This window comes from Bos grunniens, chromosome 27, assembly GCF_055505025.1.
Source record: "Bos grunniens cultivar Pamir isolate PY7600 chromosome 27, Bosgru_T2T1.0, whole genome shotgun sequence".
NCBI lineage: Eukaryota > Metazoa > Chordata > Mammalia > Artiodactyla > Bovidae > Bos > Bos grunniens.
Genome location: NC_141191.1, coordinates 27,969,420 through 28,040,868, shown reverse-complemented (window position 1 = coordinate 28,040,868; position 71,449 = coordinate 27,969,420). Strand labels below are relative to the sequence as shown.

The 71,449-nt window shown below is 43.6% G+C and overlaps 2 protein-coding genes and 1 long non-coding RNA gene across 7 annotated transcripts; 2 read left to right on the top strand and 1 right to left on the bottom strand.

Annotated features, from left to right (window-relative positions):
* Positions 1 to 24,338: 24,338 nt before the first annotated feature.
* Positions 24,339 to 45,922, bottom strand: DCTN6 (dynactin subunit 6). 4 transcript variants are annotated; one of them, XM_086380886.1, is made up of 8 exons: positions 45,881 to 45,922; positions 41,116 to 41,180; positions 31,190 to 31,295; positions 29,748 to 29,836; positions 28,392 to 28,439; positions 26,681 to 26,886; positions 25,484 to 25,522; positions 24,339 to 24,824 (listed from the first exon to the last, which is right to left on the bottom strand). In XM_086380886.1, exons 1-7 carry the CDS (start codon positions 45,901 to 45,903, stop codon positions 25,511 to 25,513), a joined length of 549 nt encoding a protein of 182 aa, XP_086237012.1. In that variant the 5' UTR covers positions 45,904 to 45,922; the 3' UTR covers positions 24,339 to 24,824; positions 25,484 to 25,510. The 4 variants fall into 4 exon arrangements, with proteins under 4 accessions (XP_086237012.1, XP_086237013.1, XP_086237010.1 ...); XM_086380887.1 differs by having other exon boundaries at positions 26,681 to 26,823; XM_086380884.1 differs by lacking the exon at positions 25,484 to 25,522.
* A 63-nt stretch (positions 45,923 to 45,985) lies between these two features.
* Positions 45,986 to 48,046, top strand: LOC147343691 (uncharacterized). 2 transcript variants are annotated; one of them, XR_015156410.1, is made up of 3 exons: positions 45,986 to 46,494; positions 46,620 to 46,785; positions 47,712 to 48,046. It is a non-coding gene; the product is annotated as an uncharacterized LOC147343691 (long non-coding RNA). The 2 variants fall into 2 exon arrangements; XR_015156409.1 differs by lacking the exon at positions 46,620 to 46,785 and having other exon boundaries at positions 46,022 to 46,263.
* Positions 48,047 to 50,886: 2,840 nt separating this feature from the next.
* On the top strand, positions 50,887 to 61,168 carry MBOAT4 (membrane bound ghrelin O-acyltransferase MBOAT4). The gene is made up of 3 exons (XM_086380883.1): positions 50,887 to 51,099; positions 55,011 to 55,235; positions 59,025 to 61,168. Exons 1-3 carry the CDS (start codon positions 50,978 to 50,980, stop codon positions 59,986 to 59,988), a joined length of 1,311 nt encoding a protein of 436 aa, XP_086237009.1. The 5' UTR covers positions 50,887 to 50,977; the 3' UTR covers positions 59,989 to 61,168.
* The last annotated feature ends 10,281 nt before the right edge of the window (positions 61,169 to 71,449 follow it).

Genomic DNA, 71,449 nt, shown 5'->3' with positions numbered 1-71,449 from the left:
ATGGCCAAATAAGTCTTGTAGGATTCAGGGGGTGCAGGCCTCTGGGTGAAGGCTCGGGCACCTCTGCGTCTCCGAATCCGGCAACGCAATGCTTTGTGTAAATACTGACTTTTTAGGGAAGACAGAAAGGAGCCTCTTTCTTTTTCCACTGCAGGGATTAAGGAAAGTTTATTGATTTTTAAACAGGCTGTTTCTAATCTGGGCTTATTTTAGATCTAATAAGACTGTTATCATTATTTTTTAATTGGGTACAGAGAAGGGAATTCGACGTCAATCCGTGGGTAAAGTATTTTTAATTGCTTTGGAAGATGTTACGTTAAAACTGAGATTGTAGGTCACACGCAAGTCCCAGGGCACTGGTACCACAAAGATACTCTACTGGAAGTGGTTATGTCTCCCCAACTTTTTGGTCCAGCATTAAAGTGACTGGGCAGATGGGTTGGCATGCATATAATGGTGCAAATGACCATCACTTCCGGAGAAAGCGGCCTTCCAAGTATGCTTGGCAAACTCCTATTCCTTCTTCTGAAACCCAAATCAAGTGTTGTGTGACACCTCAAATTCTCTTAGGCTTCAAAATATATCTCAGGTGGTAAAAATCACCTCCTTTTCTACCTCACAAATTATTCCAAGAGACAAGTGAGCCGGTTTTCATGAAAGTGGTTCGGAATCCAAAAAGCACCAGCATTTGCTGGTGATGTTATTGTAAAGATATCTGCAGGGAATTCCCTGGTGGTCCTGCGTTCTCACTGGCAAGGGCATGGGTTCAGTCCCTGGTCAAACACCATAGTGTTCACTGTAGCACTATGTACAATAGCCGGGGCATGGAAGCAACCTAAATGTCCATCCACAGAGGAATGGATAAAGAATACATGGTACCTGCACACAATGGAATATTACTCGGCCATAAAAAAGAACAACAGAATGCCATTTACAGCAACACAGGTGGAACTAGAGATTGTCATACTGAATGAAGTAAGTTAGACACAGAAAGACAAATATGATATTACTTATATGTGTAATCTGAAAAAAAAGTGGGTACAAATGAAATTATTTACAAAACAGAAGTAGAATCATGGATGTAGAAAATAAACTTATGGTTACCAGGGGGTAAGGGAGGTGGGAAGAGATAAATTGACAGATTGGGATTGACAGATACACACTACTATATTTTTATATAATAAGATAACTAGCAAGAACTTGCTGTATAGCACAAGGGACTCTACTCTGTTATGGCCTGTTATTCTTTAGAAAAGAATCTAAAAGTGTGGATATATGTGTATATATAACTGACTTACTTTGTTGTACACCCGAAACTAATACAACATTGTAAATCAACTATACTCCAATTAAAATTTTAAAAAAAAATCCCAGGTTGGGGAACTAAGATCCTACAAGCCACATGGTGCAGCCTAAATAAATTTTAAAAATCCTTAAATAAAAATATCTGCAAGTTAACGATATGTGCCCATAGGTAGGTAGCTGCACCTTGATGCAAAGATGCATCTGGGAGGGAGAAAGTTGACCAATGTCAACGATGGATAACACTACATATTTGAACCCGGCTGGACGTGTGGCTTGCATCCCGTCTTCCTGATTCCTTCCACCGACTGCTCAGAGCTGGGACCACTGACTTCTCTGATGCTCACCCTTTAGTGCAGTTTCCTGAGTCAGTGCTCAGGCAGGCAGGAATTAGAGTTTAAGCGCCTCCCCCCCGCCCCCAATTCCCATGGGTTTAGGGACCCTTGGCCTCCAAATGACCCCCCAGTTTCCATCTTGGTTCCACTGTGCTTGATGGCCAGTCCCATGGAGAGGGGTCTGGCCAGTCCTGGAGCCTCAGAGAAGCCCAGGCTTCACCAGCACCGGAAAGGGCTTCTGTGCGGCTGCTGACGGCTTTTCCTGAGAGGTGGAATTCATCTAAGGTACAGGCTAGGCTCAGGTTCGCCTGAGCCCTGGATTTCCTGGGCTGCTTCCCCCTCTCCGGGTGGGAACTTGCTGCCACCAGAGACCTAAAGGGGCTTTCTGAGCTGACCCTCTGTGGTCGGCCACTCCCTCACTCCCCTGTTCCACGTGCTGGGCCCAGGTGGACCCCCTCCTCCCCACCTTCTTTTGCCAAAGAAGTGCCCTATGTAGGCACTGGTCCTAGGTTTTAACAACTTTCTTTACTAATTTGTTGTTTGGCTCTAGAAATATTCAGGTGTGATCTCTCCCATTACACTCTCCAAATCGCCAAACTTCCACCAATAATTGAATAGTGTCCTGCTGTAATTCAGAATCTCTGCTCTCATTTCAGATATACTGAGGACCCACATAACAATAACAATCAGATAGTGACGGTTTCATTGCTATATTAAAAATGGATAACCAACAAGGACCTATTGGATAACACAGGGAACTCTGCTCAACCATGTGTGCACCCTGGATGGGAGAGGGGTTTGGGGAAGAAGGGACACATGTCTCTGTATGGCTGAGTTCCTCTGCTGTTCACTGCAAAATCAAAAGTTTGAAGTTTGAAAGACAAATACTGACTGTTGAAGAGCACCCCCGCCCCGTGACAGCGCCCCCTCCCTGCGAGGCGTGTCATCTTCTCTTTACCCGTGAGGACACTGAGCCCAAGAGGCTAGCCCGGGGCGGACAGCTGGCGGGTGACAGAGTTGGGATTCCACCCAGAGCCGTTTGGACCCAAAGCCTGTGGTGGTGGCTGTGTGTGACCCAGATGAGCAGTTGATTCAGGTGTATAAACTGCCGTGGGACAGACAGAAACACAGCTGAGTTCCTGCGACGGACACAGGTGGTGACACGTATTTTGAAGCATGTATTACATTTCCATGTTATGTGTTATTTTCCTTCTCTGGAAAACCCATGTCCATGGGTCCAAAGGGCCCATGTCCATCCTCTCCTGTCTCCTCTGGCGACACTTTGCCTTTTGTATCGAAAGCATCCTGAGAGGAGCTGTGGGAAATTGAAAGAACGGTCAGATGTAGTTTCTGTCTTCAAAAGGTCTTAATAAAGGAGATAAATGGGAAATTAAGTGAGTGCTGAATGAAACTTTAAGCTAGTCCCTTTTCTGTTTCCTTTTGGCTGCCTAGAAACGGCACTGACTCCATTTATTCTGCAGAATATCTCAAATTGGAGAAGGGCTTTGAATTCAACAGCTTTGAATTCAACAGCCAATGGCTGCGTTTTAGGAGTACAATTTTTGTGTGTGCTTTAAGGGGCAAGGATAAGACTTGAAGGGTGCAGGGAGGGGTGTGATACTGTCCATTGCCATGAAAGGTAGTTGCAGTCTGCCCGGGGACTCGGAGAGGGTAATCGGTTTTACATTTGGTCACCCTGGAAGCCATTCCACTTCCCAGTTCCTCCAGCCTGCCTTAGAATTATTGTTGGGTTCAGTTAGCAAAGCTTTATTGATGGCCCACTATGAAGCAGACAGAGTGTGGGGGAAAACAGGGTGTTAAAGTTGAGGGGGGCACAGTCTCTGACCTGGAGGGGTTTATCAGTGAGATAGGACAGATTTATAGGTAAAAGATGGTTGGCTCAGTGCGGAGGTCAGGATGAGGTGCTAGAAGAGTCCAGGGAAGGGATCTAGCCCAGTGTCAATGTGTGGTGTAGTATGCTGTGTGTGTGTGTGTGTGTGTGTGTGTGTGTGAACATATGTGTTTATCTCTGTGTTTGTCTATATGTATATCTATATGTTTTGTAAAAATTAAGTAGAAACCTCAATTTCTTTTCTTTTTTTTCCAACTTTTTTTTGGCTGTGCTACATAGCATGTGGGATTTTATTTCCCTGACCAGGGCAAACGAGTGCCCTCTGCAGTGAAAAGTGGAGTCTTTTTTTTTTTAATATAAATTCATTTATTTTAATTGGAGGTTAATTACTTTACAATATTGTATTGGTTTTGCCATATGTCAACATGAATCCGCCACAGGTATACACATGTTCCCCATCCCGAACCCCCCTCCCACCTCCCTCCCTGTACCATCCCTCTGGGTTGTCCCAGGGCACCAGCCCCAAGCAACCAGTATCATGCATCGAACTTGGACTCTTAACCACTGGACTGTCAAGGAAATCCCCCTCGATTTATTTTAAATGGAGTTGGGAGAACAGAAGGGGGAGCTCTCAGGCCCTGTGATGACCACAGAGCCCACCAGGAAGCAGAAAGACTCCGTTCCTGGCAAGCTCTCAGCCAATGGAAAGCCACAGACTCTGTGTTTACTCCAGCTCTCCTCTTCCTCTGCCCCCACGCCCCCCTTCCCACCCCTGCCACCAGAAAAGGGATCTCTTTCCCCTGACTCACCATGGCTCAGACCCCTAGTTGCAATTGTGAGGGTGCAAGAAATTCTCATCTACTCTGCCAGGTTCTTCTGGCTGGTCTAAGAATAAAATGCACATGAGACAGATTAACAAGAGACAATCAAACCAAATTTCAATAATATGTATTCATGGAGGAGACCCAGGAAAACTCAGCAAGTCATGAAAATGGGGCCAAGCCCTCACCTTGAACAGCCAAAGGCAAAAGAGGCTGTTGGGGGTGTGGTTTAGGACTTCAAAGGGGAGGAGGGCAATTCCCAAGGAGATGGAAATGCAAATGTTTGGTAAACAAACGTCTGTCTGCTGGGCCTGCAGAGACGCTGGGACCCAGATTGGACCCTGATTTCTAGGGGTTTTCCCTACCACTCTGGTCCGTACTTTCTGCTGAAGTCTTTGGGGCAGCTCTATTCCGGGAACAGACATCTCTATGCAAATTCTTTTAGGCAGTTAGTGGGAAGGTCAAAGTTTCTGAGTTTTTTGGGCCTTGATTGTTTCCAGCTTGAAATAATCCCCAAGACTGAGAGGCATGTTGTCTGTGATAGTCGCTCACTCGTGTCCGATTCTTTGAGACTCCATGGACTGTAGCCCACCAGGCTCCTCTGTCCATGGAATTCTCCAGACAAGGATACTGGAGTGGGTAGTCATCCCCTTCTCTAGGGGATCTTCCCAACTCAGGGATTGAACCCGGGTCTCCTGTATTGCAGGCGGATTCTTTGCCATCTGAGCCACCAGGGAAGCCCTAGGGTGGCAAGTTTTGCTCCCCTCCACAATTCTCTGCTGATCCATCTTTCTTGGAGAAATGACAGGCAGTCTGTTTGTTTTAGGTCAATAAGGTATACACCTTCCTGAAGACAAGACACCTGACCTAAATCTTGAAAGGAGATTCCAATCAAAGAGAAGGGCAGAGCCAGTACAGAGGTGATGGATGACAAGTTGAGACCCATCAACTGGAATGGGAGGTGAGAGGGGACAGGGGTTAGGACTGGGGGGCCCATAGTTGTTGGCTGAAGTAGACGAGTGAATCCTGTAATGCACTGGGCCCCGGGAAGCAGAGGAAAGACAAGGTTAGATTAGCCTCTTGGAGCATTGCTCTGGTGGCCACCTGGGGACCAGAGCAATGAGGGTGGAGGTGGGACACTGAGCTTAGTCATCAAAGGAAACAGTCCAGCAGAGAGGCCACCAGAGCCTGAATTCCAGGAGGGGACAAAGCAGTGGACAGAAGGTCCCACACTACCCTGCTGTCCTACAACCCAAGTGACACTTCTGTCTCCTCCTCACCACCCTCTGTCCTCCCTGCCCCCCTGCCAGCTTTTCCCCAGCCTTCTGATGAGTCAGCCTTTGCAAGGCTCCCCTTAAACAGCAAGGAAGCCAGAAGTAGGAGAGGGGAAGAGACAGATCAGAGATGGAGCAGAGCCCCCCAGGCTTTCCTACCCCGAGTTCATATCCGATCACCACGTAATGTCATTTGCTCTTTGCAGTTGATTAAGACCATTACTTCTCTATTGGCTTAATTGAATTGCTCATCTAGACACGTATGAGGGGTTGTTGTAGTGTTAGTGATTCTAGTTTTTTTTCTCCCTCCTTCCCTTGCCCTCCTCTGCCAGGCTCCGGGTTGTCCGGGTAAAGACTGACCGTTCCCCGGGGGTGGTGTCTAATGGCTCCCAAACAGGCTTCCACTGTGAGAGTTTCCACATTGAGAGCTTCTTCTTTGCTTTTAGAAATCACTTCAATAAGTACCCACCAGATTAGATTCTTATGCAGACAGTATCTGTTGTGGGGATGGAAGAGAATACAAACATAACAAGACTGTTAGGAAACGGATCTGTGGCTTTCCAGCTTTCTTACTCTCGTGGAATCAAAAGCACAGGCACTTTTGAGCACCTGGCCTGTTGAAAGCACCGCCCTTGGGGGTGGGGTTGGTGGTGGATGAGGGGACAACCTAACCGGGAGGTTAGGTCCACAGGCCCATGGAGCACAGGGAGCTGCGGTGGACTCTGCCCAAGGGACTGGGGCTTCTTGTGTCTAAACTGAGTTTTTAAACGCTAAGTGGGTGTTTGGCAGGCAGAGCCAAGCGCATTTAGAGCTGAGGAGACAGCGTGACCAGTGGGATGGGGGGATTGGGGAGTGACCAGAATGCAGCTGGTATAGTCGCCTGCAGAGGCCCTGGCACACCACACACTGGAGTTCAGTTCAGTTCAGTCACTCAGTTGTGACCGACTCTTTGCAACCCCATGAATCGCAGTATGCCAGGCCTCCCTCTCCAACTCCCAGAGTTCACTCAAACTCACGTCCATTGAGTCAGTGATCCATCCAGCCATCTCATCCTCTGTCGTCCCCTTTTCCTCCTGCCCCCAATCCCTCCCAGCATCAGAGTCTTTTCTAATGAGTCAACTCTTCGCATGAGGTGGCCAAAGTACTGGAGTTTCAGCTTTAGCATCATTCCTTCCAAAGAAATCCCAGGGCTGATCTCCTTCAGAATGGACTGGTTGGATCTCCTGGCAGTCCAAGGGACTCTCAGGAGTCTTCTCCAACACCACAGTTCAAAAGTATCAATTTTTCGGTGCTCAGCTTTCTTCACACTCCAACTCTCACATCCATACATGACCACTGGAAAAACCATAGCCTTGACTAGACAGACCTTTGTTGGCAAAGTAATGTCTCTGCTTTTGAATATGCTATCTAGGCTGGTAATAACTTTCCTTCTAAGGAGTAAGTGTCTTTTAATTTCATGGCTGCAGTCACCATCTGCAGTGATTTTGGAGCCCAAAAAAATAAAGTCTGACACTATTTCCACAGTTTCCCCATCTATTTGGGCTTTACTAAAGTACAAGCAACTGGAAGTAGTTGAATGTGTGTAGAAGTGGTGGATTGTGTGTTTTCGGAAAAATAACTAGAGAGACATGAAGAGAGGGGAGTGATGAAAAGCAGTTTGGAAGCTTTTAGAGGATGCAGGTGATGAAGCCTGCTTCAGGAGATGGGATGGAGAGAAAGGGACAGTGTCTTGAAATATTTAGGATGTAGAATTGAGCTCTGTTGGCTGCTTACGGTGTAGGAAGGAGTAAGGCATGACAGAAAGTTTGCTGGTTTGGGGGAGTAGGTCCCTACCATGCACTTGGATACCTGAGGAGAGGCTAAGATAAACTAGCCATGTTAGGTGAATCGAAGGATGTTTCTCTGGTGGCTTCAACAGTAAAGAATCTGCCTGCAATGTGAGACACCAGGGTTCAATCCCTGGGTTAGGAAGGTCCCCTGGAGAAAGAAATGGCAACCCACTCCAGTATTCTTGCCTGGAGAATCCCATGGATGGAGGAGCCTGGTGGGCTACAGTCCATGAGGTTGCAAAGAGTCGGACACGGCTGAGCGACTAACACTTTACAGTGTCGGGTGAATCTCAGGATGGAATTGCCTACAGATTTGGCAGAAGGGAAAAGGAAGAGCTCAAGGAGGACATGTGGAGAGAGGCTTATTCTTCGCGCCCAGGTGGACTCTGCTGGGTCTCCTAACGCCTGCAGTGCTGTCACTCATGCCAACCGCTGTATGAACTGGCCCTGAGTCAAGTGGGACTCACTCCAGACCCCCACCCGTGAGGCACTTCTGGGAGGCTGGTAGGATGAGAGCGCACGGTGAAGGCAGTACTAGAGGGCCATTCAGTGGAACCTGCTAGAAGGCAGCTGGAGCTTGGATACCAGGAGAGACCCAGGTTGGAAATCCAGGCTGCAAACAATTACCAAATGAGGCAGCTGAGACCAGGGGTGTGTGTGAAATCACTCAAGTAGAGCTCCCAGACAGAAACCCAAGGAACAGCAGCGTTTAGGGAGAAGCTGGGGAGGTGGTAGCCATGGAAACTGCGGTGTGAAGAGGACAAGGGGAGAGCAGAGGCTGGGAATCGGCCGCAGGGTGGACCAGGCTGGTTAAAGGGCGTTTCACCAGTGAAGCCAACGAGGGGAGACCGGCAGAGTGGGAGCAAGCAGAACGGGGCAGGACGGGGCGGAGAGGAGGGTGAGGGGTGGTGGTTAGCCCAAGTGACCAGGACTCTTGTGCCCCTGCCTGTGTACTAACTTCTTTTCCAGGCCCAGCTTAGTTTGCTCTGGGCCCATCCTTCCCGGCTCTTGACCCTTGGGGGCTCCAGCCTCTGGGATCAGAGGTAAAGCAAGGAGGGTGTATAGCCTCCCTTTACTTGTCTCTGGATAAGAGCTTCTGGACCACTGGGCCAATTCCACTCTTTCTTGTTTTGCACTGAAAGAAAAAAAAAATCAGTGTAGATACCACGCAGTGATATTTCCAAGCATGGCTTTGATCTTGAGGTGGAAACATTCCAGGAGAAAAACAAGAAAAAAGCTTCTTAACAATCTGCTGCTTGTTGGCTGAGAGACTGGGTGTTGGGCTGATTGGTGGAGGTCTCAACGCTCAGCAGTCAGGGAAAAAGGCTCTCCCATGGCCATCAGAGGACCTGAGTGGCGTGTTCTGAACCTGACCGCCCGCTACTGCCTTCTCGGCTAAGCACCTCTAACAACTACCATATGTTAGCTGGAGATTTTACTTAACAACAATCCTGATAATGCCATAGAAGGCATGTGTACCTAGGTTCACATCACAAGCATGTTTTGTTTCTTTTTTAAAAAGATTTCCTTTTTGGATGTGAACCATTTTTAAAAGTCTTTATGGAATTTTACAACACTGTTTCTGTTTTATGTTTTGGTTTTTTTTTTGGCTCCGAGGCATGTGGGATCTTACCTCCCCAGCCAGGGATCAAAACTGCACCTCCTGCATTGGAAGGAGAAGTCTTAACCACTGGACCACCAGGGAAGACCCTGAAATCATGTTCTCTATGTGCAAACAAATTTAAAATACATTTGTATGAAGTTTGAAATTCACTTCTGAAGATTTTAATGTGGGGTTGTACTGGGGGATGGTTAGAGAATTTAATAATGATGGAAAGACTCCACAAGTCAAATTTTTCTCTTAAATTTTCTGCTTTGCATAATCACAATGTAAATAATGTATATGTTCGTATTAATGCTCATTTCTTTGGTTAAATAAAAATTCCAGTGGACAGGAGGCAGCTTTTATAGGTTCTTAACTATGAATGAAGTGAGATAGGGTAGTTTTTAGCCTGATAAAAATCCAGGAAAATTACATTCATTTTGGTGCATTGGAAGCAAATACAGTTTTTTGAGAAAAAGTAGAAAGGTATTGGGGTTTCACTAGTGGCTCAGTGGTAAAGAATCCTCCTGCCAATGCAGGAGACATGGGTTTGATCTCTGGATGGGAAAGATTTGCAGGGGAAGGAAATGACAACTTATTCCAGTAGTCTTGCCTGGGAAATCCCATGGACAGAGGAGCCTGGCAGTCCCTGGGGTCACAAAAGAGCCAGACACAACTTAGTGACTAAAACAACAAAGACGCATTGAACCCACACATTTTCTTTTCAGGAAATGAGTATTTTTTAATTGGTCAATGATGCAAACTGTCCATGTCCACATTCCCTTCTTTATCTTTTCAATTCCGAATATATTCCCTCTGCTGTTCCTCCTCTCACCTCCAATTTTGTTAATCTCATTAAGATAGACTTACTAAATGATAATAGCCGATGATGGTTTCTGATAGGTGAGGAGGTGCGAATGAATACAGAGATGAAGGGACATCCAACCAGTGTGACTGAAGGAGGAGGACTCATATATGGGAAAATCTAGAGGATCTCATTTTGACAGTATTATTTTGACAGCTCATTCTCCTCTTTCGAGGTTTTTTTTTTCCTTCTGGACTGAACTTGAATCATTGGGGTCATTCTTGTTTGGATGCAGTTCAGTTCTCATTTACTTACTGAGCACGTATGCGTCATGCACTGTGCTAGATGCCTGGGGAGAGGGCAGGCTTTTACAAACCACCTTCTGGTATCATCTCAGGTGAATCTCAGGATGGACTCTAAGGATCTGGCAGAAGGCAAACGGAAGAGCTAAAGGAGGGCAATATGAAGGGAGACTTGGCCTTCGTGCCCAGGTGGAATCTGCTAGTTTTCCCCTGGTGCTGGCGACAGCCTGCTGTACAAAGTGGGACACTCTCTCCAGGCTTCAACGCAAGACATTTCTGGGAGACCTGCAGGGACTGCGCTGGGGCCATCGGCTATACAAGCTGGTCCTTGAGGGCAGCGTCTTAGATCCAGATGAAGGATAACAGAAAAGTCCCATTTGGTTCAATTCTCTGTCTCTCTGACCTGCACTGGAAATACCGTTTGAGAGTCTCCCAGTTGAAACCTTCCATTATCGGTGATGGGGAAAATGGAAATTACTCTCCCCCCGACTTTTTAAGGGCTTCCCAGGTGGTGCTAGTGGAAAAACACGCCTGCCAATGCAGGAGACATAAAAGATGAGGTTCAATCCTTGGGTCAGGAAGATCCCCTGGAATAGGAAAAGGCAACCTGCTCCAGTATTCTTGCCTGGAAAGTCCCATGGACAGAGGAGCCTGGTGGACTACAGTCCATGGGGTTGCAAAGAGTTGGACACAACTGAGCACACGCATTTATTTGGTTGCTCCGGTCTCAGTTGCGGCACACAGAATCTTCGTTGCAGCTTGGGGATCTTTAGTTGTGGCATGTGGGAACTAGTTCCCTGACTGCATTGAACACGGGCCCCCTGCCTTGGGAGCTCGGAGTCTTAGCCACTGGATCACCAGGAAAGTCCTTTTTTCTTGTGTGTCACGGCTACCAAGAATCACGGAAATGTTTTTCAAACCAAAATACTGGGGACCTTATTGTCTCCAAACTTTCTAGTCAGAGATGGAAGAGCTAAATGTATGGGAAAAGCACATTGCTAATTTAATCATTCCTTTTTATTTGCTGAAACGCAAGGTTCAGATGATCCTGATTCAGAAAAGGGAGTTTGGTGTGGGGCTGTACCAGAAGACTCCAACCCAATGACATTTTGTTCCAGAATTATTTTAAAGCCTTAAAAATGAATGTAGCTGCAATTTCATGTGGCGAAACAAAATGGGTATTTGAGGGAATTCCCTGGCGATCCAGAGGTTGGGATCTGCGCTTTCACTGCCAACGGCGCAGGTTCAATCCCTGGCCGGGGAAATGAGATTCTGCAAGCTGCACAACACAGCCAAAAGGAAAAACAGGAAAATCTAAATTAAAAAATAAATAAAATGGGAATTTGAGAACAGAAATGTAATATTGGTTATGAATCATGGTAACACTGGCCACCATTTATTAGACCTTACCATGTTTCAGGTTTCCTGATAGGTGCCTTATAAACTTGCCCTCGAAGCCCAGGCTGATCGTCAGAGATTAGCTGGTTCTTGAGGTCAGGTTTTCTGCTTCTCCTCATTTTCCCGCTTGTCCTGTTCACATCTGCTTTGTTAATCTTAACGTGAACACATCTTTATCTTAACCCACTTCAAGTTTCTTTTGGAAAAAGGCAACATCCTGATGAATGAAATACATTTTTAGAATGACTTTTTTAGAGTGATTGATTGATTTCAGTTTGATTCAAATGCTAAAGAATTTATGGCTTTACCGAAAGACAACTGCCATTCTTGTTCAATTATTCTGCTCATTTCTACTTTGTAAACAGTGTTCTTTTATGCAAACAAAGTTGGAAAGCCTGGATCTGGGCCCTGCAGGGGCAAAGGCCTTTCCTCTGTTACTAAGTGTACACTAGGGTCCTCAGCTTAGTTCGACTTACAATCTTTCGACTTTAGGATGGTGTGAAAGTGATACTCAGCAAGTAGAAATCGTACTTCGAATTCTGAATTTTCATCTTTTCCTGGACTAGCGGCCTGCTCCCTGGTGATGCTGGGTGGCGGGAGCGAGCCTCTGCTCCTGGTGAGCCCTGTGATTGCGTGGGTGAACAATTAGTACACTGACAATCATTCTAGACCCACAGGGCCGCCCTGTTTTCCTTTTTCGGTACAGCGTTCAGTCAATGACATGAGAAGCTTTGTGATACAGGATTTTGCCCAACTGTAAGCAAATATAAGTGTTCTGAGTGTGTTTAATGTCTGATTCTTTGAAACACCATGGACTGTAGCCTGCCAGGCTCCTCTGTCCATGGGAATTCTCCAGGCAAGAATACTGGAGTGGGTTGCCATGCCCTCCTCCAGGGGATCTTCCCAACCCAGGGATGGAGCCCAGGACTCCCTCATTGCAAGCAGATTCTTGACCAACCAAGTCACCAGGGAAGCTCGACTAAGCACACAAGTTAAAAGTATTCTGAGCATGTTTAATGTAGGCCAGGCTAACATATGATGTTCTGTAGGTTACATGCATTTTTCAACTTATGATGGGAGTATCAGCAAGTAACCCCACTGCAAGTTGAGGAAGATCTGTATTGTCTGGTGGGGCTTCAGAGGGAGGCTCTGGCATTTCCACACCTGCCTGTGCATCATAATCAACAGGTGGGGTGGATTGTGGTCTAGAATGAAGCTCACTCTCCTTTATAATACGAATAATGTGTCTTCACATATACATAATCTTTACACTTGTACTTCATGGACAATCTATATGTGTGTGCCTGTAAGTACAGTTATGTAGCTGATCATTTCTCTGTTTCACTTCTTCCTGAGTTGCCCTCCATAATTATGCAAAATACTTGTGCACAGTAACCTAACTAAAATAGAAACTATTCAAAGAGAATTCAGATTTCCAGAGAGGGTGGCTGCCCAGTGAGTGACAAGGACTCTTAACGAGGACTCCAGGAGGATCGGCCACACCTTCACTCGAGGGCAGGAGCCTTCTCTGGCTGGGAGCTCCCTCCTGTGACTCTGGCAGTGGTGAAGCGGGGACGGATGCTCCCTCTGGGGCTGGGGTCCCGTAGTCTGCCCCACGCATGCTGCCTTTGGGAGAGGCAGGGAAGGGACATCAGGTCAGGTCATGGCTCAAAAATCCATGCTGTTGACTTACAGACCCTTTCAGGAACTTCTAGGTACCTTAAAGCGAACTGCACATCAAAGCAAGTGGCCCTTAGACTCTGAGGGGAGGCAGCTCAGGATCCCTAAATGGAGCTCTGTTATCAAAAGGGCCCTTACGCGGTGAGGTGCTGAGGTAAAACCAGTGCGTTCTGACTTGCTGTTGGCATGTTTGTGTTTTAACACTTTGGTGAGTTCTTGTTCTGACCTGGAGAAGCTAGGAGTAAGATGGGGGGATGGACCTTAAAGTGATGGAAGGATTTTCATTCATTTTCTGATAATCCTACTGCCTGCCTTGCCTGGGAAAATGCTTCTTTGCAGTGTCTAGTAGTACAAAATAAAACCAAATAGTCTTTGTGTATTTACACTGGGGCCTCAGTTATTTAAAAACATGGATAGGAAAAAAATTAGCAGAAAATATAATTAAATAGTACCAGTGATTTCCTCACGTTGAGGTGGGTATCTTTTTTTCCCCAAGTTTTGTACTAAATGGGGCATATTTATAATGAAACTGAAATATGGGGTGGGGGACCACCCTGTTTTGCAATTTATGCTACAAATTTTGTCTGAAAATTCCACCAAATGGAGTATCTTCAAACCTGGGGGAAGTGTGTCACCTGGAAAGCTTTTAATCTTCAGAGACTGCGAGGTCTAGAATGGGGGTGCTGATGTACAGCCCAGGTAGAGGACCCTTGAGCTTAAAACAGATAGTGTAGGGGGTCCCTGGAGAAAGAGAACCAGGAATGGCTTTCTCAACATAAGAGAAGTCATTTTGGGCTCTAAGCCTAGCCACAGTGTTTGCCTTAACGTGGCTCAGTAATTAACAATGCTAAGGGAACAAGGAATACAGGAACCGAGAAAAGGCAGTCAAACAATAGTGAAATGATAAAGCAGAGTCCTAGCTCTTTCTCAAGGGATATACATAATATTGATTTATGTCTGAGTTCTGCAGGAACTAAGGCTCCTTTCCATGTGGAAGCCAGAAAGTGCTGACTCGACCCTCCTGATTTCAATCAACTAAAGCTTGGCCTCTGTCGATCTTTGCCCCATTCGATACTGAATTTTCTATTCTATGCTGAATTTTCCTCTGCTCAAAGACCTTCATGAGTATGTATGTGCCTTTAGCTTAAGACCTCCCCAGTTTTGCTCTTCAGAGAGAGACTGCTTTGGGAAAGATCCCTAGTGTTCTTACTTGCTGCAAGTAATACTAAATCCCTCCTTCTACTGATCAATCTGAAAGAGGTGAATCCCAACTTGTAGAACCACATATATATTTTATTTCACAAATCCTCTCCCCTTTCCAAGAATGCTATGAGTTCTGTGTATATGAGTTCTGTGCTTGGTTTTGCTTTCTGGCCTGATGCCTGTCAAGAGAAAAACCCAGTTTTTAGGTAACAAGCTAATGGTTTCCAGACTCCCTCATTAATCTGGGTATGACCCTCCTGTGAAGGCCATGACAGCAAGACTCTGGCTGGAATCAGAAGCTGAAGGGAGTGTCAGTAGCCACCCACTACTGTGAATGGATAACAGGGCGTGGGTCCCCTGGGTGCCTTGGATTGAACAGATTCCCCAGGGTGGTTTCCACATCCTTTATTAACCTACCAGATACTGGAAAATAGTCAGTTAATTTTCAAAGCAATATTCATTTAAATTCATTAAAAAAAAAACACACATACACACAAAACTCATAGCACTCTTGGAAATGGGAGAGGATTTGTGAAATAAAATATATATGTGGTTCTATAGGTTGGGATTCACCTCTTTCAGACTGATAAAAATAAACAGGCCAACCATGACAACTTTTAAGCTAAATATTCAAGGAGGCAGTGGTAAAGAATCCACTTGCAATGCAGGAGACGCGAGTTTGATCCCTGGGTCAGTACGATCCCCTGGAGAAAGAAATGGCAACTCACTCCAGCATCCTGGGAAATCCCACGGACAGAGGAGCCTGGTGGGCTACAGTTCATGGGGTTGCAAAGAGTTGGCCACGAGCAAGTTCTGGGAGATGGTGAAGGACAGGGAAGTCCGGTGTGCTGTTGTCCATGAGGTCGCAAAGAGTCAGACACTGAGCAACTGAACAGAAACACTAGCGACTAAACAACAACGTCTTTTCGGCTAGCGGGTGTGAGGGTGGGCGTGGCAGTGATGGTGAGGGTGGGCGTGGCAGTGATGGTGATGCTGGCCAGGATCTGAAACTGTAACAGGAGAAGTGACGTAAGTCACTCAAGGCTTGGTTTGCAATAAAGATAACATAGTGGAGATTTTGATCTAAAAGTAAAATCAGTGAGTTTTCTCTCTTAATTATCTTCTCCACAGGACATAGGGGGGTTTCATTTCAGATTCTAGAGACTCGGATAAATGAAAAGTTCCTGAAAGTCAGGTAGACAGACAAGCAAATTGATTTTCAGTTGACTGGAGTATTAGACACAGACCAGATGTCCCTTGGCCTCTGCTCGCCTTTCCTGAGAGTTGTCTCTGCTCAGAGCCAGGGGCAGTCACACTTGGTCCACAGGATCCGGCCTTCCTGGCTAGAGTTGGATGGGACTAGCAGTGGGACTAAGAGTCTCAGTCCTGAGAGTTTTGCACTGGGGCTGTGAGATGCTATTTAGTCATCACCGCAGGGCAGTGAACGGAGGATTGGAAACTAGGGAGCGAGGGCAGGCACGCGGTCAGGGGCCTGCATCTGCAGTGGTGGTTGCTTTGCTCAGGGACCAGCCAAGCGGACAATTAGAGAGAGAACGAAAGCGAGGGGCGATGGCTGCCGGCTTTCTGGGCCAGTCCTCTGTGGGTCCCAAGGCAGGCTGGATGCCCTTGGATTCCATCAGCCACCTCAAGAGCCTTCCATAAAGGCCTTTTTGCTTAAACTAGTTTGAAGTGATGTCTTTACTTTGTGACCCAAAAAGTGTTGACTAGAAAAAATGGTAACCAAAGCAAAATGCGTAACTTAATCAGGAACTAATAGTGAGAAAGAAACGTCAACAGAAGCAGACATTAAGAATGTATTAGTCATTTTTCCCTGATGAAAACTTTAAAGCAGTCATTTTTAGCTTTGGGGGGTGTTAATGGTTAGAATTCTTTAAGAAACTCATGAAAGTTACAGACCCTCTCTTCAGAAAAAAACCCCACATTTTGCATATAATCCATGGACCACAGATTAAGTAGGTTAGGTAATTAGTGTTTTGATTTGAGCCTTAATAAATGGGGCTTACAGACATGTTATTTTCATTATATCTCCCAATTATATTATAAGCTTCTTTGTAAAGGATAAAAGATTTGTTTCTCTGTAAATTTAGTTTATTACCAGATGGCTCAAATGGTACTGTTCAATAAAGTTATTATTATCTGTTAAACTACTGGATATATATTTTATCAAAATACTTTATAATAGGACTTCCTTGGAGGTCCAATGGTTAAGACTTGCTTCCAATGCAGGGGCTGCAGGTTTGATCCTTGGTCAGGAAACTAAGATTCCACATGACATGGGACACAGCCAAAAAAACACCAAAAAAAATCCCCCAAACTTCGCAATATTGAAAAATACTTTTTCAATTACTAAAATACTTTTTGCATACAAACCATGATTTGTACCCCGAACATCATTAGTCATCAATGAAATACAAACTCAAACCATAAGACACCACTACTTCACATCCACTAGAATGGTTAAAATAAAACAGACAAATATTACCAAGTGTTAGTGAGGATGCAGAAAAACTGGAGTCCTTGTTTGTTGCTGGTAGGAATGTAAATTGTGCAACCACTGTGGAAAACATTTTGGCAGTTCCTCAAAAAGCACAGGACTTCTCTGGTGGCACAGTGGGTAAGAATCCTCCTGCCAATTCAGGGGACACGGGTTCGATCCCTGGTCTGGGAAGATTCTACAGGCCACAGAGCAGCTAAGCCCTCAAGCCACAACTAATAAGCCCCTGTGCTGCAGCTACTGAAGCCCACGTGTCCAGAGCCCATGCTCTGCAACTGGAGAAAACTCAAGTGCAGCAGCAAAGAGCCAGCACAGCCAAAAATAAATAAATAAAGCAGTGTGTACATGTCAATAAATAAATAAATAAAGCAGTGTGTACATGCTGATCTCAGGCAAAATTTTTAAAAAAGAACCTATAAGATCTCTAAAAAAAAACAAAGCTAAATGTAGTTACCACATGACCCAACAATTCCACATCCACTTCCAGGTATGAATAAGAGAAATTAAAACTTGTCACACAGAAAACATGTGCATAAATACTCATACCAGCATTATTTATAATACCTCCCCCCAAAAAATTACAACAACCCAAATGTCCATCAACAGATAAATGGATAAACAAAATGAGGTATTATCTATATGCTGGAATATTATTCAGCCATAAAAAGGAATGAAGTATCAATATACGATATAACTTACATGACCCTTGAAAACATTATGCTAAATTAAAGAAGCCAGTCACTGAAGATCACATATTATATGATTTCATTTATGTAAAATGTCTAGACCAGGCAAATCATAGAGGCTGAAAATAGATTAGTGGTGGCCATAGTTAAGGAGGAAGCACTGCTAATGAGTATGGGGTTTTCTTTTTGTAGGATAAATTATGCCTCAAACTGCTCTAGAAAAATCTTCAATGGGGAATCTCAAAAGAGCTCTAACTCAGGAGTCCAACACTAAATTCTTGCTCTTTCACATCCATCTTGTCTTCTTTCTATGCTCTGTGGAGCTCAGAATGGACCACAATGCATCTGCTTAAGCAAAGTGGAAACCCCTGGGTCATGCTTGGCATCTTGTCTCTGCCCTGCCTGCCTCCCCCCAGCAAGGTTTAGTTCATCCCCGAATCTTTTCATTTTTATCTCATAAATCTCTCCTTAGTCTTTCCTCTTGTCCATACCTTTATTGTTACATACCAAGCCTACATACAAACATCTCTTGCTAACAAAATTTCTTTCTGGTCTCTCTACTCACTCTTACCCCTCTTCAACCTACCACCCACGCAGTAGCAGACAGGGCCGGGTTGCTCAATAGATGGACCAGGCTCGTGCTGGTCCCACAAAGCAGGCCACAAAAAACTGAGGCAGGAGGCCTGCCGTGTCGTGCCTGCTGTCTGTGGCACACAGTGGGCGTTGATCCAGGACCTTGCTTCAGATGTAAACTAAGAGCCCCTCCAGGTGGAGGCTTCCCAGGTGGCACAGGGGTAAAAGAACCCGCCAGCCGGTGCAGGAGACGCAAGAGACACGGGTTCAATCCCTGGTCGGGAAGATCCCCTGGAGTAGGAAATAGCAACGCACTCCAGTATTCTTGCTTGGAGAATTCCATGGAAGGTGGAGCCTGGTGGGCTACCATCCATGGGATCACAAACAGTCAGATTACATACTGACCACAAGCATGCAGACCCCAGATTGGATGGAAACAGAAGACTGATGATTAAGATTCCCAAAACATCATCCTGTTATCTCACCACCAACCAATCAGAAGAATGTCTATGAGTTGATCACAAACCTGTGATCCTCACTCCTAATGCTGCCTTAAAAAAAAAACCTTTGCTCCAAAGCATCAGGGAGTTCAGGTCTTTTAAGCATGAGTTGTCCATTCTCCTGGATTTGTGTCCAGCAAATAAATGCTATACTTACCTTCACCACACACACACACACACACACACATTGAGACAACTTTCTTGAAAAATTTTGTATCGGTTAGGATACAAAATTCCTGCAGGTAATAGAAACCCCAGCTAAGACAGTGAGGAAATGTATTATCTCTCCTAACAAGTTCAAGGTTAGGTAAGCCCTAAGGTAGGTTCAGCCATGTCTTGAAGCGCCTATGTTTTTCCTATCTTTCCATTCTGCTGCCTCCCCTCGTGGTGGTAAGGTGGCCGTCAGGAGCAAACATGCAGCCTATTCCCCTAAACACATCCTGTGGTAGAAGAAAAATCTCCTTCCCAACTATAAGTTCTTCCCTGAGCTTGAATTGAGCGAATCTAAGCTACATGTGCACTTGTGGGCCAAGGAAAGGCCAAAAAATTGTTGGCATGGACTGACTGAGGCTTACTTGTGGATTAGGTGGACAGCTGAACAAAATTTGAGAATCTGCGGAGAAGGAGGAAGAGGAGACAGATGCTTGCCCCTGATCTAATATGGCTGTTCTTCTATACAAAGCTTGAAATACAGGGAAGGGGCCTTTGTATACTGCAGAAAGAGGAAGGTAATTTAAGCAAAGCAGTCATACTACAGTATGACTTCCCCCCCTTATTTCAATATTCAAAACCCAAACGCATTTGATTTTCTGTCACCCGGCACAAACTAACTTTAATAATTTGTTTATAATAAAGTAAAGAGCTTTCTAATTTTTCTTATTACATTATGACAAAGTTAAAATGTAAAAGCTGGTGTATGCGATCAGGTGTGGGTCATTCTTTTCCCAATTAAAAAATATACTAAACATGATGGCAGAGCTTCACTGACTACAGGAGTAAATAAAAAGTCACAGTCTTTTCTTCTGGGCTGTAAGCATTTAAGCAATATATTGATATATCACACACCTACAATTATGCCAGCCTTAAGTGAAACAGAAACATACTTCAGGCACAGTTACAGGATAAGTTGAAAGATCTGAAACCATCTCTTCAGATAATGGGCTTGGGCACATTATATGTAGTTAAGTTATAAAATCTACTGTATTAAAAATTAAGCACGTCTAACCCAGAAATAAGGACTTTCGTGTAATCTTTATAAAAACGAGGCTGATTTAGAAAAGTACTTACGTCACTAGCAAGCACTGAGGCCTAGGTAATTCACGTTCCTGTACCTGTGTGCGGTTGGCAGCTGCTCGTTATGTCATACTGTGGAACCTCCCTGCCCCTGTGTCGTCAGGATCTGTCGATGGCCAGTTAAAGAGAAAAGTAAGTTGAAGAGAAAAGCAAGTTAAAATGGGGAATCACAAAAATTATAATAAATGTCCTTATAACTTTATTTTTAACACAAAACATATACAAGTTCATTCACCCATCATTCCTTTGATATCAGGCTAAGACCTCGTCTCTGAATGGGGTCTCCTAATTGGGGTGCGCGTAAGATAGCCATTAGCACAGCAGGTAACCTTGTCAATTTTAGTTTCAGCGCAGTGAGGACTCAAGACACTTGTGGAGCAAACCACGGGCAGAATTCTAGATTTTGCCCTTTCCTCCCGCCCGAACTTTCACATCTGTTCTGTCCACACTTGATTCCACAGCATCTTTTTTTTTCCTGATAGCAGGTCTTTCTCAAGCATTCAACGTAATCTCAGAGAGATTACGACTCTCTTCACACTCATATTTGTTTGATTTTGGTAACACTGCATGAAATAATGTAATTACTGAGTACAACTTGCATAAACAAGTTTGGGAACAAGTGACTGACTTTGAAAAGCATACAATGCCGGGAGAAACGTGACTAGCCCATCAGGAACTGGCCTACTAACTAGCTGTAAAAAGTTTGTGGGCCTTCCTCACCATTTTTCAGAAAGAACAGAGACTGGTTCAAACGTCTGAACCACAGGAAAGCAGAGTCGGTTTAAGAAACAGAACACCTAAATTCAGAGACTTAGCCCTCACACTCACATGAAGTTAGTGCAGACACTCTTCCGGAAGGGATGTTAACAAAGATCTGGCCAATCTTCCTTTGCTATTAATAGGTCCCTAGTGGGACCAGCAACGCTTCTCTGAGCCCCAATCTGGATGTGTGCAGTGGGACTGGTTCTGCCCCTGGTAAATACTCTAAAATATAAAATATACCTACCTTCCTTTGAAGGAGGCAGGCGAGGAACTGTTCCTAGTTTACGTTTAATAAAACACTTAAGTCTAAAGTAGCCTTAATATAGGTTGGATTACTAAGGATAATAAAATTCTCTAGGAGAACCCATCTGCTAGCCAAAAGGGGGGAAAAATGATCCTGTTTCTGGTGCCCTCTTGTGATAAAACAGCAGGTCTACAGTGGGATTATAAACCTTTAAGATTAAATTATCTTCATTTACCTTCATTAGGAGTTGAACACTAAGAATTAGACAGCAAAATGATAAAAGAGGTGGTGCTTGAGGATAAGCCATGAAATTAGAAGTATTTCCTCTCTACCCTCTTAATGTCTAAAATGAAATTGTATTACTTTTAGAAGTAAAAACAATGAAAATACCACAATTTACCACCACACTTAATTAGTAATAATAAGCAGAAGCAGTTTAAAGTTCTAGATAGAATGACTGTAGTCTTAACCTTAATCCCTCTTTGAGTAATTCTTATTGAATCCAGTGGGAAGACCAAATCTTTTATGTTCCTATTGTTTTGTCTCAGGCTGTTTAAAAACTTTGAGAGACAAAAACCAAGCAAGACAAATCCACAGCTGTTTTCCTACTAGCATTTAGGAAGCTCACCAAGTTATAGAATCTCTATCTTAAAAGGTTTAACTAGCCTTCCTAATGGCAGCATTGAGTGGGGTAAAAGTTATGCACTCTGGAGCTGAAATGCCATTGACTAGGGGAGTGACTATTGGAGAAGGAAATGGCAAGCCACTCCAGTGTTCTTGCCTGGAGAATCCCAGGGACGGGGGAGCCTGGTGGGCTGCCATCTATGGGGTCGCACAGAGTCGGACACGACTGAAGCGACTTAGCAGCAGCAGCAGCAGCTGAGTGACTCTGGTTACTAAACCTCTCTGCACCTCAATTTCCTCATCTGTAAAATAGTTGTTAGAACATTACCTCCCTGATGATTAGGAATATTAAGTTAACGTCTAGTTAGTTATATGTAAACTGCTTTAAACAGTGCCTAACATGTAATAGGTTCTATACAAGTTTAACAAATACAGGCAAATTTTTTAAATGTCAGTGAGTTTACTAAGTATATATTTTGGCATTATGAACAGTTTTCATATTATTTTCAACATGCTCTCATTCAGCACCCTTATCCTTTAAGATTTTTTATTAATACTTCCTACTTAGCCTAGACAAGTTAAGTTAGTATTAGTCGCTCAGTCGTGTCTGACTCTTTGTGACCCCGTGGGGTGTGCCCGCCAGGCCCCTCTGTCCATGGAATTCTCCAGGCAAGAATACTGGAGTGGGTGGCCATACCCTTCTCCAGGGGATGTTCCCCACCCAGGAATCAACTGGGTCTTTTGCATTACAGGCGGTTTCTTTACTGTCTGAGCCACCAGGGCAGCCCAGACAGGTTAAACAGAGGCTTAATGAAATGCAGGCTAAACTTAGGACAAGTAATCTAAATGTCTAAGAGGACAAGGTTTATATGAGGTAAGGAGATGAAGATCTTGAACAGGGAATTCCCAGCTGGTCCAGTGGTGGGGACTCCATGCTTTCACTGCAGAGGGCCTGAGCTCACTCCCTGGTCGGGAAACTGGGATCCCACAGGATGTGAGGCTGAAACAAACAGAAAAGAAACCTTGACTGATGTCACGTGTGTGCCCATCTTAGACAGCAGCCCTTCCTAAAGCTCCCCACAGCGTGGGGGCCCCTAACAGATGCTGACGGTGCACCAGGAGGATCCGGGTGGAAATGACGTGTGTTTGTGGATGCCGGCAGTTTTAGAAGATGAATATCGACTCTTGGATGTTCCAAGAACATCAGTTCTTGGCTCCTTCAAAAGGTGGAGCCTAATGATCCCCTTGAGTGTGAGATGGACTTAGTGACCTGCTTCTAACAGATAAAATGAAGCGCAAGTGGTGGTGTGTAATGTTGGAGACGAGGTCTTTCCTCGCTTGCCTCTGCAGGCATCTGCAGGCAGCTGAGGGCAGAGGACACCTCTGGTCACTGAACGGCTGACATCTCTTGGATTCAGCGCCTCCCCTCCATGGGTTAACACTGTGTTCACGCTGTCACATTCTCTTTCTCTGTATTCCTGGTAAACCGACATTTTCTGTTAACATTTTCTTTCCTCAAATGAGTTAATGGCAATTAAAAGCCGCAGTGTACCTGATAAACGCTGAGGCTCTTCTCACATGAGTCAATAGTCTGACTCTCTGGGGATATCTTATTACCAAGTCCTCAGGAGGGATCCCGCGGCTGTCTTCACATACTACTTGCATAGTTTGGAGCACAGGGCAGTTATGAGCACATCAGAGCTTATCTAGATATAATATTCAGAACTGGCACAGCATTTCAAGGGTAGTTTTGTAATTTCTGCTCTTTTATGTAGAAATTTTTGTGATCAACAACATCCTAAGGCGATCACCAGGGCTTGAAAAATGACTAGACAGAAGTTATCAAAAACAGTACATTTATGTGATGTTCTTCTCTTCTCAAACCACTATGTGTAGCAGTATACTTTTCTAACTTGAGTCATGAATATTCTTATCAAAATAAAGTCATTCACATTTGGAACAAAGGCTAATTTGTACCAGTCAGTTTTGGAAATTCAGAAATAATTTTTTACCATCCACAATTAATCTTGTGATAACTTACAATGGATAAGAATATGAAAAAGAATACACATACATGTATAACTGAATCATTCTGCTGTGCATGGGAAACTAACACAACATTCTCAACTGTATTTCAATTAAAAAAATGTTTCAAGAGAAAATATTTTAGCATTTAATGTCTTACTATTAATCAACATCTACTAATTCAAAAGTTACTATGTTCCATTAATGGATGCACTTGAATTATTAAAAAAAACCTTGGAATTACAATAAAATTCTCAATATTTTGCCCATTATGTAATCAGGTAAACAGAATCATGCCAAGGTTGATAATTATTAATTAGTAATATGCGCCAAAATAATTTCATATACTTATAAATACATCAAAATCTCTTCTAGTTTCATTGTCCTCAGAAACCTAAGAATATCACTCAATGGTCATTTACTTGTCATTTTCATTAGACACCATTCTTTTTGACTTCATATTCTACTGAATACATCTTTCCCCGATTACTTATGTTTTACTAAAAAGAAAAAAAAAATATTCTTGGGAACATAATGAAATCTAAATTAATTCAATAGCTGCTGAAATTTCACCTGAAATTTTAGACAGCCACAAATTCACAAAAGGAAAATGTAAACACATTAGCTTTAATATTTAACTAGTATACAATAAAAATTAAAAGAGCTATTTTGGGAAAGTTGATGCAAGTAGAAAAACTGATTGAAGTAAAAGTCCTGTCATCAACATTTTTATTTAGTTTAGTATTTGTTAGAATATAAATACATAACAATATGTTCTTTTTTATCATGAGTAGTCTTTTACATAACTAAAACTCATGGCCAACATTTTATATAACATAAAACATAGAACAAAAAAATCTGTAAATTGTCAGAATGGGACAAGGACATCAGAAAATAATACATTTTATATAAATTATAGAGGACAGTTACAATGCAAATCTATTACTTTCTTCTCTAATTCAATTTTACAAGATAAAGTCAACAGGTGTTTCGTGGACTGTTATGAATGCACAAACATGTGGCTCTTTCAAAAGACACAAGTCAAAAAAGAAAAGACATTGGTCAAACACAAATATTATCTTGATGTCATCTATTGTTCTTAGTTCTTAACTGGAGTTGAGCTTCCTTTCATGGTCTTCTTTAGGTGATGGTAGTTTGGCAAGATTTTCATCAGGAAATCCAGCTGTAGTGTCTGGGGCTAAAAAGATAAGAGAATTTTAAGAACTGGCCAGCAGGAAGCAAAGTTGAGAGCATCAGGTAGAAAGGATTATCACTACGTCACGGATTACAGGTGATTTTCACCGATCTCTGTTTTTTGGACTGAGGCATGCCGAGTCAGCTCCCTGACCAGGGACTGAACCTGTGCCCCCTGCAGTGGATCCCATTCACTGACTTAATTTTGCTTCCCTGCTTTTTCAATTTACAATGAACATAAATTAAGTTTGGTAATAAGAAAAAGCCAAAAACTTTTGCATGTAAAAATGTATGTTTATCAGTTTTCAACCTTGCTTTTTGTAGATTTCATCTTGGCCTCTAAGAAGTGAAAGAGTTTCAATTACAGTAGACGTCATGAGTACACTGCTTTCTATATGACAGAGCACACAGCTATGACACTCATCTGATCTTCACTCTTCATACGTCAGCTTTGCTCACACTTGGCCTCACTGTAAAATTCACTTGGGGTACTTTTAGGCCCTTTGTCCTAACCACTTTGGTTCAAAAAGTCTGGGGATCATTTGTAGCAAGGACCTCTGTGTGATCCTTATAATTGGTAAAACATGGAAAACGGTGTTGCATACATACCATTACGTATTAAACTTCAGATATTCTTGCTCACTTAGTTCTAATCTCCCTTACCCCAACTCCAGCTTCATCTCTCCCTCTTCAATCATTTTGCTGTTATGCAGAAAGATAGTGAAAAAATACTAGATTTGTTCTTATTTCTTTTTTGGTCCAAAGAATAGTAATACTTGCTTATAATAATAAAAGCCAAAGATTACAGAATTAGAATAACCCAGAAAGAACTGGCATTTTAATTTCTGATAAAATATGGCTAAGAATCAAAAGTGCTAAATGTCTTGCAAACATTTCTTTGGGGGAGGGGAAGGAGGCTGCGTAACTAAGGAAATATACTGACTGTGCCAAGCAGTAAGGTTAAAACTTCAATCAGAATGCCTTCTGTCCAAAGGAAGCTCCAAATGCTCTATCAATACTTATCTCCTACTCTAACATCAAACTCCAAATGCATACTTGCCATTATTCTTGGTTATTAGGAGGGGACAATTCCTCATAAGCCAGGAAAATATCTAAATATACTTGCATATTCACAAGCTGCATTTATTTTCAGGCCAACTATGTCAGCAAACTGATAGGTGGACCCAAGCTGGGTGTAAAGTAATTTGGTAGGTTCATTTCTTACCCCTGAAGGTTGGTATTTTAGGAGCAAATCAGTGTAGTTCGTAAGGCTTGGAGATGCACCTTCAGTGAAAACACGTAAGACTAGGAGAAACATCCCTGGATGTTCTCTTCCCACAGTCAATATGTCCCTGTCATCTTTGGACGTATTTCTGATATTAACTTACTGCTGCTACTGCTGCTGCTAAGTCGCTTCAGTTGTGCTGGACTCTGTGTGACCCCACAGACGGCAGCCCACCAAGCTCCGCCGTCCCTGGGATTCTCCAGGCAAGAACACTGGAGTGGGTTGCCATTTCCTTCTCCAATGCATGAAAGTGAAAAGTGAAAGTGAAGTCGCTCAGTCGTACTCGACTCTTGCCCCACGGACTGTAGCCTACCAGGCTCCTCCGCCCATGGGATTTTCCAGGCAAGAGTACTGGAGTGGGGTGCCATTGCCTTCTCCGGATATTAACTTAAGGACTCAATAATTCTGTTGAGTCAACAAATAAATTGTAGTTTTAGGAATGTTCCTCTGATGCTTTATTTTAATCACTTGCTTTTAAAATAACAGACTCGCTGCCCCATTAAAACATTTATGTGGTATTTTGGGAAAATTAGCAGCCCTAGAAAGGATGCTACCGACTAAAGAGGTTCTAGTACCTGTGGCCGTTCAGTCTGCACCCGACGCAGGCAGTCTCCACCATAGATCACTGTGTTCTCAGGGATGACTTCAAACGTGTTCAGGTTGCAACAGGCCCCAATGATACAACCACTCGTCAGTATCACATTTCTGCCCACATACGCTGCAGGGAAGACACACAGAGAGCGACTAGAGGACAGTCGGTGACCAGAACACTGTTTTCCTCCTGAGATGATGCAAGCATAAAAATACAAACTGTCCTTAAGAAACATATTAAAAGAAGTACTTCAGTCCAGAGTTTGTACAGCAGAGAGGCACGAAGCAGGCTAGTATTAAGTGGATTCAAAACAGAGCTCTGTTGTGATCTGTGTGACCTGTACACGCTCTCAGCGAGTTTATCTCTAAAATGGAGCCCATCCTACTTCACAATGGGCTGTAAGGAATAAATGAGATAATAAATGTCAAGTGTCAAGCACAGGTCTGACACACGGTCAGTATACGATAAATAGAAAATGACAGTGATACTCATCATCATCATAACTGGCAATCCAAGTTAAATAAAAACCATTGCGTAGGTTAACAACAAGTCTTACTATTTTAAAAAAGCTCTTCTTTCATGCCATCCAAGACTAAGAAAGGAAAGGCACTATTCTAAAGAGGTCTTGGCCAATGCAGGTTCGTTGTATGAAGCAGGGCACTCAAAGCCGGTAGGGAGAGAGGTAGGTGGGGAGTTCAGAATGGGGGGACACATGTGCGCCCATGGCTGATCCATGGTGATGTATGGCAAAAACCACCACAATGTTGTAAAGTAATTATCCTCCAATTAAAATAAATTAATTAAAAAAAAATAAAGAGGTCTTGGGCTTCCCTGGTGGCTCAGTGGTAAAGAACCCACCTGCCAATGTAGGAGGCATGAGTTCCATTCCTAATCTGGGAAGATCCCACATGCTGCAGAACAGCTAAGTCCACGCTCCACAACTATCGAGCCTGAGCTCTAGAGCCCAGGAGCTGCAACTACTGAGCCCACGCGCCCTAGAGCCTGTGCCCCAACAAGGGAAGTCACTGCAACGAGAAGCCCGAGTACCTCAACTTGAGAAAAGCCCTCGAAGCACCAAAGACCCAGCACAGCCAAAAATAAATAAAAATTTAAAAAATGAATAAAATGACTGTATTTGTCCTCTTAAATAGATAACATTATTTAGAAAAATAGACAAGTCTTATCATTCCGGTTCTTTCTGGACAAGCTCTTGGAGTCACTTCCCAGCAGTGGTGGCAATTCAGGAGACCCCTTGCCTAGCCCCTCCTATGATAAGTAGCTTACATATGTTTCTAATGGGCTAGGGGAAAGCAGTCCTGAAATTAAAGAAAGCAAACTAGTAGAGAAACTGGTTTTTTTCCTTTAACGCAACAACAACATGAATCAACTAAATTACCATTGACACTAGTTTTTAGTAGAAATCGTTTTCAAATCTTTCACCTGAAGGTTTAATTCAATCCTGATTTAAACATACACAGTTAGAAATTTAATTTAGTGGATAAAAAACATGATTAGATGAGGTTCCTTAAAGGCAAATAATTTGTCTCACGGCTATGCTAGCCCACTCCCAACCATGCCTGCTGTCCTTCCAAGCACGTGGCTTCGTTGTGGTTTGCACTTAGGCTGTTTTTCAGAACACCACAGAGAGAGAGGAGGTAATCACTTCTCACAATATAGTTCCAAACGTAGCTTACCTTTTGACTCGATAACATTATTATCTCCTATTTTCATGGCTTGGCAGTCTGTAAGCCAGAGTTAAGCACACATTGTGAACGTGTTCATCTTTTTCTTTCTGATTCACTCTCCTCGTCCTGCAGTGGGGCGGACTGAAGCCTGAGAGGGCCCGCAGGCTGGGCTGACCAGAACCCCCTGCCCAGGGCAGCAGGCAAGTACAGTTTAATTCTTTAAACAGAAATATCTCGAAGGATAAATAAATGACTTCTGTATTTTTAAAGAAATGAGTACCTTATATCCCAATTTTATGAGTATTTTCATAACTGTTTTAAGAAACATATTTTCATAATTATTTTAAGAAAATTAAAACTGTCTAACACCCAATCACATAAGGGCAGCACTGTTAACAGCTTGACATATCTTTACACTGTAAAGATATATAATTCCCTTTATATAACTGGAAATCAAACTGTATAAAATAAAACTCTATAACCTTTTGTAGCTTATTTTATTCAGTTCACCTACCTTTGCAAGCCTTATTCCATACCATCAGAATATTTAAAAACATAATTTTATGTGACTCCTTAATGGTTCTAATGGTCTATCTTATAAATGAAGCTTAATTCATTTAAATATTTTGCTATTGTTAAACCTTTAGTTTTTTCCTTGAAGTATTAATAGTTTCTCTTATAAAATAATGTTTTGCTCACACTATGAAAAGATTTTACTCACATTATGAAAAGATTTTACTCTTTTTAGAGCATGAAATCAGCAAAGGCACTGGTAACACTCAGGAGAAAAACATCAAAGAACGAAATATTTCCAGCCCATCCACCACTTCCTTGTATCAGACAACAACACACTGTCAACCTTTTAAAACTATACAGAAATCACAAATGGGCAGAGCTGTGGCTCTTAAATCAGGATTGAAGCCAAGATTACTCTGCTTCGTGTCCAGTGCCAGTCAGTCACTGACGGACAAGACAATCACTGACTGTCCGTCACCCGCTGACAAGACGCAGCAACACGGGAAGACGGCTCCTAAAGGTGAGTGCGTGTGTGTGCACGCATGCACACCTGAGAACAGCATGCTTCCTTCACTCTCTGAAGTTACGCAATGTAAATAAGTCTTTTCAAGAGATGGATGGCCTAGTCCTAAAAATATAATTCATACATTTATTTATATATATACATATGTCACATGTATAATTAAATGATCTATTATATATAAAGTGTATGCATGTGTGTATATATATATACACACACACACATATATATAAAGTATTTGATAGATAAACTATGACAATTTCTACAGAGGAGATTGGGTACTGAAAGACAGTTGGGAATGATTTCTCTTAAATTATTGCAAAGGATACAACAGCCAACTTCAAACACATTATTGGTGCCAATGATCATAGGTTTGGGTTCTGGATCTTCTGCATCAGGAGTGATATTATCAGGGTGACTATAAAAAGAAAAGAGAAATTATCAAAAAGTCAATAATGCAATAAGCAATTCTCCTGTTACAGAATTTGGGTTCATTCTCTCAATTGGACCTCTATCAAGCTTGATATATGTAATGACATTAAGTAAGTTCTTAATCCAAGTGAATTATTTATCCTCTATGCTGGAGAAGACTTGATTCTGAATTGAAAAAGAACTACTGCAATGTAAAGAAATCACAGGTGCGTATAGAAGGTCAGTCTTCCTTTGTTTATTTTTTAAACTCAAAGCCCAGGGGACCTTTCCCAAGACAAGGTAGAAAAGAAGCTGGCTGGGACTTTCAGCTTGTTAAATTGGAATCAAAATCATGCCTAACTTGAAAATTTTCCATTCCTAATAACCATTCAAGATTGTGAAATGTAAACAGATATTCATGTAAAATAATCATTTTATGCTGTTACGTGGTTAGCTGAAACATTTGTAACAAAAAAATGTTTGCAGTCTAAGAGAAGGAAGCCATTTAAAATTGGTGCTTTATCTCTGACAGCTGAGTTACTGCAGAATATAGCTGTTGTTAATTGACTTAAAGGTGCCAAAATATATTTTAAAAAGAAACTGCTTAATATAGTAAGAAACTCCCAAAGCCTAAGTAAGCATTAAGACAAATCAATCTCTTTATCACAGTTAAATATTTTCCCAAGGTCTTTACTACAAATTCCATACACTGTTGCTATAAATTAGGTATAAGCTTGAATTTCCTGCCAAAATTTTATCAGTTTTACAGATGCTTGTAAAAATTTCATAGGTATTACAGTCTAGTTGACTAAGATCATACATATTCTAATAGCTTATAATTTTTTTTTAATCTTTAAAGTTGAAACATTGCCTCTAGGACCTCCAGTTTTTCAAATATAATTGTGAGTGTTATCCCCACAAGGCACACAAAAATATACATCAGACTGAAGTTCACGTGTCCTGGTATGAGTAATAACATGGCAGTCAGGATCAAGCCATCCCATCAGAAGATGACTCGAGGCTGGAAGCACAGCGCAGGGCCACTGGGGTGTCCTCAGGAGACGCCTCCTTACGGGACAGAAGAGGCTGGCACGTGGAAGGGAAGAGAACCAGACCCAGACTCGGGGATTCTAGTCACCCACCTATGAGCTGCTTCACCCTGGACAAGCCTCTACCCCTCTGGTCTGTAGCGTCCTCACTTACTAACTGCTTGTGTTGAAAAAGATCCTTAGTGTCTTCCTGGTTCTCAGACAGTGGGCTTTCCAGATGTCAGCTGTAAAAGGTCCCTACAGATGGCTGACATGAACGGAGACTCTCTCTGCGGCAGCTCGTTCAGAGCATGCGTAAGGGTGCTACTCACGCATTTATGATGAGCGCCTGCTCCTCTATTAGGTTGCCTTCGCCGATCACTATTGGACCGGCTTCTGCGATGATTCGTGCTTTAGGGTGGATCACTGTCCTGGGTCCTGTTAAACGGATGGGAAAGAAATTACTTGTGGAGGCCGAGCTTCTAAGGAGGCTCTTGGGAGGAACGTTTCCTAAAGCGGGTACCAGGTATCCCAGAGGGCACGTTACAAAGGCTATCACTGTAGTTTGGGCCAAATCTCCAGCCCAGGAGAGGGGACACAGCACAGGGCTTTGGAGCCGGACAGTCCGGCTCACCCTCTGTTGTGAAGTCTCTGTTATCTCAGTGGTGAAATGGGGGTGGTGATAATACCAGTCCTGCAGGGTTGTTGTAAGAATTAGATGAAACACTGTAGACAATGATATTTTGGCACAGAGTTGGCAATAAAAGTTAATTCCTTTCCTTCTCTTCCCTCCTAAAGGTAAGGCTCTCCTTGCTTACAACACTGGTGCTTGCTTATGCTGCTGAACCACATAACACTTTCTCATGCTGGTGTATTACAGGGTTAGTCCTTTCATTAAGGGAACATGATGAAATACGGGTGGAATGAGAGTTAGAAAACATGGAGACTAACCTGACCTTTGTTACTCTGTCACCATCCTTATTATAAGCCTACTCAGTGGAAGAAGGCAGAGCCCTTGAGTCTGGTCGAGGATATGATTTTAACCAGTTGAAAAGGATAAAGGGAGGCAGAGGAAGGAGCCAAGCGTGGTTAATGGACTCTGGCAGTGGGAGAGCTGAGCTGAGGCAGTGACTCCAGCCTCACGCTGCGGGGCAGGAAGGGCCCTCATCGCATCCCTTCACCACCGGGGTGGAGGAGGCCCTGCACGGCCTAAAGAAGGCCGTCGGTTCCGGACTGTACCATTCCCTTCCTCCGCTCAACTGACCCAAAGGCCTAGCATTTGGCTGATAGTGAAGCCACTGATGAGAAAGCATCACCTCACCGCAGGCACTCCCTCCCAACCTGCCCCACCAACGCAGATCAAGGCCGTCCTTATCTGTAGACACGGGGACAGGAAGTTTTGCTTTGTACAGGATGCAACTGACTCCGACAGCACGACAGGGTGGGCAGAAGCACTGGCACGAGGTAGGGAGGGAGGCAGGCAGACGACGCTGCCCATCAAATTCAGCGCTCAACTGCTTCAGTCGACTGCACTAATCAACTGTTAATTTACTCAACAATCACTATCTGCCAGTGACAGGCAAGACGCAGGGCTGCGTGTTACAGGGAAACAAAAAGGAACGGGTGCTATTGTTGCCCTCTGGAGCTTTGTTTGTCTTGAAAATCGGGAAGACTTAACACGCTCACTCAGAAATGTATTAAAATAAATAAGGAGGTGTTCCTGGTGCCCAGAGTACTGGAAAGACTCTCAGGACAGCTTATTTTTTTCCCCAACAAGAAGAGCTGGGGACTGATAACAGAGGGTGGGGCCCAACATGGGGTGCGGGGTCAGGGGACACATAGAGGGTGGCTTTGTTCTTTGTGGCACCTCCGGCTCCCTAAATCCTCAGTTGCTAAAGTAAAACTTTCCTGGCAAATGCTCCTGTTTAGGATAGGAGATTTCAGAATAGAAGTTGGGGTCACTCAGATCCCTGGAAAACTTCTCAAGGTGGCCAGGACTGTGACCATGGGTGCCTTTTTCCTTTGGTTAAAAAATATACACACATACACGTAATTATAAACATATACACACACATACACATAATTATAAATACACACATACATACACATAATTTTAAATACACACACATATATAATTATAAATATACCTATATATAATCATAAATATAACACACATACACATAATTATAAATATACACACACACATACACATAATTATAAAAGGAATACCTGCTTACCCCAAAAAACTCAATCAAAGTCAAAAGTGAAAGATCCTCTCTCCTCCTGCTGATCTCATTCCCTGGAGGTAACTATTCTTAAAAGTTTGGAGTATTACTCCAGACTTGAGTACTAGTGTATATTTAAAATCTGTAAATATGACTGTATATAAAATATATTTCCCTAGAAAGTTAGAAGATAAGTTCAACTTGAAGGAGAAAAATATGAATTTTACATACTAAAATATGAATTTCAAAAACTAAGGAATGGTACTTATTTTGCAACTTGCTTTTTCACCTAAAAAGTTATCATGATTTTTTTCCACATAAATTGTTGAATATTATTTCACATTATATTAATATACCATGATTTATTTAACCAACCCCTTAATATAAGGCATTTAGAAGAATTACCACTTCTGGGGAGAGGTGCTAAAACAATGTTGAAACAAACATTGGATTCCTTTGAAATGAGAAACTTCTTATAGGTCCTTCCAGCTGTGTGAAGCAATTTAAAGCTGTGGTTTGCACAATACCATATTTATATTTTATGTCAAGATATTCTATGATAAAGGGACACGATCTTTCTATTTTCGGTTCTTTATAATTAAAGCCCCAGCCAGCAACCACATCCCTTGTCTAGAAAGTCCAGGCTCTGGCCTTTATTACTGAAAGGCTGTGTGCTTAGCCTCTCAAATGCTTCAGTTTTCTCATCTATAAAAAGATGAAGTCTATGATAGCCTATCTCACCAGGTTGAAGTGTGGATTATATTTGGAAAGGAGATCATGGGGTCTGGCCCATAGTTCTTCAAAATGGGAGGTTCATCACTATCTGACACTAAGAGCTAAGAACTTTATCAGAGTAAACAAAATAACTCTTTCTGGTCTGAGAAACAGAAGAAAAGGGACTGCTTTATTCCCCTGATACTCAGGTAACAGGGTGAAACCTCCTTTTAAACAGGGAAGAAATTCTTCACCTTACTGTAAGACAGTGAAACAGATTAATACAAATTTTCCATACTGGCATTAAAAATCTGACAGGAGGAAGAGGTCATCCTGGCTATGACAGAAAGCAGATCCTTTACCACAGCTAGATTAGTACCCAGGGGCACAAGATATTCTGCTGGTCCTCAGGCTGCAGCTTTTGACAACAAGCAGTCTTGCAAAAAGCTACGTGAGAAAAGGCTGATAAGACAAAGGTTACACTGGGACCTGTGCTTCTTTAAAAGTTCCTCTAAAGTACAGGTTTGAAAACAACTGATATTTTCATTTTTTCCCTTTTAAAAATAATGTTGGCGCTGTGTTAGCCAGGTATTTTATTATTATTATTTCTTATCATTCTTAACAAGAGGGTTAGTAAATAACTGGAAAACTGGTTCTAAGTCTCAGGGCCTTCCCTGGGATAGAAAGCACTACAGGAGACCAGTGAGCAGATTCCATGAGACGTTTAAGAAAACACCTCCACCTGGTGGTCACACTGCCAAACTACAAGTCCTGGAGTTCTGAAGTGACTTGAAAGGTGAAACTGTTGCTCAGTCCCTAAGCTGTGTCCAACTCCTAGTGACCCCAGGCACTGCAGGATGCCACACTCCTCTGTCCTTCGCTCTCTTCTGGAGTTTGCTCAAACTCATATCCAGTGAGTCGGTGATGCCATCTAACAGTCACATCCTCTGCCACTCCATTATCCTTTTGCCTTCAATCTTTCCCAGCATCACAGTCTTTTCCAATGAGTCAGCTTTCCTCATCAGGTGGCCAAAGTATTAGAGCTTCAGCCTCAGCGTCAGTCCTCCAATGAATATTCAGGGTTGATTTCCTTTAGGATTGACAGGTTTGATCTCCTTGCTGTCCAAGGGATTCTCAAGAGTCTTCTCTAGCACCACAGTTCAAAAGCATCAAATCTTCAGCACTCAGCCTTATGGTCCAACTCACATCTGTATGCCTACTGGAAAAACCACAGCTTTGAATATATGGACCTTTGTCAGCAAAGTGATGTCTCTGATTCTTAATACACTGTCTAGGTTTATCATAGCTTTTCTTCTAAGGAGCAAGCATCTTTTAATTTCATGGCTGCAGTCACTGCCTGCACTGATTTTGGAGCCCAAAGAAATAAAATCTGTCACTGCTTCCACTTTCTCCCCTTCTATTTGCCATGAAGTGATGGTACCAGATGCCGTGATCTTAGTTTTTTTTAATGTTAAGTTTCAAGCCAGCTTTTTCACTCTCCTCTTTCACTCTCAACAACAGGCTCTCTCCTCTTCATTTTCTGCCAATAGAGTGGTATCATCTACATATCTGAGATTGCTGATATTTCTCCCAGCAAACCTGATTCCAGCTTGTGCTTCATCCAGCCTGGCATTTTGCATGATGTACTCTGCACAGAAGTTAAATAAGCAGGGTGACAATATACAGCCTTGACATACTCCTTTCCCAATTTGGAACCAGTCCGTTGTTCCATGTCTGGTTCTAACTGTTGCTTCTTGACCCACATACAGGTTTCTCAGGAGACAGGTAAGGTGATCTGGTCTCCTGTCTCTTAAGAATTTTCCACAGTTTGTTGTGATCCACATGGTCAAAGGCTTCAGCATAGTCAATGAAGCAGAAGTAGATATTTTTCTGAACTCCCTTGCTTTTTCCATGAGCAATGAATGTTGGCAATGCGATCTATTCTGAATTGTGAAGAAAGAGCAAGGTCATGGGTGACAAACTAAATAGCTCCCCTTAACCTCTTGAAGAGCTTTTTTGGGGCAGAGATTAGGGAGGTTAGTTTTTAAACATGAACTGCCATATCAGATCAGATCAGATCAGCCGCTCAGTCGTGTCCGACTCTTTGCGACCCCATGAATCGCAGCACGCCAGGCCTCCCTGTCCATCACCAACTCCTGGAGTTCACTCAGACTCACGTGCATCGAGTCAGTGATGCCATCCAGCCATCTCATCCTCTGTCATCCCCTTCTCCTCCTGCCCCCAATCCCTCCCAGCATCAGAGTCTTTTCCAATGAGTCAACTCTTCGCATGAGGTTGTGACTGCTAAGACTTAAGTTTGGTGAACTTCTTAAAGGAAACGTCTGACCAGGTGCTTTGTCTCTGCACAGTGCTGGAGGCTGGCCCCAGAAAGCCTGATTGCCCAGCACTAGTGCAAGACGCGGGCAGCAACCTCTCGCTGAAATGTGAGCACAGTCTGCTCCACACTTTTCTGCACGCAAGTGGCACTTTCACCTAGGATAGGTCTGAATTCAAACCAAGTTGAAAGGTCTTGGGGTTAAAATGCTTTAAAAATAAAAATCTGTCACCATGGAAAGTTTTTGTTAAAAGGCTGTCGTGAACTTTCTGGAGCTCTTTCTGGCAGGGTAGTTTGTGTATTTTCTTACCAAATGTGCTGAAACCCTATTTGGCTTATCTCCTTGTTTGGATAAATGTGTCTAGAGTTGGAGCTGCCTTACTGGCTGATGAATTATTTTTCTAAATGGTTGGCTGGGCTTGACGCAACCTAGCCAGAAAGACATTCCTTGCATCATATTTCCATTCCCTTCAGTTGGTAAAGGGTATTTTTCCTGTCTGTCTTTGCCACAGAAAGCAATCTTTGTGGACATTTTCATATGTCAATAAATAGTTCCAAAAGCCACAAGGTCTCTTGAAAATGAAAACAATTCCTTTGGCCTATAAGACGAAGTACTTTTAACAACTGTTTTATATTCGATGCATTTCTCAAGTCAAAGCCACTGTTTTGCCTTATTGAAAAAGATTTCCATATAATGTTGTACATATGAAACTTATGTAATATTATAAACCAATGTGACCTCAATTTTAAAAAATTTCCACAATAAAAGGGAAGCTTTTGATCTGTATTAAAAACTCTAATGGAAAGAACAACAACGTGGGGCAAAGTGCTTCCATCACAAAGCTGTGTCCCTGCAGGCGCTGCCTTCACACCAGGAGTCCCCAAGTGTCGTCCTAACCCCAGGAGTCTGCCTCCAGGCTGCAACAGGACCGCAGGACTGTGCACGGACGGACCTTTGGACGGACCTTTCTAAGATGGGTTTCAGCTTTTAAAACAAAATTTTCAGAAAATAACACAAAACCCATGAATCAAGGCAGTCTGATTAAAAGCAGGCTTTAAAAAAAAAAGCAGGCTTGATAGTAAATAAGATGAAACCTTATTTACCCAAATTATAATTAACGAGAGAACTGTTATTTTTCCTAAGCTCTGTTTCCTAACAGACTCTAATGAAAGGGGTCAGGTTCCGTCAGCGCCACAGACATAGGGTTTCTGGTTAAGGAATACACTTCAAAGCTTCAGACTAGTTTCTTTGATAAACCAAATACTTGATTTTCTAGGAAAACAGAAAATGTAATGTTCTACTAACTGAAACACAGCAAGGTAAAACTGACGAGGGGATGCAAAGTTATGTAAAACATTGTGAAATCTCCCTATCTATACTGTAACAGGAGAAGACTTACATTAGCTATTCTGATAAATTAAGCAAAAACAAAACCAGCCATAAGTTGAAAAACAACAGCCCATCGACAAAGGGATGGATAAAGAAGATGTGATACATATACATAATGGAATATTACTCAGCCATCATAAAGAATGAAATAGTGCCATTTGCAGCAACATGGATGGCCCTAGAGATGATCATACTATGTGAAGTAAGTCAGAGAGAAAAACAAATACCATATAATGTGATACGTGGAATCTAAAAAAATGAACTTATTTACAAAACAGAAATGGAGTCACAGATACAGAAAACATGGTCACCAGGGAGGAAGGGAGGGAGGGATAAATGGGGAGATTAGGACTGATATATACACACAACTATACATAAAATAGGTAGCCAGTAAGGACCTACTGTATAGCACAGGAAACTCTACTCAGTACTCTGTAGTGACCTGTGTGGGAAAAGACTCTAAAAAACGGGGCGTATATGTACACGTGTAACTGATTCACTTTGCTGTACAGCAGAAACTAACAACACACATTATAAATCAACTGTACATCAATGAAATTTTTAATACATAAAAAATAAAAGTTTCCCTAAGAAAATTCCACACCCCTCCCCCCCAAAAAAAGAAGGAAAAAGAACACGGCAGGGAGAGTGAGTTTTCATCAGGTAACTTATCTCTACTCTCTGCTCTGATTTAACTTTATATCTACCAAGAGCTTTTTTTAATCTGAGATATTATATCAGAAAAAGCAATTAACAGTACAAAAAGATTAGAGATTATTTTACACCAAATACAAAAGTGATAGAAATGACTATCTAAGTATCAGTCCTGGAAAATTTCCATATTTATATATACAATTAAGAATCAGAAACAGGCACAATGAAAATGAGATAAGAAATATGGAGCATGGAACACTGGGTAACTGGGTTATACCAGAGTGATACACTGGGTATCACTCTGAATCTTTTCCTTAGTTTTGAAAATTGAGGTGTTTCTATAAAGTGAGAACATTTTCTGATTTTAAAAACCTGGGTCAAAAATAAACCCAACAAAATATTAACTTAGATCCATTCAATGATGAAATTAAAGTCACTAGTTAAAAAAAAAGATTATTATCATTTCTTATCCTACAATCCATCTCTGAAAATCTGTACTGAACAATAATTTTATATTTTAACCACCAGAGGGGTACATGATCACCTGATCAGCTTATATGGAAAGCAGATTTAAATACCACATTTCTTTACATAATTTCAACGTTCAAGGAAGGCAGGAGGATAAGAGGGATAAAGAAGAGGGAAGAGCACCAAGACAAGAAAGACAGAGGGAAAACAGGAAAGTGAGTGCTGATTCCTGAAACCCCCAGGCCGCAGTCCTACGCAGCGGTCCAGCTCTCCCTGGCACAGGATAAAGCCTTTACTGCTTTTCTAGGGAAGCTTCTGCAAGGACAGAACCTGTTATTTCAAATCTGAAACACACACACAAACATATATGTATACTTGTGTGTACACTTATGCCTGTAGAGATATCCAGACTATCTATGTGTCTACTACACAGTAGATACTGAACACATTGTTTAAAGTAGGGAAGAAGTAGAAATGAGAGGGAAATATCATTACTTTAGTCTTGCTAAGTCGCTTCAGTCGTGTCCGACTCTGTGCGACCCCACAGACGGCAGCCCACCTGGCTCCCCGGTCCCTGGGATTCTCCAGGCAAGAACACTGGAGTGGGTTGCCATTTCCTACTCCATATTTTTTTTTTTATTTTAGTCTTACTTTCCTTCTAATTATAGAGTACCCTGCGAATTAATATTAGGTGTTATCCCTCGAATCATGATGAAAACCATAAAAATACTAGAATAAAAATGCAGAGGAAGAGAAACGTGGCTAATTTCTCCTCACAAAAAGTCTGCAAGTGGTTTAAAAGTTAACACAGGACTGAAAAGAAACAGAGTCACCTTCTAAACTTTGAAATTCTGTCCATTTAAAATAATTAATTAGATCCAACCTGGGCAAAGCCCTAATTATGCTCCATAATACTGGCACAATCGTAACTAGTTTTATAAGACATGATCCTGAAGTGGCTTAGACTTACTAAAATTACAGAAATTTTTTTTTCTTTTGTAGTTCCTGTTAGTGTAAGGGAACAAGGCACAGTTTCTCTCTGAAAGTGCACTTAGTTTCCTGAAAGCTCTACTCTGGTAACACTCAGTGGCTAGTAAATATGCGCGCACGTTAATAAAGCTACCAGGGTACCATGTCCAGTGAAACGTATGGAAAAGATCTAGTGGCTAAAACGTGCATTTGGGGGAACTCAATCATGTTCATATGAGCAAGTTGCTGTTTAGTCGCTAAGTCGTGTCCAACTCTTTTGCGACCCTACAGACTGCAGCCCACCAGGCGCCTCGGTTCATGGATTTCCCAGGCAAGAATAAAAAAGGGTTGCCATTTCCTTCTCCAAGGGATCTTCCCCACCCAGGGGCTGAACCCACATCTCCCGCAATACAGGCAGATTCTTTACCACGGAGCCAGCAGCGAAGCCCATGCTGCCACATGTTAAATTTTTCATTTCATTTTAAACGCTGGACTTTACCTCTAGAGCAAGGCTACACTGATTTTACAGTGCAGCTAGCCAACATTTATTGAGTGCTTACTACATGTCAGGTATTGGGCCATGACTTTCATAAATATTCTTATTTAATCCTTCAAAAAGCTTTGAGGAAGGCACTCTTATTTTGCATGTGACAAAAGCTGCTTCCACTGAATATCCATTCTTCCCTTTTTCTATGTAAGAGAATCCAATACGGGGGCTGCAATGTGTCCGGTTTAGACTACATCTCCCAGCATTCTCCGTAGCTAGACGTGTCCTTGAGGTCAGGCCCAAGGCAAAGAGTGTTGTGGAACCTTCAGGAAGACTACCTAAGGGGAGCGGACTCCACTGGGAGGCGCACCCTTTAGTTTCCACTCCTCTCCTTTCTGACCCAGGACACTCTTGGTGCTCCAGCCATCACGCCCTGGCCTGTGAGGCGCAGGTCCCGGACAACCAACTGACAAGACGTGAACTGCCTACCCTTAGGCTTTTTATACGAGAGAGTAACTTCTGTGTGTTAAGCCACCACTACAAGCTGCTGACCCTAATTCTGATACACGCAATTACACAGAAGGGGAAAATGACAGAGACTAAGTGATATGCCTGAGGTAATCCAGCAGATAAAGAGCAAGGATGCTAACCCCAGGTCCATCAGACTCTGTGGTTTACACTCTTAGAAGAGTGTAAGCTCTGCTATATTCACTGCTGGGTCCAGAGTGCAAGCACAGGTGTGAGCATAGGGCCTGGCACACAGTAGGTACACAGATGTCTCTCGAATAAATTACTTTATTATACTGCCTTAGTCTATCAGATGGGAGTTTAAACACAGACTCCATCACACTAAATTATTTGAGAAATATTAAACACTTAGAGAAATACATTGCTTTGTCAATAAAATTAGGAGCTCAGTCAAACATAGAAAATAATACCTAATGAACTGTAAAGCACAGAAATAAACTAAATAACACCAATTCTTGAGAGACAACACTTATAGGCTATTCTCTTACCTATAGTGACATCACCTCTGATTTCGCTCTCTACACACACAACTGCTCCAGGTGCGATCTTCACGCTGCAGGAAGAAAAAAGGAACATGCATCATGGGTAAGGTTTAAAAACATTGTTATAGGAGCTATCCTGGCACTGCAATGATAGAAAGGTTAAAACAAATTGATGGAAAAATGAAAAGTAAACTGTAAGATTTAATACATTATAAACTTCTCAGGTGATACACCATCCATCAACCTAAAATCATTTATCATGTGTTCTTAAAATGCTTGAGAAGAAAAGAGGCACTGGACTCTTTTAATACCAACATTGTTTTTAAACAGCAAAAAGCTCAAAACAATCTAGGTATTCATTAGTAGGGACCTGGTTAATGCGTTATGGTATAGTACGAACTAATATACAGCATAAAAAAGAAGGAACAATCCTGTGTGTAAAGAGTCCGGATGACCTCCAAGCTACATTGTTAAGTCAAAAAAATTGAAGCCAGGGACTAGAATCAGAGGCTCCAGCATACAAGGACAGAGGGGAACATTAGGGTAATTGCTGTGCATCGGTCTTAGAGAGCAAAGACAGAGGACTTCAAAGGGAAGTTTCTAGGAAAAAAGAAAAAAAACTGAAAGATTATGTGATGAGCACTTGGGGAAAAAGTTAGGAGGCATCTGACATTATCTGTTGAAAGATTTGAAAAACATCAGTACGTAGAAAAGAAAATGAAAAATGGAAGTTATTTGGTTAAATTTTAGATGAAGTCAGTTTGAGGTACCCATGGAGAAAGACCCAGTATATCTAGATCTGGGGCTATGAGAGAGCACTAGACCAGAAATATAGCTGAGAGTCAGCAGAGTACAAACTCTTTAACATGTTTCTCCATCATTCATATTCCAGAATCCACCCAATTATTCCCTAATATAAATGCAGAGTAACACCAAAAATAAATATTTTAAAAAATCACCACTTCCATACTGATGTGGAAAACTTAAAAAAGACATGTACGGATTTTTCTTCTGTAAATTTAAGTGAACAAATCTTCCTCTCACAAAGTATTTTTAAGGCTCTAAGTAAAAAGAATATCCATCAGAACTAAGAATCTGGCTAAGAATCTGGCTGCCAATGCAGGGGACATGGGTTCGATTCCTGGTCTGGGACAATTCCACATCGTTGTCATTGTCATTAAATTGTGTCCAATTCTTTGACTCCATGGACTGCAGCATGCCAGGCTTCCCTGTCCTTCACTATCTCCCACAGTTTGCTCAAACACATATCCACTGAGTCAGCGATGCTATCCAACCATCTCATCCTCTGCTGCCCCCTTCTCTTCTTGTCCTCAACCTTTCCCAGCACAGGCTCTTTGCCAAGGAGTCCGTTCTTTGCCTCAGGTGGCCAAAGTACTGGAGCTTCAGCTCCAGCATCAGTCTTCCAATGAATATTCAGGGTTGATTTCCTTTAGGATTGACTGGTTTTTTATCTCCTTGGGGTCCAAGGGACTCTGAAGAGTCTTCTCCAGCACCACAGTTTGAAAACATCAATTCTTTGGTGCTCAGTCTTCCTTATGGTCCAACTCCCACATCCATACATGACTACTGGAAAAAACAGTAACCTTGGCTATACAGACCTTTGTTGACAAAGTGGTATCTCTGCTTTTTAACATGCTGTCTAGGTTTGTCATAGCTTTCCTCCCAAGGAGCAAGCATCTCTGAAATTAAAAGGTTCCACGTGCCATGGAGCAGTGAAGCCTATGCACCACAACCACCCAGCCTAGAGCCGATGCCCTGCAACAAGAGAAGCCGCTGCAACGAGAAGCCCACACCTCGCAACTGGAGAGCAGCCCCCATTCACTGCAACCAGAGAAAGTCCCCACACAGCAATGAAGACCCAGAATAGCCAAAAATAAGTAAGTTAAAAAAAAATACTGATAAAATAAAAAACTTATAATCCTTAAATCTATCTTTAAGAAATGTCCAGAGGAGACACAGCTATGTCTGTCTCCATCATTTTCACAGGCACTGACTCTCTACAAGGCACAAAATAATACAATTTAAAAATGATCCATCTGGGTTACTACATGTCACTTGTCTGCTGAAATCACAGGAAATATATAACCTTTCCATTGAATAGAAGGAAAAACTTTAGGTCCTGTAGACTGCATCCTATGCAGACACCACTGCCATTACACTGCAGACACAGGGATGGACTAGAAAACAGAAAATGCTCCAAACCTCTCATTTTCTAGATGGGGAAATTGAAGCCCAGGGCCTTGAAACTTCTTGAAGCAAAGTTCATTCCCGGGACATCACTGTCCTAGTATTATTGAAACACAAGTCCATGTAACTCACAGTGAGGCCAAACAATACTAAAACGTCAGTTTGGAGCAGAGAAAGGTTTACTGTAGAGCCAGGCAAGGAGATGGGTAGCTTATGCTTTAAAACCCCCAAACTCCCTGAAAGCCTTTAGCAAAGCCCTTTTCTAGGAATTGGGGTGGGGGCATGGTTAGTTGTTGCCAAACATTCTGGTGTCAGATCCTTTGTTCTTGAGGTTGGTTCATGGTCAGGTAACGATGTTCCTGTAAAACTCTACCAAATAAATGTTATTCTCTGTTCTGACAAGGCCCAGGTCCCAAGGCACCACTGTCACCCTCCAAAGTCCAGGTCCTGGCTAAGAAGAGGCAGATATCCATCAGATATCCATCCGTCCCCAGACTCCGCCTAGCCGTCATCGCTGAAGGAGACAGGCTCCCAGGACCCCAGTGACTCTCAGGCTCCTCGAGCCACCCTTAGGGCAGAGGCTGGGTCCTGCAGACTGCATCCTATGCAGACACCACTGTTATTATGCTGCAGACACAGGGATGGGGGAGAGGTTCGCAGCCGCTCAAGACCTGAGCCTGGCCAGTGGGAGGCCTTGGCCAAGGCTCTGAAGCCCTGCAGGACACAGCCCCCAACTGTTCCCAGGATCTGCCTCTTACCGGACTCTCTGCCTGAGGCCTGAAGACCACCACTCTGCTGACAGAGGGAACCACTAACTGTCTCTCACTGACAGCTGGCAGCTTGTGGGAGGGGCCCACTGCAGCACCCATGGATGGCTGAGCAGGACCACTAAGGGTTGCTCACCGACAGTTGGTTGCTTATGGCAGGAGCCCAGTAACTGCTACCTGCCTTCCCAGGTGGTTTGCTGGTAAACAATCTGCCTGCCAACGCAGGAGATGCAAAAGAAGCAGGTTCAATCCCTGGGTTGGGAGGACCGCACCCCCTCCAAAAGATGGCATGGCAACCCACTCCAGTATTCTTGCCTGAAAAATTCCATAGACAGAGGAGCCTGGGGGGCTGCAGTCCATGGGGTCACAAAGAGTTGGGCAACTGTTATCTGGTAAAGGGGCGGGGCTTAAAGGTGTACAGCAACAGTCCATGCTAAGGTTTGTGCTCAGCCACACTCTAAAAAACACGAACATCAATCATCCCTTTTTTGTTAGCTGGAAGTTTCCTGGAAACAGCCTGTCACTTTGGACAGTTTCCTGTGTCAGCTGAATGATTTTGCCCTTGAAAATGGTGATAAATGTATCACCATTTATAAACACGTTTTCTCCGATCCTTTTCCCTTCAGGTGGGTTTGTGTGTAAAAAAAGCAATCTTATTAAGCTGTGGACAAATAAATTAACCTCTATAAAACAGCTCATTTTACACATGATTTCCGATCCTAGTTTTCCATTCCCTCAGCCTCCTTCTTGCTATTTCTTTTTTTAATGAAAAAAGCATTATCTAATATTTAACTGGGCAAGTTATATTGGCAATTATACTGGGCAAGTGAGAACGGAAGAGACTCAAAAGTGCCCTGTCTTCAGTTTTATGCCCAAGGAAGACGCCCCAGGTTGCGTGCGTCAGTCAGCATATTTCTTTGTGAGGCAGGAATAATAAAACTCAGGAGTGAAGGGGCGGAGCCGGGAGCAGACAGCCGAGGGAAGACTTAGCCGAAGTCCTAACTAATAAAATATCAACAGTAACCTCATCTCCACAGTACTCTCCTATATACTGTGCATAATATTCCTAGCATATCTGTTCCTCTTTAGCTTATGCAAAAGATTACAATTACCTGCCTAAATGGATGAAAAACCTAAATGTTAATTTACGGCCGCCCCCAAAACGAGGCTTGTCGGTGTTCATTTTCTAAAAAAGTCAGCAGAGGGTGCTCAACTTTGCTGCTTTGGGAAACGGTTTAACTGAAGCTTGTCTTGCATCCTAGCTGTCCATTTCCACCGACAGCGCCCAGCAGCCCCGAGGCCCGTCCCCACGCGTTTACCAAGCAGCTAGCTTTGGCCCAGGCGCGGGCCCCGCTTTGAGTCTGTCTGCACATACACGGAGCGCCCCCGACGCACAGGGAGGGTTTGGGGGACCGTGGGTGATGGCGACACAGGACAGCTACAAGGGTTCGGAGCGCCGCGGGAAACGGGAGGGTCCCTCCGTGTCCCAGGCGACGGGGACGCCCTGCATCCCCAGCAGGCCCGCCCGAGACAGCGCGGGCGCGTGGCGGAGGGCCAGCGAGGCCATGGAGGGACCACGAACCAGGACCTTCCCCTAACCCATTCCGCATCCTTTCCCGGCCCTCGCTACCCCCAACCCGTCGCCTCCTCCCTCCGCGAACGCCAGGTCTGGGCCTTAGGAACCATCTGGGCCGGGCGCCTGGAATAAGACACCACCTAAGTCCCCACCACTGGCGACCAAGAGCAGATTCCACCCCTGCGGGGAGGAGAGGATAGGACCTCAGACAGCGACCGACCTCTTTTGAGTCTTCTCCGCCATGGTTTCAGCTCCTGTCTCTAGCTGGATCGACACAACCGCCTGGCCACAGCGATGATCTCTGTAGGTGATTGTGGAGCCTGGCAGGACGGGGAAGGGGCGGAGCCTTGGCGCTGCTCGCGTGGGCGGGGGCGGGGCCGGCTCGCGTTGGAGGTTTCAGTTCTGCGTGAGCCGGCTCCAGCCAGGCGGCGGTGTTTGGCCGCGATCTGATTGTTAGTGCAGTAAAAGGATGGGCGGACTCGGATTTAAAACAGCCGTTAAGTCAAATCCAACGCAAGTCATTGTGACCTCACTAAGCCCCACTGTTCATTCTCAGTTCCTTAAGGATCCTCCTGCTAAACCTGGGCTCTTTTCCCTTTCAATGTGAGTTGGTTCTCCACCCCTACTCCCCACCCCCACCCCGTAAGTTAAGTACCCTCTACCTGATGTCTTTCTCAGGTTAATCTCTAATTCTGCCCTTCTTGCCAAGCTTCACACCTGATTATTCGAATGCCTACTTGACCTGGATGCTGCGAGGTCTTATGAAACCTAAAATGTGCAGAACAGAGCTTTGGTGGCATAGTGGTAAAGAATCTGCCTGCCAATGCAGGAGTGGTGAGTGAGTCGCTCAGTGCTGTCTGACTCTTTGTGACCCCATGGACTGTAGCCTGCCAGCCTCCTCTGTCCATGGAATTCTCCAGGCCAGAGTACTGGAGTGGGTAACCATTCCCTTTTTGCAGGAGGCTCAGGTTCAATCTCTGGGATGGAGAGATCCCCTGGAGAAGGAAGGACTCTTGCCTGAACAATTCCATGGACAGAGAAGCCCTCAAGCTGCAGTCCGTGGGGTCCCAAAGAGTTGGACACGTCTGGAGCACCTGAGCTCGCAGGCATTTCTCTCTAAAGAATGTAAGTTGGTCCTCTGATCTCTGTCTCAATAAAGGAATCCACCATTCACCCAGTTGCTCAAGACAGAAACTCAAGTCATCCTTGATTGTCTTCACCTGTCCATATATAATTGACCAACAACTTCTGCTGGTCCTGGGCTTCCCTTGTGGCTCAGCTGGTAAAGAAACCACCTACAATTCAAGAGACCTGGGTTCCATCCCTGGGTTGGGAAGATCCCCTAGAGAACGGAAATGGTAGCCACTCCAGTATTCTGGCCTGGAGAATTCCATGGACTGTGTAGTCCATGGGGTCACAAACAGTTGGACACGACTGAGTGACTTTCACCTCTGCCAGTCCTACGCTTACAGTTTGCATCATTTACTATCTCTAAATCTCCCTCTGTAGTCTGCACCTTCTACCCTTGACCTCTAAAATCACATTTCCATCCAAGCTATTCTTCTGTAGCTAAAATCATCCTTTTAAAAACCAAATTTAGTTGTTTTTTTTTTTACTTCTTTTCCTTTTAAAAACCAAATTTAGTTTAGTTTTTTTTTTTTTTTTACTTCTTTTTCCTTTTATTTTTTATTTTTTTTCTTTTTCCTTTTAAAATTGCCATTACCTCTGGGCTTGATCCAGCCCCTGCCCACTTCTCTCTTCTTTAATTTCATGTTCCTCTTTCTCTTCTTTGAAACAGAGCAGGACCCTATGATCCTTACCCCAATGTCCTCTGCCTGCCTTTTGTCTGTTGAAATCTCAGTCAAAACTTATTAGTTTAATCAGAGAAATGAGAAAATGTGGAAACAAAGGGTAGCGGTCAAAGGATACCAAATACTAATGATGTACTCATTAAGCATAGTCAGGGAACTTTAGTCCCTTCTCAAGGGCTATGGATAATATTCTGAGCCATATGCTGTGAGCTGTCTTATAGACACTGAAACCCCCACCAGGTGGAAGACGCTAACTACACGATGACCAGACTGTAGCTGTGACATAAGCTGCCACAGTTTCAAGAACTGGCCTCAAAGAAATGTAAACAACTGACCCTGGAACTGAAGATTAACTGTATTTAAAACAATCAAGATGAAGCTGGTCAGACCACCAGTGACCAACTTGAAGATGATCGTAAGAGCAGACTGTGCTGTTTCTGCATGTAGCCCCCTCCCTCAGTCTATAAAAGCTCTTGCCCCTCTGGTTGTCAGTGGAGGGGGAACCACCTTTGGACAGACATCTGTCCTCCCCCACCCCCGTTGCCAGCATCCGAAATAAAGCAAACTTTCCTTTCCACCTGGCCTGTTTATTGGCTTTTGAGTGGGCGAGGACCTGGACCCGAACTTTCGGTAACATAATCACACTTTAATTCTCCAAGAAGCCAGTTTGAATTCAAACCCAAACTGCTTCCACCCGCCCTCTACCCCCACCGCTCTTCTGACTGTTTAAGTCTCATGTTCAATGTATTAGTCCGGGTTCAGCCACAGAAACAAAAGCATTAGGAGATAATATAAGAAGAGGCTTATTGCAGGGAATGGTTAACGTGATCGTGAGGGTTGGTTAGGCAGGTAAGAAATCTGCAGGGTGCATTGCAACACTTATACATGGAGCACAGCCACTGTCTATACAGGTAGAATTTCTTCAGGGAAGCTCCAGCTCTGCCCCTAAGGCCTTTTAACTGATGCAGAATCTTAGTTCCCTGACCAGGGATCGAAGCCGTGTCCCCTGCAGTTGAAGCACAGAATCCTAACCCTTGGACCATCAGGGAATTCCCACTTTGGCCCTACTCTTTACTCAACACTGGCCACAATACCTGACACGTGGTTGATACTTAAAAAAAAAACTTGAATAAATATATGGATGAATTTAGAACATCCTGTTGTCTCCAAGCAGGTAAACACCTATTCACTTTTAAGCAATGTCTAAATTAATTTAAAAGACTTCCATGGCATGAGTAACAGCCGGGGTTCTCCAGAGAAACAGAAGTGGTGGAAGATAATATAGACACACACACATTTATTTTAAGGTATTGGCTTACTTGATCAGACTGGAAACTCAGGGAAAAGTTGATATTGCAATCTCATACCCAAAACCTAAATGTGGGAATTCAAGCAAGGTTTCTTTGAGGCAGGATTTCTTTTTGGGGGGAGAACCTTGGTCTTTGCTCTTCAGACCTTGAACTGATTGGATGAGGCCCGCCCACATTTTGGATGGTGATTTGTTTTACTCAAAGTCTATTGATTTAAACGTTAATATCACCTTAAAAATACCTCTGCTGCAATATTTAAACTGGTGTTTGACCAAAGAGCTGGGCAGTGAAGCCTGGGTTGATGCAAAATTAATTGCAAGAGCATGCTTATAAGAAGGACAATTTTATCAATATTAGGTACAGTGTCTAGGACCTATAAGCTTTTGAGAAATCTATAAATTATTTGAGACCTGAAAGTAAAATGTGCTGATTCCAAAATTCAAGAAGAAAAGTACAAGTAGGTATTAATAAATATTTAATTCAATGACAAAAAGCATAACTTTTCCCTATTAAAATAAGTGCAGCTCAATTCTTCTGAACCTAGCAACTATATTCAGTGGGGGTTGTGGTTGCATTTTAATATGTTTAATATGATATGAGCATATTCATTGCTTAGGGAGCCCTTTTCTCCCATTAATTGCTCTACTGTTTGTCTAGGGTTTTGTGCCATCTGTGGCCTGGAAAAAACTATCCATCTGGGAACATCCTTCGAGAGCCAATTTAAGCATTCCCCCTTCTCTACTTCCCTTGCATTTGAAAAATTCCTTATCTCTGTAGATGATTGCTTCTTTATTTATTCACTGCAGTATGCCAGTGATGTACTGCATCAATAGTTCCTTAATGAAAGTATTTGTTGCCTTTTCCTTCTTCCTAGTCAATTCAGAGCTACTGGAGGGCAGGAGCCATATCGTATTCATCGTTCTATCCCAAGAGCTTAGCACAGGTCTCTTATAAATTGGCAGCCCAATGGTGCTCATCATTTTTATTAATCAGTTGGTTTACCTTCAACTACATCTAACCAACCAGTTTATCCTCCGTGCTTTTATATACGGTATCTAATCTTCATAACAATCCTCTTGAAGACAAGAGAACAATTTTGCTGAATAACTGGCATTATTGTATCTACTTTTAAAATGAAGGCTTTCAGTCTCAGAGAGGTAAAGTGATTTGCTCAGAGTTCCTCAGCTAACAGGAGGCTTCCTTTCATGCTTTCTCTACTGTGAAGAGCTGTATCTCACTAACAGGTGGTCCTTGCCTTTAAGATTTTTTTTTTCCTTAAGATGATATTATATCAGGCTATACTTTCCTGTCTCTTATTTAAGGCTGCTTGCTCTTGCATGTACCTTCAGAGATGAAAAACAGCTGGTTAGGGACAGCGCGGTGATGCTTGGCTCGGTAGATGGACCTCAACTCGCCATGAGGCTTCTTATTCTTGTCTTACTTTTAAGCAGTGTCTCTTGGATTGCTTTTCCACACCCTAAAGAAAAGCTTCTCTTTAAATATTCCACTCCACATGTTTTCTTCCTTAAAGACTTTCGAATTTTAACAAGCACTTATTGAACATATCATACACACCCAGCACTGTTCTCAGTGCAGGCAATACAGCAATAAACAAAACAAAGTTCCTCCCCTGTAGAGCTCCGAGGGAGACGGGCAATAAACTAATCTAGAAATAGATATACAAGGGCTGGTGACCAGTACTATAAAAAAGAATAGAGCAGAAGGAAATAGTATAAGGAGCGCAGGGAGGAAATGGTTGGGAGAGTCTTCCTAGTCTTTGAGAACCTGCCTCCCTTTCTCACAGCTCATGTTCTTGCTCTCCCTTCCTAATCCAGCGAGTGAACTGTTCTCAATGGGAAAATGAGATTTTTCATTTACTTAGTGAAAAGAATATGACAGTCAGATGACTGGAAAGGCAAATACTGCAGTATGTAAACAAAACCAGAACTTCTGAAAGCAATGCTTTTGTGCATGTCCTTGTTAAGTGATATAATACCAAATATGTTTTGGTTTCTATAGTGAGTTCCCTTTATCAGAAAGCCAACTTTTTATACTGCTTATCTCCAGTGCTTTTGTTTGCCTTTTGCTCACCCTTCCTAAACCATATAAAAAGATCAGAGAACCTGGTTGAGACTTCTCTTTCAGGAAAGCATCAGTTAAGGACTCTAGGAAGGACAGCGTCTTTTGTTCCAGTTCATGATGGATTGGCTCCAGCTGTTCTTCCTTGATCCTGTATCACTTTATCAAGGAGCTGCTTTTCCTTTTGCACTTCTGTTTAATCATCTCTGCGTTATGGATTCATTTTCCACTCAGGCCAGGTAGGTTTGATGGCTAATTTTGCTCTTATGTTTAGGTTGGAGTGCACATGTGAGTATTAAATATTAATTACACTGGTCATTTTTAAGTTATCATCATATCATCACTGCCACTGATTATTGATTGCTTGATTATGCATATGTCTAATAGAGTGAATCAGAATTGGAAATTGAAATCATGTCTGCCCTGACTCAGCTAAGTTTGATAAGTTCACATTAAAAGGGAAAAGGGTGAAAATAAACCAGGGAGAGATGAATGTTGGGGTGACACAGATTTCCTCAAATGGATGCATCTATAAATCAACCATGCACTCCAGATGTTCTTGAACAGTCTTAGTTTCATGGAATTCTATGATATTCAATAAAATTAAATTTTATTAAACATGATTTTTTAAGTGCCTTTGTATGATTTCCCAGAGAAATGAAATAAGTCAAAAACAATTTTCTTAGATTAGTTTTTTCTCAACCTGGGATCTAGTGATTATTGTCACTAGAGATTTGATGGGCTTCTCTGATAGCTCAGTTGGTACAGAATCTACTTGCAACACAGGAGACCCCGATTTGATTTGTGGGTCGGGAAGATCCACTGAAGAAGGGATAGGCTACCCACCCCACTGTTGTTCGGCTTCCCTCATGGCTCAGCTGGTAAAGAATCGACTGCAATGAGGGAGACCTGGGTTCGATCCCTGGGTTGGGAAGATCCCCTGGAGAAGGGACAGGCTACCAACTCTATTATTCTGGCCTGGAGAATTCCATGGACTGTATAGTCCACGGGGTTGCAACAAGTCGGACATGACTGAGTCACTTTCACTTCACATCAGAGATTTGATAATGATTAAAATGATTTTTTATAACCAATCAACTTGATACATTAGAGACAGTCCCTATTTTGTAAAACAGTTTAATGAAAAAAAAAAGTTTTATGGTATATCCTTTTGCAAAGTTAAAATCCATTGCCAAAGTTCTACCTCCTAATAATTCACTTATTTCTGAAATGTGGATTTTTACATGTTGGGGGTTCTTATGTAAAATCTGGCTATATCTAACAATCAGGCAGGCTGAGTTTGATTACACTGTGGTAGACTATTACATGTACACAGCTAGTTGGGGGCTCTTTACCTTTGTTTCAGAGATGAAGGAAACAGTTGTAAAAAAAATAAGTTTCCTATTGAGGAAGAATCACTAACAATAAAGCAAAATGAATGCAAGAATAAGGGTTAATTCCCACAGGTTAAGATTTCTGGCTTTGGAGTCAGCTTGATGAGCCCTGCGCCCTCTCTTCCTGAGTGTTCTTGTACATGTGAATAAACTTGGTCTTTATCTGTAAAATGGAAATAACAATAATAACAATATAATCCTCATGGGGTTATTTTAAGGATTAAATAAAGAAATTTCTTATAAAGGGATTATTGGCCCAATGCCCAGAATAAAATAAGCACTAAAAAAAAAATCATGCATCTTGCATTGTACACGTGTAGACAATTTCTTTCTTTTTTTAATTGTTTTCTAATTGGAGTATAATTGCTTTACAGTGCTGTCTTTGTTTCTGCTGTACCACAGCATACATACATCCCCTCCCTTTCGGACCTCCCTCCCTCTCCCAAACCCACACCGTCCCATGCCCTCTCGGTCGTCACAGAGCACTGAGCTGAGCGCCCTGCGCTATTCAGCAGATTCCCAGCAGCCGCCTGTTTCACACATGGTGGTGTGAATATGTCAGGGCTACCCTCTCAGTTCGTCCCACCCTCCCCACCCTGCTGCGTCTGCAAGTCCATTCTCTACGCCCGAGTCTCTATTCCTACCCTGCAAATGGGCTCATCTGTACTGTTTATCTAGATTCCAAGTGCATGTATTAATAAACAATATCTGTGTTTCTTTTTCTGACTTAACAGTGCTTACAAATCCCCAGGGCAGTTGCTTCAGGTTTCACTTGTGCTGCATAAGGAATAAGTGTTTTCCCTTATTTTTCGATGGCAAGGGAGCGAAGGCTTAAACCACAGGGTTCAAAGCCCTACACATAGGCTCAACAAGCGGTTCAGAAAGGGCCAGGGCCTGTGGAATGGAGCCTCTCATACTGAGAAACCTACATCTCCCTCAAGAAAGGAAGACATCTTGGCAAAGGCGTGTCTGTCCCAAGCACACGAGCCAAGGAGCCTCGATCCACACCCTGGGGCATATTCATTCATTTTTCCTGTCCCTGACTTCTCAGTCCCTGTTTCAGATGGTTTCTTCTGACCTTTTTGTTCAGATTTATAAACTTGGCACCAACTAAAAGGAAAAACCAAACAAACCTCCATATACTGTGGCAAGAAGAGCTAAATCTTCATTATGTGGAATCTCCAGGGCCTCGACTGGTCCTCGAGTCGTCCACTGGCTTCCGAGGGAGATAAGCTCCCAAACCATCGATGTTGATGTGGGTATTTACAACATTATAAAAAGTGCTAAGTCATGAGGCCAAAAAGTGCAGCAGGGTGGATTAAGGGTAGACATAATGACAAAATCACATGATATCATTACCTAATCTAAAAGAATGATACAAAGGAAGTTATTTACAAAACAGAAAAACTCACAGGCACAGAAAACAAACTTATGATTACCAAAGGAGATAGCTGGGGGTGGGAGAGGAGAGATAAATTAGAAGTTTGGAAGTGACATATACACACTACTATATATAAAATCGGAGAAGGCAATGGCACCCCACTCCAGTCCTCTTGCCTGGAAAATCCCATGGACAGAGGAGCCTGGTAGGCTGCAGTCCATGGGGTTGCTATGAGTTGGACACGACTGAGCGACTTCACTTTCACTTTTCACTTTCATGCATTGGAGAAGGAAATGGCAACCCCCTCCAGTGTTCTTGCCTGGAGAATCCCAGGGACAGGGGAGCCTCGTGGGCTGCCGTCTGTGGGGTCGCACAGAGTCGGACACGACTGAAGCGACTTAGCAGCAGCATCATATATAAAATAGATACACAACAAGGACCTACTGTATAGCACAGGGAACTGTATTCAATATCTTGTAACAACCTATAATGGAAAAAATCTGAAAAAGGATATATGTGTGTGTTTAACTGAATCACTTTGCTGTACACCTGAAACATTGAAAGTCAACTATACTTCAATAAATTAAAAAACAAAACAAAATATTATACTGATGGTAGCAGCTTTACTCGAATAAGGATGTACTGTAAGATTTTATTCGTATGAATTTAGAGAGTAGGCTAAACTATGTATACAGATGACAAAAATTATTAAATGATACACAAAGACTTTGTCATTGAATTTTCAAACACTTATTATAGCGAGGCATTGGACTTACCTGGCAGTCCAGTGGTTAATGCTCCCAATACAGGGTGCATGGGTTCAGTCCCTCACGCCTTTGCAATGGGTTGGGGAACTAAGATCTCACATGTCACATGGCAATAATAATAATAACAATAAATTTTAAAAGGGAGCCACTGAGCCTATCCCTCCCCTCAACCTTCCCTCTGAAGGCCAGGGCAGTGTGACTATGTCAAAGGGAAGAGACCCATCTGGCTGAGATGACATCTGGAGCCCTCCTAGATCCTCAAGCCTAGATTCCCAGAGCTTTTAGGTCACGCAGCAGGCACAGGGCTGTGTGTGGCCCTACCGGGAAACATTACAGACCTGTCCCCACAGGACTGTTGGGGACAAGTGTTCTCACTGCTATGGTGGACATCAAAGAGGGGTGACCAGGCAGGAATCACGGTTCGCCTCCCAAGGAAGTAGTTCACAAATCCACCCTGCCCTACCTCCCGCATTTCTCTCCTATACCGCTGTGACTTCTTTAGGGGTGGAGTGGGGTCCACCTCCATCGGGCTTCCCAGGTGGTTGCCACGGGGACTGACTGCACTGCTTGGAGGCGGGCTCAAGGCCAGGCTGTCGTCTGTGTTCCAGGTACCTGTTCCTCCTGGCGGGAGGCGGTGCCCTGGCCGTGGCTGCTATGGGTGCCTTCGCTGTGCTGGTCTTCATCCCCGCCCTGTGCACGGTGGTCCTCATCCACTCGCTTGGCCCCCAGGATGTCCACAGGCCGACCTTCCTCTTTCAGATGACCTGGCAGACGCTGTGCCACCTGGGTCTGCACTATATGGAGTATTATCTGCAAGAAGCTCCTTCTACAAGGTAAAGCAGCCCATTCCTGCACTGGTACCAAGCCACCAGGGTTTGCTTCCACCCAGATGGTGGAGAGGACCTGGGCATTGAGTTTGAATCCGAATTCTTCCGTATCTCAGCAGTGTGATCTTGAGTGAATCAGTCAACCTCTCTCAGCCTTCATGTCTTTTTCTGAAATAAAGGATGTGTGTGTGTGTGTGTGTGTGTGTATGTGTGTGTGTGTGTGTGTTGGGGGATAACAACGCCTATCTTGCAAGCTTCTTAGGTTAGAGGTAATGAATATACCGTAAGTCCGCTACCCATGAACGAACTCTACTCCAAGAGTGTGTTCGTAAGTCCAATTTGTTCAAAAGTCCAACAAAGTTAGACTAGGTACCCAACTAACACAATCAGCTATATATACGGAAATAGGTTTATAATACTTCTCACACAAACAGTACATAAAAAACAAAAAAATAAAGAAAGCATTTTTAATATTATGGTACAGTACCTTGAAAAGTACAGCCCCTGGCACACAGGGGCTGACACTGAGCACACAGGCAAGTAGAGTTCCTGCCAGGAGGAGGGAGAGGAGGTGGGAGATGGTAGAGCGGAAGGATCGTCAGCAACAGGAGATGGAGGGCGAGCTGCAGTTTCATGCACACCTGATGTTAATGGAATGTATGTCCATGTCTGAAAGTGTGCAACTTAAAGGTTCATATGTAGGGGAGTTACTGTATAAACCTATTCTAGTAAGGGGCTTCCCTCGTAGCTCAGTCAGTCAAAGAACATGTCTGCAATGCAGGAGACCTGGGTTTGATTCCTAGTTCGGGAAGATCCCCTGGAGAAGGAAATGGCAACCCACTCCAGTATTCTTGCCTGGGAAATCCCATGGACTGTAGCCTGAGGTCGAAAGAGTCGCACACAAATTAGCGATTAAACCACCACCATTCTAGCACAGTACTGTATAGCTGATTCTGTTAGTTGAGTACCTAGGCTAACTCTGTTGGACTTAGCGAACAACTTGGACTCACAAATGCTCTCTCTGAACAGAACTTGTTCGTATGTAGAAGACTTACTGTAAGTGTAAATGTATGACTGCTAGCCTAGTAACTACCATGAGCTTCCTACGTAGCACGGTGCCTGGCACCAGCTGTAATTATCATTGTGCCCGAGAAAGAGGGTGAACCAGGAGTCCCAGGCCCCCGCCTGCAGGTGACTAAGCAGAGGACACACACCTCAGTGCAGGTGGTTTAGACACCCAGCTGGCAGCCTCCCTGCTGTTTTCTGGTAAGATAGGGAAGGGCCAAACTGTCAGCCTCTGCTGAATTTCCGCACACCTGCTCCGCAAGAGTTTTACTTTCACTGAGACACAACTCTCTATCCCCTAGAAGAAGAGAAGTCACCCAATCCAGGAAAGAAAATCAGGTGCCAAGCAAAGTCTAGGGATGTGTTTTCCTGAACCAGTGAGATCAGCAGGATTAGAGGGAAGCAGGCACCTCTGCCATCCTGAGGGCTGTTGCTCCCGGCTCCACGGTCTCGTGGTGAACTAGAGTGGTGACCTATCGAGGGGAGAGTCACCTCTCTGATTCTAGCTGCCGTTGGCTCCTGCACTTTGCCATCCCTCTGCACCCAAGATCCTTTTCTTTATTCTATTTTCACCAAAGGCTCCAGGGCTTGCTTCTCTGAGGAGAAGGCACGATGGCGGGTGGGTAGGGAGTGGGGAGTCCCGACTGGGATGTGGTGACCTAGGGCTACCTGGGGGGCCTGGAGGAGCAAGTCGAACAGGATCTGGCTGGATGGGAAGGAGGCTGAGCCAGAGCTGAAGTGGGAAGATGCATTTGTTTGCTCTGGCCCTCATACAGAGGGCTGTGGACAGGTGGCTTCAACAACAGACATTTTATTTCCTCTGGAGGCTGAAGCCCAAGGTCAAGGTGTTGGCAGGTTCAGCTTCTCCTGAGGCCTCTCTCCTTGGCTTGTAGATGCTTCTCCCTGTGCTTTCCCACAGTCTTCCCTCTCGGCGGGTCTGTGTCCTGATCTCTTCTAAGGAGACCAGTCACCTTGGACTAGGGCGCACCCTCACGACCTCATCTTACCTTAATTACCTCCTTGAAGGCCCTAGCTCCAAATACACACATCGTAGGACCTCCAGTGGTCCAGTGGTTAAGACTCCATGCTCCCAATGCAGGGAACGCGGGTTCCATCCCTGGTTGGGGAACTAAGATCCCACGTGCCACGCAGTGCAGCCAAAACCAAACCAAAACCAAAACGAATAAATGGAAAAAAAAAAAAAAACCACCCAACATTCTGAGGCGCTGGAGGTTAAGAGTCCAACATATGAATTGAGGGTGGGGTGGACATGTTCAGCCCTTAACAGAAGGTGAGTGAACAGGGGTTAGTGGCCGGTTTGCTTACTGTTTGATAAGTCAAGTAAGGAGGTCAGTTGTCCTTTAGTTCTCAGACACAGAAACAGCATTGGTTGGGAAACAGAACCATTTTCTCCTCATAGGACAGCAATCCTGATTGTCGAGTGTGTCACTGTAATTGTCATTAATTTTCTCCTTGACAGTCCTGCCAGCAGGATCTTCTCTACTGTGAGGGCGAAGCAGGAAGAGCTCAGGTGGCTGGTCAGGAACACGCCTCGAATTGCTAATGACTCAGCGAACACCCTGAACCTCTAGCATGACTCCCTGTTCCTCAGCTCAGATCCCAAAGCCTGCAGAATCTTTCATTTAAAAAAATTTTTAAATTGGAGGATAACTGCTTTACAATGTTGTGTTGGTTTCTGCCGTACAACAACTCAAACCAGTCAAAACTATATATATGAAAAGTGAAAAGTATTAGTTGTTCAGCCATGTCTGACTCATTGCAACCTCATGGACTATAGTCCACCGGGCTCCTCTGTCCATGGGATTCTCCATATACATCCTACCTCTTGAGACTCCTTCCCACCCACACCCCCCTAACCTACTCCTCTAGGTCGTCACAGAGCACCAGGCTGAGCTCCCTGTGTTACAGAGCTTCCCACTAGCGATTCGTTTCACACGTGGTAGTGTATATAAGTCAATGCTATTCTCTCAATTGATCCCACCCTCTCCTCTCCACACTGGGTCTACAAGACCATCCTCTATGTCTGTGACTCTATTCCTGCCCTGCAAATAGGCTCATCGATACCATTTTTCTATATTCCATAGACATGCATTAATATACAGTATTTGTTTTTCTCTTTCGGACTCACTTCACTCTGTATAACAAAGCCTGCAGAATCTTACAGTCCAGATCTTCAGCTTCCTAGACTCTCTTCATTCCTAAGGTTCTGTTTCTTCTGTGGCAAATTTCTCCCAGGTCCCTGATCCTAATCTTAATAAGCCACTCTCAGAGATAACATATTCAATGTTTCCCCCATAATATTCCTTGTTTTTCTTTTATTTGCCTCTCTGACTAAGGATTCATCTCTCCATTTATCCTTCCATCCTGCTCAGAGGATCCTGTGGCTCTGAATTAAGCCAAGAGTCTTTGGGGCAGCACTGCAGGGTACTAGATTGGTCTTACATGCTTTTTAAAAAATTAAAAAAAAAAAAAAGTTTGGTCACCCCTCCCCCCATGGCATGTGGGATCTTAGTTCCCTGAAGAGGGATTGAACCCATGACCCCTGCATTGGAAAGTGGAGTCTTAACCTCTGGATCTCCAGGAGAGTCTCAGATTGATCTCAATTGTCTAGAGCCACCCATTTCCCCAGGGATCTTGTTTGAGCAATTGGATGGGGCTAAAATAAACTATGGAATGTTTTACTTTAAAAAAAAAATATATCTCTTTCAGGTTCTGCATCACTCTCTCTTCGCTCATGCTCTTGACCCAGAAGATCACATCTCTGTCTCTGGATATTCGTGAGGGGAAGGTGGTAGCACCATCAGGACGCATCCTTAACAAGAATTCTTTGTTTGAGCATCTGCATGCGGCTCTTCCCTATCTCAGCTACTTGCTCTTCTTCCCTGCCCTCCTAGGAGGCCCGCTGTGTTCCTTCCAGAGGTTTCAGGCTCGAGTTGAAGGGTCCAGCAGTTTGTGGTCCAGGCACTCTTTCTGGGCTCTGACCTGGAGGGCGCTGCAGATCCTGGGACTGGAGAGTCTGAAGGTGATCGTCAGCGGGGTGGTGGGCGTTGGGGCAGGACTTGGAGGCTGCAGGCAGCTGCAGTGCGTCTTCGTCCTGTGGTCCACGGCCGGGCTCTTCAAACTCACCTACTACTCCCACTGGCTCCTGGATGACGCCCTCCTCCGCGCGGCCGGCTTTGGATCTGAGTTAGGTCGCAGCCCGGGTGAGGAGGGACTCCTCCCCGATGCGGACATTTGGACGCTGGAAACGACCCACAGGATAGCCCTTTTCGCCAGGAAGTGGAACCAGAGCACGGCTCGGTGGCTCCGACGCCTGGTTTTCCAGCAGCGCAGGACCTGGCCCTTGTTGCAGACATTCCTCTTCTCGGCCTGGTGGCACGGTCTCCACCCGGGACAGGTGTTTGGTTTCCTCTGCTGGGCTGTCATGGTGGAAGCCGACTACCTGATTCACGCCTTCGCCAGCGTGTTCATCAGCTCCTGGCCCATGAGGCTGCTCTACAGAGCCCTGGCCTGGGCCCACACCCAGCTCATCATCGCCTACATAATGCTGGCCGTGGAGGCCCGGAGCCTCTCCTCTCTCTGGCTGCTGTGGAATTCTTACAGCAGTGTCTTTCCCACGGTGTACTGTATTTTGCTTCTCCTGTTAGCAAAGAGAAAGCATAAATGCAACTGACATCTTTCCCATCCCTCCTCTCATATGCCCATGAAACAGACGTTAGAAAGTACCAGATGGCACCTGTGTGCATGTATTTGCACTTTTCCATGATAAAAGTTGTTGTTTTTTTTTTAAGTAATGGATGTATATACCTGATGTCTTGACATGGAAATCTGTCTATCTACTTTAATGATCTATTATTGATGCTGATACTGAGGATCCAGAAAGGAAAAAGACATAATTTCGTCCCTTAGGGGTTACAGTTTATGTGTGGAAGGAAAGTTTAGGTTTAATATGATACATAAAAATATAAGGCACTTTAATGTTCATACATGGAATCTAGAAAAATGGTATGATGAACCTATTGCAGGGCAGGAATAGAGACTCGGACATAGAGAATGGACTTCTGGGCACAGAGAGGGAAGGAATGGGTGGGATGGATTGACAGAGTAGCACTGAAACATATACATTACCATATATACACTAGATAGTATGGGAAGTTGCTAGATAACACAGGGAGCTCAATCCAGTGCTCCGTAACAACCTAGAGGGATGGGGTGGTGGGGTGGGAGGGAGGTTCAAGAGACAGCAGTTCAGTTCAGTTCAGTTCAGTCTCTCAGTCGTGCCTAAGTTTGCCACCGCATGGACCGCAGCACGCCAGGCTTCCCTGTCCATCACAAACTCCCGGACCTTGCTCAAACTCATGTCCATCGAGTCAGTGATGCCATCCAACCATCTCATCCTCTGTTGTCACCTTCTCCTCCCGCGTTCTATCTTTCCCAGCATTGGGTCTTTTCCAGTGAGTCAATTCTTTGCATCAGGTGGCCGAAGTATTGGAGTTTCAGCTTCAGCATCAGTCCTTCCAATGTATATACCGGATTGATTTCCTTTAGGATGGACTGGTTTGATCTCTTTGCCCTCCAAAGAACTCTCAAGATTCTTCTCCAGCAGCACAGTCAGAAGGCATCAATTCTTTGGCACTCAGCCTATTTTATTATCCAGCTATCACATCCATATGTGACTACCAGAAAAACCATAGTTTGACTAGACGGACCTTTGTCGGCAAAGTAATGTCTCTGCTTTTAAATATGCTGTCTAGGTTGGTTATAGCTTTTAGCAAGTGTCTTTTAATTTCATGGCTGCAATCACCATCTGCAGTGATTTTGGAGCTCAAGAAAATAAAGCCTCTCACTGTTTCCATTGTTTCCCTGTCTATTTGCCATGAAGTGATGGGACCGGATGCCTGATCTTCGTTTTTTGAATGTTGAGTTTTAAGCCAGCTTTTTCACTCTACTCTTTCACTTTCATCAAGAGGCTCTTTAGTTCCTTTACGCTTTCTGCCATAAGGGTGGTGTCATCTGCATATCTGAGGTTATTTATATTTCTCCCTGCAATCTTGATTTCAGCTTGTGCTTTATCAAGTCCAGCATTTTGCATGATGTACTCTGCATATAAGTTAAATAAGCAAGGTGACAACATATAACCTTCACATACTCCTTTCTCAATTTGGAACCAGTCTATTGTTCCATGTCTTTCACTTTCATCAGGAGGCTCTTTAGTTCTTCTTCACTTTCTGCCATAGGATGGAGTCATCCGCATATCTGAGGTTATACAGCTACATGTATACATATAGCTGATTCAATTTGTTGTACAGCAAAAACTAACACAACATAGTAAAGTAATTATCTTCCAATTAGACCTAAATTTTAAAAAATATAAGGTGCTGTGAAAAAAGTAGAAAATGGCATCTACAGATGGTCTCCAACTTACAATGGTTCAGCTTATGACTTTGCAACTTAACAATAGTGCAAAAGCAATACATATTCAGTGGAAATCATCCTTGGAATTTTTATCTTTTCCTGGCTAGTGATTTATGGTATAAGGCTCTCCTGGGGTGCTGGGCAGGGCAGCCACAGCTCCCAGTCAGTCACAGGATCATAAGTAACTTGAACCTTCCCTGGTGGTCCAGTGGTTACGACTTTGAACTTCTAAAGCAGGGGCATGGATCTGATCCTTGATCAGGGAACTAAGATCCTACGTGCCGTGCGGCACAGCCAAAAAAAACAAAACCACCAAGAATTTGAAAAATTTGGTCTAAAAATGGCAAGGCTGATATTATCTCAGAGAGATATGTTAATAAACTGAGAATCCAGCAGACTAGATAGATAATCACTTACATAATTAAATACTTAAAATTATTTAAATTCTTAAATACAAAACTGATTCATGAAATATATCCCATGAAGAGACTGATAACAAGAAGTAAACACTATTTTAGTACAACTTTGAGGGTCTGGTCCTTTTTCTTGGTATATAACTTCCTCTGTTTCTTCTTCTGTTAGGATTTAAAATATACTGAGAGAAAGAGGTCAGGACCTCCAAGTTCCAGCGAGCAATGTCATTTTAACTAGCATTTTCCTAGCACTACCACAACTCTGGGCCACCTGGATTATTATCTAATTTATTTTTTTTTCTTCAAATCAACTTTAACTTACCTTACTTTTAAAAACTTTGTTTCCGAGTAGTAGCATTGGCAAAAATTGGCTTTGGTATACTAATTTTATTCTCCTTCCGAGCTCACTAAAAGAAACACATCCTTGCTTGAGTGAGAAATGTTTGTGTACTGCTTAAAATCATCTGCTTATCCCAGGATTATGTTTGTCCCACCAAAGAAAGAATTATACAGGTATCTAAGCTTCTAATACAGAAAATTTTCATCCTCAAAATATAAAATTGCAAAAAGCTTTTAATGTCTAAAATTTAACAAAGGTAATACTAAGAAGCTGTAATATATATGCACGCATGCTGCTGCTGCTGCTGCTAAGTCGATTCAGTTGTGTCCGACTCTGTGCGACCCCATAGACGGCAGCCCACCAGGCTCCGCCGTCCCTGGGATTCTCCAGGCAAGAACACTGGAGTGGGTTGCCATTTCCTTTTCCAATGCATGGAAGTGAAAAGTGAAAGTGAAGTCACTCGTCCTGTCCGACTCTTAGCGACTCCATGGACTGCAGCCTACCAGGCTCCTCAGTCCATGGGATTTTCCAGGCAAGAGCACTGGAGTGGGTTGCCATTGTCTTCTCCATATACATGCATAGATCACTTAGAAAGTTATGTCATTATCACTTGCCATCATTAAGGCAAACAAATAGCCCCTGATCTCAGCACACAGGACTTAGTGCAACAAGCATTAAGTACCTTAAACAGATGGGATGAATGTGTTGTGGCCTTGACCGGCGTGGTTCTATATTTTCTCTCACTACACTCAATACCCCAGAGGAGACAACGTGGACAAATGGGGTTTCCAGCATGGGGAACAGTCAAGGAGGATACAGTAGATAGCCTAGGGGGTGTTATTACAAAGGAAAATAAGGACTTTCCCAATGGCTTAGTGGTAAAGAATCCACTGGCCAATGCAAGAGACACAGATTTGATCCCTGATGTGGGAAGATCCCACGTGGAACAACTAAGCCTGGGAGCTGCAACTAGTGAGCCCACGGGCTGCAGCTATGGAAGCCCGAGAGGCCTAGAGCCTGTGCTCCGCAACAAGAGAAGCCACTGCAACGAGAAGCCTGGGCACCAAACAACTAGAGAATAGCCCTCGCTCACGGCAAAAGGCTGTGCAGCAACGAAGACTTAGCACAGCCAAAAATAAATACATAAAATGATTTTAAAAAGGAAAATAAATACAGTATTGCTGTATAAATTTGATAGCCTATTACAACTTTTAACTTCATTTAAATTTTTGAATCATCTACCTGTTGCATTTATCAAACCATACAGTAATAATATACAGAAATGCCACTGATAATACACAATAAAAATTATTCGAAGTGGTGCAACAAATCTAAGACCATCACAAGCACTGAAATGGCAATCTTAAGGATTAATCCAGAGAAACAAGTGGGATGGTGGTGCTGGTGGTCTCATAAACTCGGAGAAACATTAATCATTGCAGCATTATTTATTATAGAGAAAAATATTTAGCATGAGGAAAATGGTTAAGCAAATTATGATGGCCTCTTTCAGAGCTATTAAAAATAAATGCTTTTTCTAGAGGTACCTCTAGGGAGCTGGCTACGTGGATGCATGTGTTCTCCAGGTTATGAAAACCCTTCAAGCTATACACTTAATATCCATGCAACACACATACATACACACACACCCCCCCAAAGATACACACCAAAAAAAGATCCATGCAAGTTTCTGTATATATGCTACACTTTAACAATTTTAAGTGAGTGCTCTTAATAATTAGGGAAATGTATATGAGAGAATGTTCAGCTTTAAAATGAGTTGGTTAATGAAGTATTTTAAATTGCAACTTGGTCTCCCCAAATCTCTCTCCCTTTCTCCTAGGGATCATTTCTGCTCCTCTGATTGGTTACAACCAGAATATTTGCTTCCTTCTTTTTCTATTTCCATTTCTGCTCCTCTGATTGGTTACAACCAGGACATTTGCTTCCTTCTTTTTCTGTTTCCATCTACCAGGAAGGGTTTCATTTAGCTGGAGAGTATAAAGAAAAAAGAAAAAAAAAAGACATTTAAAAAAGAACAATGCAATTTGAGAGAATTACTCTAAGGAGACATAGACCCTGGAACTGTCTGTCTGCAGGGGAGATCCTTGGGATCCCCAGAAGGGCAGAGAAAAGAGACTGTGTCTTCTCTCCCTTCCTCGTTCCCTTTGTTAGGACTCAGCTCTTTCAGTACAGGATCCTTGGCAACTTTAGTTTCTCTTTCCTTGAGTTGCTGATTATCACTCCCAAGACCCTGCTCACAGACTCCCAAATGCCCTTGACTGATAGCACCTGCTCATTCTTCTCGTTATTGACCTCATGGCTCTGACCTTGCTGCCAGAACTGGATTTTTTTTTCCCTCTTGCTTGCTCTAGAAGTGGTCCCCAGGCCACCCCTACTTTCTATCTCTTTCTGGCTTGTACGTTGACCAATCATGCTTATCCTCTACAAATGCAAGGAAATGGCCAGTAGCCTCTGCCCTGTGGGCAGCAGCCCTGGTCAAATGAATTAGATTCTGTGGGACAAATACTAGAGTCAGCCCCTGGAGGGCATACACTTCCTGACCGCTGGTCTCCCACCTTTTGTGTGTGTGTGTTAGTCATTCAGTCATGTTCGACACTTCACGACCCCATGGACTGTAGCCGGATAGGTTCCTCTGTCCGTGGGATTCTCCAGGCAAGAATACTGGAGTGGGTTGCCATTCCCTTCTCCAGGGGATGTTCTTGACCCAGAGATCAAACCCAGGTCTCTGCACTGGCAGGTGGATTCTTTACCGTCTGAGCTTTACCAGGGAAGCTTTGGCCTCCTACCTTGGTATCCACCAAATTACTCTAAAGGGTCTGGGAGGAGCCCTGTCAGATCCTTCCCACAGCCCTCCAGAGGGGACCTCATCTTGTTGTTTGAAAGCATCATCCTGTGAGATTCTGGTGATTAAGAAATCCCTAAAAAGGGGATAAGCCGTAACTGAAAAGCTCAGAATTCTCGTGTTGACACAATCAATAAACAACCTGTAACAATGAGTAGGAGAGGGTTTTATTTGAACCAGGCTGAGGACTAGCTCAGGAGAGCAGTCTCCAGTGAGGAAAAAAGTGGTCTGGAGAAGCATGGTTTTCACTATAGTTTTATATCATGTCAAAACGTAGAGCCTACGTCAAACACGACCTTTCTTCAAGGTTTCAACAGATGGTTACAGATTAGCACGTACACAGTGAGTCAGCAGGACCCTGGCTCTGGGAAGGCAAGCTTATCTTCAAAGGAGTGGAACGCTGCCATCACAGGAAGGGGAGTTTATAAGGGCAAAACCCACAAGGCTACAGTTAGATGAAATTTTATTAAGAATTACAATTGGAACTGGCAAAAATTAAGGATACCTATTGAGTAAGAACTGATTGGGGCCCTAAATGGTTGCATAGTTACAAGGGGGAGGACTCGAGACCACAAGGTTGCAGCTGGCGGGTGTTGTTCTGAAGACAGCTCGTGGTGTCCTTGGGTTGGAACGGTTTAAAGAAAGTTCATGTTCTCAGAGAGGCAGAGAGGTGTCCGAAATCAGATTCCCAGTGGCCACCATTTTTATACACCCAAACTGTGATTACTCAATTACAATTTCAATTTGTCATCCCAAATTGAAATCTTAATTAAGAAAATATTTAACAAAAATAAACTACAAACTTTGCTTTCCTAAGAGGACCAAGGAACTATAGATGCTATTATTTGTCTAATGATATAACACTGCCTTAGTAAATATTCCATGAAAACTTGAGGCCACCTCTAGCCCTATTGTTTTGGATCTGCTGGGCTCACAGGGCAGTCCCATCCCCCTGATGCATGTGCGGCCATGCTCTCGCGCTGGCATTCTTTTAATCTGTTGGCAGATGCCATGACCAAAAGGCAGCCAGTGGCTCTAAATGGGCAACCAGGTTTAGTAATCCACCTACTGTTCAATGTCTCCAAAGGTGATGATCCGATCTTGCTTTTTTCTATCCACGTAGCTTTATAAAGCAAACTGTAGGATTCACACATACACGTCCAGCCTGTTGATCCGTCAATCTTTGACTCATCAATTCCATGAGAATTATGGAAAAGGAGGCCCAGATGGAAAGTGTTGAGAAGTATGTCCTGGCAAGAATTTGGAGATCTTGAAAGTCAAGTTCTACCTCTGCCCAAAGGATGCAACTCAGCCCATGTGACCAACACCTTGCAGGCAATGAACTCTTTTCCTGGTTACCTGAGAGACCCTGGCAGCCAACCCGCCAACTCTGGGTGAAGGGGAGTGGATCAAACAGTGAGGAACAGGTTGATGGTGAAGCAGGTTCAATGGCTGTGAAAGAACAGATTTGACAATTGTATTCATGGGAGCATGGTAGAGACCAACAGATTATGGGCATGGGCATTGTAATGACGAATTGCTAGAAAAGAATAAATGGCAATCATGAGTAATTATCCTGAATAAAATGTCAACTATTAGACTAACAGATTCAAGTCACTTCCAACAGATTCTTCATGTTTTTATAAATTAGCAGATGGTACAGAAACTTGGTTTCCTCTAATCTCTGGGTTCAGCACTGAAGGTGAAGGGGCAATGATTATTTTTGATATGAACTTTCTCAACTGTCCCTATTTCCCAAACAATAAAACTATGCAAAAAAATTGAACACAGGCTTCACCGAAGAACAGACACTTCATTTTTGGCTATTAGGTAACATGCTGTTATTCATAATAACACCAGATTCAGAGTACTTAAATAAAAAAAGAAATTAAAGTACAGGATAAGAGGGTTAGGGACAGAAGAGAAATAAGGGAAGAGTGGTCAAAAGAAGGGTGCTGGTCTGTTTCTGAATTTTACTCCCCTACTCTTGAGATTGGGCTTCCCTGGTAGCTCAGACAGTAAAGAATCTATCTGCAACGTGGGAGACCAGGTGCCTGGGCTGGGAAGATCCCCCGGAGAAGGGAATGGCTATCCACTCCATTCTGGTCTGGAGAATTCCATGGACAGAGAAGCCTGGCAGGCTACAGTCCACAGGGTCACAAAGAGTCGGACACGACTGAGTGAATTTCATCCGCACTCTTGAGATCAGGCTTGGCCACCCACTCCAGGCTCTGGTCAGTGGGTGTGTGGAGCACGTGTGCCCCCAGGAAGAAGTTCTAAGAACCCCCATGTGGGTCTCCATGTTTAGTCTCTTCTGCCAAGAGGTGTCAGCTCAGTCTCCCAAGAGAAGATGCCAGAGGAGAGCCAGCCGTGATGGACATGTGTGTGTGAAAGTCACTCAGTCATATCCAACTCTTTGCAACCCCATGGACTGTAGCCTGCCAGGCTCCTCTGTCCATGGATTTCTCCAGGCAAGAATACTGGAGTAGGTAGCCGTTCCCTTCTCCAGGGGATCTTCCCAACCCAGGGATCAAGCCTGGGTCTCTTGAATTGCAGGCAGATTCTTTACCATCTGAGCCACCAGGGAAGCCTGAGAATACTGGAGTGGGTAGCTTATTCCTTCTCCAGGGGATCCTTCTGACCCAGGAATCAAAGTGGGGTCTTCATGCATTGCAGGCAGATTCTTTACCAGCTGAGCTACCAGGGAAGCCTGTTATGGACATGTAGTGAGTAAGAAATAAACCTTTGTCGTGTTTCACCCTGAGATTTGGGCAGTTGTTTCTTCTTGCAGCAAGTTGAACCTACCCTGACTGCTACAGGAGGATTTCCCAACACCTCTGGTCCCAGTTCAAAGATCAACTATTAATTTCCCTAGTGGCTCAGATGGTAAAGAATCTGCCTGCAATGCATGAGACCTGGGTTCAATCCCTGGGTTGGGAAGATCCCCTGGAGAAAGGAATGGCAACCCACTCCAGTATTTTTGCCTGGAGAATTCCATGGACAGAGGAGTCTGGTGGGCTACAGTCCATGGGGTCACAAAGAGTCGGAAATGACTGAGCTACTAACAACGTGACTGCACAACATTAATGAATACGCCAATAGGCAAATCAAGGTTTTTCTGATGTAGAATGCATGATGTTCTGATGATACCAAATCCCAACATTTTAGTATCTTCATGGATAGAAGTAGGGGAAACTGGTGTTTGACATTATCAATAAATTTTTAATTCATTTTAACAGCGCTTGTTCAGGGCGATGGAAGAAGCAACATTTTGATGAGCTTCCTGGCCACATGAAACAAAATCTTCCCTCTTGGATTAAAAGGGTTGAAAGGATCATGTGGTCAATTATGAGTAACCCTATCTTCTCTAGGGGCCAAGCTGCATTTGCGTTGATTGTTGTGTTTTGGAGGTGGGGTCTGGACTCAGGCAAGGGGACCTTGTCCAAGAATCCCTCCCATCTAGGGGAGGTAAGATGGTGCTGGCAACTTGGGACAGGTCAGCGCCAGGGAGGTAGGACTCGGGGCAGCCTCCAAACAAGCCCATGGGCAATAGACTCTAGAAGCCAGAGTCCAATGCCCAGTTGTATGGTTGGTTTGTTTTTGTTGGGGGTAGGGGTGGGGGAGGGGAGGGTGTATAGTAATCCTCTCTTCCTCAGGCCTTCAGTAAAAAATTATGTAAAGTTACAGCTGGGCTTTTGATGTGCTTTGCAGGATCCTATCCATGGTTGTGAAAGTGAAAGTGAAACTCACTCAGCCGTGTCCAGCTCTTTCCAACTCCATGGACTACACAGTCCATGGAACTCTCCAGGCCGGAATACTGGAGTGGGCAGCCGTTCTCTTCTCCAGGGGGATCTTCCCAGCCCAGGGATAGAACCCAGGTCTCCTGCATTGCTGGCAGATTCTTCACCAGCTGAGCCACAAGAGAAGGGGACAAAGGTCCACGGTTGGGGTGCAGGATTTCGGGAGAAATTTGCAGTTTGCAAAGCAATTAGAAGATGGTAAATGGTGGCTGCAGAGAAGTGGAAGCCAGCCCAGGTTGGCTGAGGTATGAGTGACAACCAAGACAAGTTTATTCAACATAGAAGAATTCCTAGAATTTCTAGGAATACTTTGGAAGAGGAAAAACATAAAAGAATGTTAACTGTCACATAGGCTGGAGGCTTGAATGGTTACTTATGAGCTTGTTTAGGATTCTCTAGCCTGGAAAATCCCATGGACCGAGGAGCCTGCAAGGCTGCAGTCCATGGGGTCGCTAAGAGTCGGACACAACTGAGCGAATTCACTTTCACTTTTCACTTTCATGCATTGGAGAAGGAAATGGCAACCCACTCGTGTTCTTGCCTGGAGAATCCCAGGGACGGAGGGGCCTGGTGGGCTGCCGTCTATGGGGTCGCACAGAGTCAGACAGGACTGAAACAACTTAGCAGCAGCAGCCCCTCAGTTTCTGCCTACTTCCTCTATAATCACAGTCACTTTATAGATACAATGTAGTAGAGAACTTCAAGATACTTTCTTCTGTTTGTTGTCACTTCACCTTCCTTTTTTAAGGGAGAATATGTTTTTTAGGGCTTCCCTGGTTGCTCAGTGGTAAAGAACTCACCTGCCAATGCAGGAGACATGCATTCAACCCCTGGGTCAGGAAGATCCACTGGAGAAGGAAATGGCAACCCACTCCAGTATTCTTGCCTGGGAAATCCCATGCACAGAGGAGCCTGGTAGGCTACAGTCCATGGGGTTGCAAAAGAGTGATTAACAATTTCTAAAATTTTTAAAAATTGACGTATGGTTGACTTATGGTATTGATTAGTTTCAGGTGTACTGCTATATATACTTTTTCAGATTCTTTTCCCATATAGGTTATTAAAAAATACTGAATAATGAATATTGTCCCCTGTGCTATATGGTAGGATCATGTTGTTTATTTTACCTATAGTACCATGTATATGTTACTTCCAGTTTCCTATTCGCCTTCCTTTTCATTTACTTTGTGGTTTTGATGTCTGGTTCCAAACATCTATGGAATGAGTAAGTGCTGATGGTGGCCATGTATCGTTCCAGGTGGGAATCTAAGCATCTCATGGGATGGGGTATGCTTCTCCCCTCCTTTCCACCCATGCAGACAGCAGGTTCTAGGTTCAGTGTCAGGACAGGATGCCACAGGGAGAGAACATATTGCAGAAAAAGTTTATCAATAGTAAGTTTACTGTATTCACCGTATCTTTGAGTCAAATCTATTGTTGTAGTTAGAAGAGCCTTGAGGAAAAATAGTTCTCCAGCGTTCAGTCCTGGGGAATCCTAATTGGGTTTGGGTGCGAGAAATGTAAAATGTTCTGTGACTTGACTTCATCAACCTGATTTTGTACACTTGGCAAGACCTTCTGGGCCAATGGATGGTTCCAGTACTTAGAACTGTAAGCATGGAGGTCTTTTTGTTTTGTCAACTGTTCCCCTGAAGGTAAATTCTGTGAATCTGTCTTCTTCCATCGGGCTCTCCTCAACTGCTTGGTTATCCCTGCCTGGGTGCTCCCCTTTGAGACCCCTGGGTAGAACGTCTGCCACTCTGGAGTGAGCATTCTGCCTAAGGGTAGGTGCAGTGTGTTCACTGCCAAAAAAGATGTGCTGCCAAGCAGGGTCTCCTGGTGGCTGGCCTCCTGGACTTGGATGTTCCCGTTCTCCCTACTGCAGGATGCGGGTTCTTCCCACCCTAGAGGGTGTGAGACGGGGATGGGTGTGTGTCTGGTGTAGGTGGACCTGCTGGCCTGGCTGCTTGTGCTGCAGCACCCCACATAAATCCCCTTGTGACTTTCCTCTCTGTACGTTGCCCAAACCTGTCCTGGCCCCGGGTTCCACCACTTGCGGTGGTACCGGGCCTCCCCAGCAGGACTGCCACCTATTAGGGTAGTGTTCACCCACGCACCTGCCACCCATGTTTCAGGCGACAGCTTCTCTCTTCAACTCAATCCCCGATGGTTTCATTTTCTCAGGGATTTCTTAGCTTCACATCCACCATGACTTCCCCTTCTTGCTTTAAAAACGTTTAGCAATGTATTTCTTTTTAAAAAATGTGTACCACATCTCAGTTCCAAGACAGGAGCGGAGG

Coding starts and splice junctions, on each gene's coding strand:
- DCTN6 (XM_086380884.1), bottom strand. CDS start 45,903: ATGGCGGAGAAGACTCAAAAGAG. Junction 29,837..31,189: donor CAGGCGCTCATCATAAATGC/GTGAGTAGCACC, acceptor TTCTTTTTATAG/TCACCCTGATAATATCACTC. Junction 26,887..28,391: donor TAATGTTATCGAGTCAAAAG/GTAAGCTACGTT, acceptor GCATCATCTCAG/GAGGAAAACAGTGTTCTGGT.
- MBOAT4 (XM_086380883.1), top strand. CDS start 50,978: ATGATGGATTGGCTCCAGCTGTTCTTCCTTGATCCTGTATCACTTTAT. Junction 51,100..55,010: donor TCATTTTCCACTCAGGCCAG/GTAGGTTTGATG, acceptor TCTGTGTTCCAG/GTACCTGTTCCTCCTGGCGG. Junction 55,236..59,024: donor CAAGAAGCTCCTTCTACAAG/GTAAAGCAGCCC, acceptor TATCTCTTTCAG/GTTCTGCATCACTCTCTCTT.